The sequence below is a fragment of the Lygodium microphyllum genome, chromosome 12, assembly GCF_053477565.2.
Source record: "Lygodium microphyllum isolate KBCC chromosome 12, Lygodium_microphyllum_v1.1.10, whole genome shotgun sequence".
NCBI lineage: Eukaryota > Viridiplantae > Streptophyta > Polypodiopsida > Schizaeales > Lygodiaceae > Lygodium > Lygodium microphyllum.
In genome coordinates this window covers 46,123,305-46,195,393 of record NC_141146.1, presented here as the reverse complement: position 1 = coordinate 46,195,393, position 72,089 = coordinate 46,123,305, and the positions used below count along the sequence as shown (strand labels likewise).

General features: G+C 39.8%; 2 protein-coding genes across 2 annotated transcripts in view; both read right to left on the bottom strand.

Annotated features, from left to right (window-relative positions):
* Positions 1–26,271: 26,271 nt before the first annotated feature.
* On the bottom strand, positions 26,272–36,950 carry LOC148027715 (purple acid phosphatase 2-like). Its single transcript, XM_087688939.1, has 9 exons — positions 36,931–36,950; positions 36,326–36,507; positions 33,415–33,615; positions 29,085–29,196; positions 28,758–28,981; positions 27,602–27,740; positions 27,155–27,375; positions 26,724–26,845; positions 26,272–26,495 (listed from the first exon to the last, which is right to left on the bottom strand). Exons 2-9 carry the CDS (start codon positions 36,485–36,487, stop codon positions 26,324–26,326), a joined length of 1,353 nt encoding a protein of 450 aa, XP_087545065.1. The 5' UTR covers positions 36,488–36,507; positions 36,931–36,950; the 3' UTR covers positions 26,272–26,323.
* Positions 36,951–71,765: 34,815 nt separating this feature from the next.
* Positions 71,766–72,089, bottom strand: part of LOC148027714 (uncharacterized) — a 2,598-nt gene continuing 2,274 nt past the window's right edge. The window contains exon 4 of the mRNA XM_087689870.1: positions 71,766–71,880. The gene's annotated coding sequence lies outside the window, so the exon portion shown is untranslated. The remainder of the gene's footprint in view (positions 71,881–72,089) is intronic.

Sequence of the window (72,089 nt, the reverse complement as noted above, 5' to 3'; positions counted from 1 at the left end):
ATGATCCTAAAGTGCTCAAACATAATTTTCAATCAAAAACGTGTTGTGCACAACCAGGCTTTCCAATGCTCATTCACTAACTCGTTGCTACGATGTAAGGATAGCACCAAGACAATACTCGTGCTACTATCCTCTTAATTAAAATGCAACAAACTCTATGTCATGATATGCATAAGAAAATCAGCAACAATCAGCATGCAAATTGCACCATTCAAACATCCCACCCCCTACATTTAGGTATTGCTTTTGTTGCATAGGTGTAGAGGTTCATTTTGTCATGTTTTGATGTATGAAAAGCGATAAATCACAAACTTTGACAAAGAGATAGGGAAAATTGAGCCTAAACCTCATGCTTTGCCACTACCATACATCCACAAACAATCATTATATTTTTCCTTATTTTTGTGAAGTGTATTTCTATTTTTTCCATTTCCTTGATTTATTTATCAATAAAATATGCTATTTTCTAATTTTTATTGTTCCAATAACTTTAGCGTACTAACATTCAATTTATTTTTCATTTTCTCCCCATGGGAACACATTTTACCCACCTGAAACGACAAAACTATCATTTTACCGCTTAAAGACCACATTTCGGGTTCTACGGGAATTAAATAGCACATGTAAATCATTGAAAAATCAAAATTTTCTGATAAACAATAATTAATCATGATGCAACCAGCACTCAAACGAATTTTCATCGAATAAGAACATCATTACCATCATAAAATACCAAAAAGCCTTCATTTTCTTCATAAAAATGGTCATATCATGTTTTTACGAAACCCGAGACGCATTTAATGACTGTGTGACCAGCGGACGTAGCCTCCATTGCTCTCAATCCAATGCTGCACATCAATCTTCAGCATCTCCATCAATCTCCATCACCGTTTTCTTCAATCTCCTTCCTGATTCCTCCTTCAAGATAGTGCACATGAACAGCCCATAGAGAGGAGAGAGAGGGAGGTGAGAGAAAGACTAGATTTTGATCTCTTCATTCATTAGCTATATCTCGCGTGAAGACCGGCGATATGATCAGGGAAGAAGGAGCATTTGCCGGGCAATGTCTGTTCTATGGGGTGCTTGCTGTCCCAAAATCGATTTGTGGGGGGGGATTCGATTTTTTCGCGCGCTGTCAACAGGCGTCGCCATATCCACCATGCCATGTGAAAAAAATTGGAGGGGCGAGGGGGGGGGGAGGAGGGGGGTTTTGTTAAGGTCCCAAAGGGCACCCCTTTTAATCTCTCAATGCCCACATTTTCAAATTTGGCCAATTTTTGGCGTCTTCTGCGTCTGGGCTCCGATTCGACCTCTGAAAAATCATGCGCGTCCGTCTCGGCATCCCGCACTGACTAGCAGCTCATGGCATCCCACACAACAATCAAAAAATTTATCAAAAATCCACAAGTGTCGCTCGAACGCCTTTTAAAAGCCATCTTTCACTTGGTGCTTAAAATCGTCGTAGCTGCAGCCGCCGCCTTCAATATTGAAGATTTTTCCCCTAAATTTTAGATTTTTTGGCAAATTTTAGGCACATTCCGGGCTCAAAACTCCGCTCTCATTGGAGACCACGGGATAGGGTGACTCAGCCCATCGAATCCCACAATAGATCTGCACAAAACAACCAAAGGAAGCATCAAGTTGATACAAAATAGATACATATTAAAACATAGCACAATGCTCACCCTACCCCTGACAAAACCAAGGCATGAAATCCACAAGGAGTAGGCCTAGCATAATTTGATAGAAGGTCCGAAGTTAGTCACTAACCGACTGCTCCAACACGGCCAAACTAAAAAGAACTATCAAAGAGGTTGCCCTAAGTGGTGGTTTGTACTACCTACCTAACTAAGGACAACACGCCCAAAAGCTCCTACTAGGTGAGGACTCCTATAGCCTGGTCAAGAAGTATTTTCTGTTAGCACATTTCTTCTTTTAGGTTTTTATTTTTCCATACTCGGGCGTGTAAAATGGAGGGAGCTGAGCGTAGTGACCCAAGGAGAACACAGCATCGGCCTCGGGTCCTTTCTCGGTACCCAAGAACCTACCAAGCCCTCGTGAGGCGACACTTAATCCTTTTACGATGCTCACTTTTATTTTCACTCCAACCTTCCTTACTTTCTTCTTTTCTAGCGAGACGCCACCCCTAGGAAGACAAGGCATCGACCTCGGGTCTGACTCGTCCCCATGAACCTACTAGGCCTTCGCAAGGTGATGAACAACTGCTTATAAATTTTTCTTTCTATTTTTATAGGGGCTAGAACCTCTTTTTACACACCTTTGTATATATTTATTTTCTTTGAGAAATTTAGGGTTTTTTTCCTCTCTATCATCATCATTTTTCCTTCGGCAAGCTTCTCTAACTGCCTCACAACTAAGCAAGAACTCCTAGAACGGCTACCTAGCAGGCTAGCATAACAGGGTCACTAGGACTACTTTGTAAAATAGGTCTCTCGATGCTTGGCAATGTCTTTACAGGAGGCAACGACTACTCAGCCCTCTCTCAGACATTCCTAACCTAAACCTGGGATTTCATGCCTTGGGTGCCAGTCCCCAAGAAGAAAAAAAAAATCCCCTACAAGTACAGAAACACATATAGCATGAAAACACGGTACTTGTAAAGGAGAGATATCACTTGGATAGGGCTACAAAAAGTCTCCGCGCGACATAGGCTCCTTCCAAGCTCTTCTTTAAATCTGTCTAGCACAAGACTAAATTAAGAAACCATTAACCGCACTCGTACTAAACAGATGTCTGGCCCTCTTGGCCTAATGAAATAAAGCATTTCCCTACAAAAACTGATCGGCCCTCTTGGCCTAATGAAATAAAACAGCATAGCACCTACAGATCCCTCCCCGAAGTAGTACAGATATACAATAATATGCTCCTTTCAAAGAAGGAAAAATAGGGCTCGCAGCCCTAAGCTAAATGCATAAGATTATGACCCATCCCTCCTACATATATAGCAAGAGGCGTACGCATAACATGTTGTCTAATTAGCCTATGGGCCCAGGATAACAACGGTAGATGGGTCTCGGCTACTCTTTGCATCAGCCATATCAACCATCGCCTGCCATATATTGCATGCTCTGATAACATTCCCCACAAGCGACCGGGTCCTGTCTCATTAGTGATAGCAATATCCAAACTAGGACCAGAGTTAAAGAAAAGGTCTTCCTCATAAGCAAGGTTTGCTAGTGAATCCACAAACTGATTCTAGTAACGTGGAATCAGCTGAAGAGACACTCTCTCAAACTCCTCAAGTAGGGTCATGGCAGTTCGATGATACATACAAAGGATGGGATTCCACACTGTGTATGTCGTATCTAGCTGATTCAAGATCAATTGGGAATCCCCTTTTACTAACAACCACCGAATACCACCTTGTTTGGCAATATACAGTCCCATAATCAAGGCTTTATACTCCGCCATGTTGTTAGTGATTCCTACCCCGATATAAGCAGCTAACTTCATTGTAACTCTACGTCGGGGATCTCGGAATACTACAACACTCCCTTTTTTATTAGGGCCCCTGGACGCTCCGTCAAGATATAATGTGTATGTTCACAATGGGTTTACATAGCGTGCCATCACGAACTCCTCTATTCATAATTATGATAGTCAAAATTTAGCACGTTTAGAGGAGGAATTGACGGCTCCATCCCACCTTCATTAAACTCAACAGGAATACTTGTCAACATTCGTAAGTAGTGATGGCAAAAGACTTTGATCTCCCACACAAAGGTTCCGTCTTCTTGCTCAATCACTTTGTATCCTTTGCTCCACCAGATAAGTTTCCCCTAATGGTATCTCTGCTCCAGATATGGGTGCTCCAAATAAGGGGTTAATCGCCCCATCAACCAGCTTTAAGCTCTTTTGCAGGTCTCAAATCAGCCCCAGCATGGACGTGCAATGCATTTCTCCATGTTAGCATACTTAGAAATAATAAGGTTTAATCTTATTAAGATTAACCTTATTTTTAAATTCTACTCCCTCTGCAGATTAGCTAGTAGAGCCGTAGACCTATTTTTTCCTATCCTGACATTCTTGTAGGGGTCATCCAATCTAGGTTCCAGCTTCCCTGAAAACGGCTCCCTACGCATATCGTAGTACATAACTAATTGCCCTTTTTTAAAGGTATACTTCTTTGCTTTAAGGTCGTGCAACTGCTTCATTTGACATTTAGCTACCTCTTGGTGTAATAAGTTCTGCAATTTCAGCTCATCCAGGTGGGCTATGGTGGTGAAACATTCAAAGAGTGCATCCTCGTCTCCCAACTAGTGGTTAATTGCAAACTGTATGGTTGGCAACTCGATTTCGAGGGGTAACACACACACTTTCCCATAAACTAATTTAAATGGAGTATGGCCGGTAGCTCACTTGAACATTGTATTGTACACCCATATTGCCACATACAACTTCCTGTCCTAGTCTCGTTTCTTCTCCGAGACTATTTTAGACAAGATACCCATAAGCTGCTTATTAGTACTTTCGACTTGCTTATTGGCTTGCGGATTATAGGGGGTCGTTTTGTTGTGCTTGATTTGCTAAGCTTTAGTTAGGCTTTTGATTACTTTTATTCAAAAAGTGGGTTCCACAATCCGACACTAGTTCCTTCGGTGGACCGAAATGGCAGATAATCTACTCTAAGAGGAAACTTGCAGTCTCTTTTGCATTGTCCTGCCTCGTCGCCCACGCTTCTGACCATTTTGTAAAATAATCAGTTGCTACTATAATGTACCTCTTCTGAGTAGTAGACGACAGGGTGATAGGACCCACAAAGTCAATGCCCCACTTCTCAAATGGAAGGATAGCCATGATAGGCATAAGTGGGCATTTCCTATTCTCTCTGCTGTCATGTCTTTGATAGGTATCACATCTCTTAACGTACTCAAAGGAATCTTGGAAGATGGACGGCCCACCAATATCGAGCTCTTAAAGCTTTTTGTGCCGTCAACCGTCCAGCGAAGTGCCCTCCACACGCAGAGTCATGGCACTCTTCCAAGATGAAAGAAACCTCGTCAGGCATCACACATCGGCGATAGATATCATCAATACCCTGCCGATATAGTGTTCTGACGATCAAGGAAAACTTCAAAGCTTGTTGTCTAATTTTCCTCTTTTCATATTTTGATAAACCAGCTCTAGTCTCTCCTGTTGATAGAGAATGCGTGATAGCAGCATACCAAGATGGGATAGAAGTTATATCAATTTTAAAAATTTCTTCGATATCACTTCCTTCAGTCAAAGTCTCTTTTGCTTCCCCGAAATCCACAAGGCATTCCACAATACCCTGCAACCTCAGTGGCTTACTCTTAATCTCATAATCGAACTCCTGCAAAGTGATTAACCACTTTGCAAAACGATCAGGCGGTTGCAGCTTGTTCACAAGCAATCTAAGCCCTTCCGCCTTCGTATAGAAAACTACCTTCTCATAGAGGATGTAGTGCCTGAATTTTTTAGTCGCAAAGACCATTGCAAGGCACAACTTCTCCATATAGGTGTAGTTGATTTCGGATATGCCCAATTTTCAACTAGCAAAAGCTATCGGATGATATCACTTTTCCTCCGAGATTTGGGCTAAACAGCAGCTGATACTATGCATGGTGGCTACTAAAATATGTAAAATACCTCGCCTCTTTTGGGTGCTTTTAAAACTAGTTCTTTTACTAGCTCCTATTTCACATCCTCGAAAGCTACCTTACAAGGATCGCTCCATACAAATAGACAACTAAAGGATAATAAGTTCGTTAGTGGCAACATCCTTTCTGCAAAGGCATTTATAAACCTCCGATAGTACCCTATCGATGATAGAAAGCTATATACCTCTTTCGGAGTGCGTGGTGGACTCATAACAACTATAACCTTGATCTTTTCAAGGTCAGTTGCGATCCCTACTGAACTGAACACATGGCCTAGCAATAGCCCATAAGGCACTCCAAAGACACATTTCCGTGGGTTAAGAGCGATACAAAATTGTCTGCAGCGCTCAAAGCACTTTCTTAAGATAATCAACATCCTTTCCCTTACAGTGGCTACCCCCAGGTCATCGATAAATACTTTCAACTCATCTGGGGAGATGTCGCTAAAGGTCTTGTCTGATGTTCGTTGCCATGATCCAAGTGCATTGCACAAACCAAAGGCCATCATATGGTATGCAAAAGTACCAAAGATAGTAATGAAAGTTGCTTTCAACTTGTCCTCTTCTGCAATTGCCATCTGGTTGTATCTTGCAAAGCAATCCATAAACGAATATATTTTCCTACCCGCTAATTGATCCAAAATCTGGTCAATAAATGGCAACGGGTAGTAATCCTTAACCGTCTGCTTATTCAGCTCTGTAAAATCTACACATAGTCGGATCTCATTGTTTTTCTTCTTTTTGATGACAACTGGTGAACACCATTCTGTGTGCTATACAAGGAAGATTAAACCAGCTTTCCATAACTTCTGTAACTCCTCAAACAGCCCGTCCCTCAATTCAAAAGGCATATGCCTTACCTTCTGACGCATAGGACGAGTGCCTTCTTTTACAGGAATAGTATGAATAGCCAGGCTGGGAGGAATGCCTCTCAACTCGTCATAACTCCAAGCAAAGATGTTGTGGAAATCTTGAATCAAGGACACATAGTCCTCCCTTTCTGCTGAACTGAGCATGGAACCTAATTTGATTAGCCGTGAATCATTCAGCGTGCCAAGGTCTAACTCAATCACATCCGCGTCTCTTATCCTATCTTGAGGCTCTATCGGCTCATTTAGAGTAATCTGATAAATATCCTCTGTAGTGGACTCCTCTTTAGATTCATTGTTGGATGATGTCTCACTACCACATGGATCATTTGCTATCTCTAATTCAGTAGAGGATAAAGGAGCTCTCTCACTTTGAGGAGACTCAGGGTAAGCATCGACTATTACTCGATTAGCACCTCTACCTAGAACCACTTGACCGGCGGGTATATTGACTTGACAGTCTATTCGTAAGATCCAAGGCCTACCTAGCAAGACTCGATAGCTAGGACATCCTGCAAATCTTATCTCCCTAAAGTCCAAGAAGCATTCTACACTTGCAACTGTAACATGGACTTTAGTAATGCAACCTTCTAGTTGCCTTAGACTATCATCCGCCATTCTAAGAAGGGTGGAGCCATCTTTTTGGATGCCTAGACCCAACCTCTCCATCAACTCTGAACTCATGATATTGACGGAGGACCCAGTGTCTACGATAGCATGCTCCACTAATATTCCATCCACGTATGCTGGAACCCTAGGGCAATTCTTTTCAGCATGATCAAACCAATCTTCCCCTACTCGTGCTATGCCCAAAAGTTCTACAATATACCCAATATGCAGGATCTTCTTGAATTCCTTGCATACTCCTAGAGATAATTTAATCAACTGTAAGAGGTTTACATCTGGTTTGACTTCGCAAAGAGAACTTGCTAAATCAAAATCATGATAGGTAGCCAAAGCTCTCTTTTCTCGCCAAACCATCCTTTCTTTTGGTCTCGGAACCGGCTTTGGTGCTTCTCTTTTAGCTCTTGCCTTCTTTCTTGGCACTTCCTCATCCTTCTTAGGATCAAAATTTTTGTGAACAAGCCTTAGAGGTCAACCTTCCACGCCAGGATTCAGAACTTGCGTCCCCTTATCCCCTTGCTTAGGGTTTTCCTTGATCGGTTTTGCATTATCTTTATCACCCTCTTTAGCCTTTTGGCCTCTTGTCACGGCTCATACGTTAGAGGTTTTAGCGCCATTGGCGCATAGAGCCTCAATAAGGCTGACTCCATTGCCTTGTGGCAACTCCTCTATAGTGTTCTTTCCCCTTTGGAATATTTGTCTTGGTCCATCATTTTGCTGGAGGTTATTACCTTGCGCTCTATGATTAACTGGACCTAGCTGTTTACTCCCTTCTTGGAGGGAACTAATCTTACTCCAACAGATAGCAGCTAAGTGGCCCGACTTTCCACAAATATCACATTTAACATTTAGACAGTTTCTAGGGAAATGTTGTTCGCCACACCACTTATAGCTGAATCTTGAGGGACCACCCTCTTTAGGACGTCGACTCCTATCAGATTCTGCTGCTTCTTTAGGAAATTGACGTCAACAGCTATTTGCTGATATTGTCCAGAAATCTTATCAGTGTAGTGCTTCATCATATCCTTAACTTCGCCAAGGACATTAGATGCACTCAACTCATAGCCTTGATCGTCTATCCGTCATTCCATTGGCCTAAGAATTTGATTGGGCATTGGTTGTTGACTCACATGCACAACATTAGGGTTCAAAGCTCGGCCTTCAACATTTGGTGGAGCCAACTGACTGGCCATAGGCATAGTCACACTGGGAGGAGCTGGCAGCAAAGGTACATTTTGAACCATGCTTCCTCTCCCATTAGGGTTATTCATAGGCATCCCTTGACTTCCATTTATCAATGGTAAATTGCCTCCAGGTACTAGACCCGCATTAAGATTTATTCGAGAGGAGTAGGCCATTTGTAATCATGACTCTACTCCTTCTGCCAGCGTGATGGCGGTGTCTATATTAGCCAAAGCCACACTGCTCAATTGTATCTGAATATTGAAATCCAATCCATGCAAGAAGTATTCTAATTGGGCAGTCGATGGAATGTGAATGTAAGTTTGTAACTTATGAAATACTTCCTTAAGCTTCTTGGCATAGACTTTCGCATTCTCATAGGGGCCTTGACATGTTACATTTAAAACACTCAACTAGTATTGGCCAGCTCTTTCAGGGGCATATTCTCCTCGGAAAGCTGCATAAAATTGTTCGATTGTGGTTATGGTTCCAGTCTCTATGCTATGATACCATACTGCATTCCTTCCTTTTAATGTCATGTTAAAGAACATCATAAGATATCCCTCATCTTGGATGCGGTAATTAAACATTAATCTTTGGAATTCATAAATGTGAAACTCTGCATCTTCTTCAGCTAACCCATTAAAAATGGGCAAAGGAACTCCTAAAGCTGGTAGATCCGGTGTCCCTGCAGGAATTGCAATGGGTTGTGCCATGACGACAATCGGATTGACAATAGGAGTTTGGACTAATGGGGTCACACTCCCCCCTTGAAGTGGGTTGACTTGGTGGAAGAGAGGAAGAACTTGCGCTTCCTCCTACACCTAACGGACTATGTGTAGCACTTGAGTTGCTAAGACCAATACCTTTTATGCGTATCGGGCTACTCCTTTGAGGAGAATAGCGTCTTACAATCTCCAACCGCCGTCTAGCCCTCTCAGCACGTTCTGCTTTTTGTATTTTGGCTTAATGGTCCTTGTCAGATGACGTAAACCAACTTTTTGGTCCCTAAAAACCCTAGATTCGAGAACCACCACTTGTTGGCAACTCCCGACAGATGCACCATTTAAGGGACCTCAAATGGGCCGCACTAGCTATGGCACTAACTGGGGACCTCATACTCATAATAGACAAACACACCCTCACGGCCTCGTAGGCTAGGAGCGTCTATCTGCTGCTAAAGGACGAACTGTCCTAAATCCTAATCTATACGTTTATAGTTTTGTAGTCCAACATTTCCCTTTCTATAAACTCCACAGAGGGAGAACCCATACACATTGGCAATAAATGCCACGATAATCACATACATGGGAGGCAACCTCTCGGTGGAATCACCGAGGCCCCACTGCAGCTCTCCTACATCGCAAGGATTGGCCCCTTGATGCGTTGCTCAACATATAGAATAAACGAACAAACTCCACTCTTTAATTTTGAAAGTATTCCAGGAGATACCATGTGTCCTTACCAAATGATCCCCCAAGAAACGAACCTCTATCCTACGGCTTATGTTGTCTCTCCACACTTAAGCGTGGGTCATCGTCATCGAAAACAGGTGCTATGCATCCAATCCTTTGTATTTTGATACCATGGTTGACATGCACATGCAAAGGTGGATGATCCTAACGTGCTCAAACATAATTTTCAATCAGAAACGTGTTGTGCACAACCAAGCTTTCCAATGCTCATTCACTAACTCGTTGTGTGATGTAAGGATAGCACCAAGACAACACTCGTGCTACTATCCTCTTATTTAAAATGCAACAAAATCTATGTCATGATATGCATCAGAAAATCAGCAACAATCAGTATGCAAATCGCACCATTCAAACATCCCACCCCCCTACATTTAGGTATTGCTTTCGTTGCATAGGTGTAGAGGTTCATTTTGTCATGTTTTGATGTATGAAAAGTAGTAAATCACAAAATTTGACAAAGAGATAGAGCAAACTGAGCCTAAACCTCATGCTTTGCCACTACCATACATCCACAAACAATCATTATATTTTTCCTTATTTTTGTGAAGCGTATTTCTATTTTTCCCTTATTTTCTGCATTTCCTTGATTTATTTGTCAATAAAATATGCTATTTTCTAATTTTTATTGTTCCAATACTTCAATGTACTAACATTCAATTTATTTTCCATTTCCCCCCATAGGAACACATTTCACCCACCCGAAACGACAAAACTATCATTTTACCGCTTAAAATTTACATTTGGGTTCTATGGGAATTAAACAGTGCATGTAAATCATTACAAAATCAAAATTTTCTGATAAATAATAATTGTATGATGCAACCAGCACTGAAACAAATTTTCATCCAATAAGAACATCATTACCATCATAAAATACCAAAAAGCCTTCATTTTCTTCGTAAAAATGGTCATACCATGTTTTTACGAAACCCGAGATGCATTAAATGACTTTGTGACCAGCGGACGAAGCCTCATTGCTCTCAATGCAATGCTGCACATCAATCTTCAGCATCTCCATCAATCTCCATCATCATTTTCTTCAATCTCCTTCCCGATTCCTCCTTCAAGATAGTGCACATGAACAGCCCATAGAGAGGAGAGAGAGGGAGGAGAGAGAAAGACTAGATTCTGATCTCTTCATTCAATCAGCCATATCTTGTGCGAAGACCGGTGATATGATCAGGGAAGAAGGATCATTTTCCGGGCAATGTATATTCTATGGGGTGCTTGCTACTAATCGATTTGTGGGGGGGGGGGTTCCGATTTGTTCACGTGCTGTCAACAGGCGTCGCCATATCCACCACGCCATGTGAAAAAAATTGGAGGGGGGGTTAAGGTCCCAAAGGGCACCCCCCTTCAATCTCTCAATGTTCACCTTTTCAAATTTGGCCAATTTTTGGCCTCTTCCGCATCCGGGCTCCGATTCTAATTCGACCTTTGAAAAATCTTGCGCATCTGTCTCGGCATCCCGCACTGATTGGCAGCTCCAGGCATCCCGCATGGTAGTCGAAAAAATTATCAAAAATCCACAAGTGTCCCTCGAGCACATTTTAAAAGTTGTCTTTGACTTGGTGCTTAAAATCGTCCTAACTGCAGCCGCCGCCTTCGATGTTGAAGATTTTTCCCCTAAATTTCGGATTTTTTGACAAATTTTAGGCACATTTCGGGCTCAAAACTCTGCTCTCAACTTCAAATCTTTTAAGGCAACTATTGAAATAGAAACAAGCTTAAAAGTAAAGTGCTTGAGATCAGATGGAGGGGGAGAGTACCTCTCTAATGAGTTCAATGGCTTCTTGCCACCTTAGCCTCTGACTCAATCTGTGACACAAAATCTGCAATTTCATGAAACATGTCCAGGGATTGCACTAATACATTACTGTGACAATTTTGCATATCAGTTTTCAGCATATCTTCCATCTCTTCCATCGTATCTGCACAAATCATACTGTCATACATCCCATCTATGTGCTCATCATCCTCTAAAATTCCTGCATTTTTCAAATTTTTCTCCTTCCTGCATATGTACTGCCTGGCAGCTCTAGGCAACCTAGAAATCTTCTGATAGCTCATCGAACTGTTTGCTGAAATCCCAACAAAATCGGAGGAGAAAACACTACTGCCAGGAGGCGAGAACTCCAATCTCCTCTGCTCTGTACCACCGTCGTCTCGCGAAACGGCGGTACCTAATGAAAACCCGAATCCCTCACAGTGGGCAAAGGTGCATCTCTGAGAGTATCCCTGTTTCTAACATGGTTTACACACACAGTCATAAACTGAACTACTCTCATACCATCTTTATTGCGAATCCGTGCATAAGCAGATCCATCATCCATTACCTTTGTTTCCATGCGCATCTCTGTAATGAATGGCTGTCCAAGAATTATAGGATAAGAGCATGAATCCTGCACAAAGAAATGGAAATCCTCCTCTACATCACCAATAGAAACCCTGACACTGGGACAAGCAGCATACAAATCACCTACAGTGTTATTGGCGGCTCTCATACGCCACCCATGCTCTACATCCATAGGCCACTGTTACTCTCATAAACTCCACGAACTATGAGATTAATCTCTGAACCATGATCCACCAATGCAACATAAGGCACCTGTTTCTCTCCAATCTTTACCATCATCTCTGTAGTTGCCCTAGCACAATGACTCCGCGAAAAGTGACTACGCGGTATCAAGACAGGCTCATCAGTTTCAGCATAATGCATAGGCTGAACCCTCTTCTCTACCTGCGGAAAAACAGAGGCATTCTCAACCATAACCTCATCCTCATCCTCATCCAACTCCCCAATCAAAACTCCCTGTGTATCAGTGGTAGGCAATGCATGTCTTTTCCTCTTCAAAACCTCCTGAAACTGATCTTGAAACTCTCTTTTTGAGATGCCCAAAACCTCAGAAATAGTGAAAGTCACTCACTGCCAAGTATCTTGTCATTAAAGATTTTCTTCATGTCCGTAGATGTCTCAATATCGGACATCAATCTAAACCATGGCTGCTTTCTCTCTCTAGGCTCTTGCCTCTTTTCTCTCTTTTGAGCATCTTCCATCTGTCGATCTGGCCCTGAACTTGAAGACGGTCCTGCAGTAGGTGGAGTAACAAACTCACCCCCTCTAGTCTTTTTAGCTGCACTTGGATTTTCTTCATCGCTCTTACACTTCTCCTCAACAAGTACATCTGCTCCATGAGACTTAGCCAAATAAGCATAAATAGAGTACCTGTCAACATGCGAATCCCAACCTGTCTCTGATCTGATGCTAGAGCTTGCACTAGTCAAAACAGTTTGCTGAATTTTTCCCTTGTTTGCAGTCTCCATAGCATAAGTCCATAGTGCTGACTGAGTCTCTGATCCCTTCTCAATCTGGACTCCATATGCAGAAGCATCACCTCTAGCTGTCACATAAGAAGTACGCGCAGCCATGTCATCCACTAACTTCTTCATTCCACCTTTACCAAAGTTGGTAGCAAGTGGAGCTCCTGTCTCAGTCAACCAAATCTTACCATCTTGTCCCCAATATACCAAATTCTTCCTCCTTGCATCCTAAAAAGATTCACAATCCCTGCAATGTTGATGGTCCATATTATCGCACCAAATACATCTCTCCTAGGTGCAGTAGGAGCACTAGAAGAAGTAGTAGGCGCAGTCGAAGCAAACTGCTCTTTCAATTTTCCCACCAACTCCGCTTTAACTGACTCCAGTGTCAAATCTGTTATACCTTTGATTATGTCATCAAGAGAGGTAGGCACCGATGGAGTGGATGGTTTTGGAGCAGAAGGTGTAGGCATCGGTCGTGGAACAGGAGGAATAGGTGGAGTGGAAACATTAGGCACTGGCATAGGCCAAGAAACTGGCTGAGGAGGAGAAGAAATAATAGGGATAGAAGCAGGCATAGGAGCAGATGATGGTGTCGGTGTCATGGAACCATTCTGTAGGCGGGTTTTCCATATCCTCCGCTTGGTCAAAGTCGAGACTGCATCCTGGGCATCCTGCCAATCCGTTTTAAGACCCATAGGCTTCGTGCGATCCTCAAGAAGCTCACCCAACTCTTCCTGAAGAGCAGGATCTGTAGCTTGCAAGAAAAGCTCAACTTATTCAACATCCAATGCTCTTTGTTTAATGGCATCAAGCTGACTATACCTCTCTTCAAATTCTCGAATCAACTCTGAAGCAACTAGACCTTTGTTTGGCATGTAGACCCACTCTTGGAATGACCACCGAGTAGCCATACCAAAGTCCTCAAGGAAATATTCTCTTTCAGGGCCTTCTTAAAATCTTGCCAATGTGTATTTTGAATAAAAAGATCAGTCACTTTTGCCCTCAAAGCGGGTGTGACAAGACAAAGGAAGTACTTACTCATAAGTCCAGCTGGAACTCCAAAAAATCCCATCTTGATCTCATATGTCTTTAAATATGCTGAAACATTACGGCCATCAAATAGCTTCTTCTCATTCTCAACTGCTTCAATCGCCTTAGTCGCGCTATTTGCATTCTCCTGCTCCGAATAGAGTTGCCTTTGCTGAGACAACTGTTGTTGATGCAATTGTTGCTGCTGTTGCATATACAATTGTGTCTACTGATTTTGGAGCTGCATATACATGGACATATTCTGCAAAATCTGCTTTAGATCCTCTATTGAAGTACTTGACGTAGCAGTCATTGATGGAGCTGAAGTAGAGGACGCAGCTGGAATTGTAGAAGAGGCTGAAATAGAGGCTGAAGTATCTCCCATCCTGAAATTTCTGCGACGCTTTCACGTCGGGTTCACCAAAGATGTCGAAGGGTTTGCCAAAGCAAAGCAAAGTCGTGTCTACAGAAGACCTTGACGAATTTCAAGATAGAAGATCAAGCAAGAGAATGAAGTCAAATCTGTTATGACTGCAATTGTTTCCTGTGATGTTGATCAGTTGAAAAGATCAATAATGTTCATGATCATACACAATTCTTTGTATCGAATGAACCAGTAATCCTTCAAAAACAAGGAAGAGTTCTGCTTGGTATATACATGTGTTTGCTGTAAATTTACTGTCTTTTCACTCAGATTTCTATGCAGCAATTTTGTATCAAGTAACCATGAAATACTTCAGCAAGTTCTTAAGGACCAAAACTTGACACTACAGGACTCTCTAGTTTTTATCAAGCTGTCAAAGCTATTATCCGATCAGTGATTACACTCCAACAAAGTGGACATTCTTTACATGCTGCAGCACAGGGTTTGTATAAACAGAAATGTCTACAAGGTAGCAAAACAGCAATCATACTGTTAGCTCTTCATAACAGATTTATGCTCATTCGTTTCATCATCAAGAACTCCCATGCTAGTAAGTGCTTCATGATCCTTCTCTTGTTTTTACCCTTTTAGCTAAAAAATTTTCCTTTTTTAGCTTCAGGATTTCAGGATAGTGTGAGCAGAATGACATTCAGCTGCCCGAATTGCATGAATATCTCTGTGCTCCTTGGCAGTTTGTATATACTTCAGTTCCATGAATCTAGCAAGTGCAATTATGAGTATGGATAAGACAATACACCAATACATTGGAGAGTAGTAATGCCTTGTTCATGGTCTGTGTGTTTACACATAATAGGCACGAAGCACCAATCATATTCTCCTCCTCTCTACTTGATTCCCTCTAATCATATTCTCTGGTATGCTGGTCTCTTCAACAACTTTCGAAAGCTAATTGAGTTCCAGAATCGCCACATTACCCTGCGCCTCTGAGAAAGCTTTCATCCTTGTCAACCATTGTCGATGAAGCGAAAGCTTTTGCACTTACTGCAATCACTGTAAATGGAGCGAAAGTTTTTGCGACCTTCAATTATGATGTGCTTGTAATATGTCTTACAGACTGCGCTGGTGTTGGTGTCTCGGCAACGGGTGACCCTGCAAAGGTCACCGAATTTACAGGTCTTCTCTGTGGAGCAAGTTGAAGCGTCGATTCAGCTTTTTGAAGACACTGGCAGCAGGACTCGTCGTAATGCACTGGCACTCCTGCGCCACTGATTCTGCCGCCTGTATCGACTCCCCTAGCTTCCCTTTTCTGTTGCACCAGTATCTTCCTTTTCATCAATAACTTTAGGATGAAGTGAGAGAGTAGATTCGTAATTTTTCAGGCGCAAAGCAGTGAATTAGTTGCAGATTTCAAATCGTCGTCCGTGCTCGAGTATTATGGTTTTCACAAGACGGGTATCAATCTGTGGAAACGCGAAAGTTAGAGCGCAAAAAAAAAAACAGGTCCCTTCGCAATGATTCGGCAATGCTGTTCCCTAGAAACAGATCTGTTACCAGTGGAATCTTTTCTCCGAGCCATCACAAACACGAATCTCCCAAAAAATAATTGATAACTCCATAGAAAAGCCCCTTCTTGCCGAATTTCCCTGCGTCTTCTCCAAGAAAGCTTTTCCCCCCAAAATAGCCTTCAAAGCCAGAATATACAAAGTATTTGCAAGAAATTTCACCCAACAAGCCTTCCTGACACGTTCTCCATAGATCCCATAATCTTGGCTTTCAGCAAAAGCCTAATATGACAGAAAATTGTTTGTCCCTATTTCAGAAATGATGAACTCAGTATAAATGGCACACAAGTCCTGCAAATCAAGAAAAGAAGCAGCAGCCAACACGCGAAATGCATTTCCATCATTCAACTTGGGATGGTGTCCATAAAGGTAAGCCAAAGAGATAGCCATTGCTTCTCCATTAACATCCTCATCATCAATCTGTAAAGTAACTTCTGGCGCACCAGCTTCCTTCCATGGACCTTGAAGCATGTGCCTCTTTCAACTCCACAGCACATTTCACATACATATCAACCAGTGCACTCCCCATGTATAGCTCTTTCTCAAGTCCTCTCCTAGTTATCTCAGAATGCATGCTATGCCCTTGAAGACTTTATACGCTTCGTTGAAACTTCCACATTTGACATACATGTCAACCAGAGCATTATTGATTAAATCCTCTTACTCCAAACCCTCTTCCACGTAGAACAAAAGTATAAACACAACAATGAAATATGTACAAAGTATCAAATCCCACACACAACTTTTGGGTGGTTTTCACACCTCGAATGCGTAGCAATACGACATCGCTGAGGCCATTGGCTTCACAGACTTGCTCGAATTGTTCTACAAAGCTATATGGGTCATCACTGCTTTGCGACTATTGGGATTTTAGATTGGCTCTTAGAGCCTTGGGTTGCTCCTAACCCTGCTAATAGTGAGGTTGCCAATGCTGAAGCACTTTTCTCTATTGCGGTGTTGTCTAACAATCGCTTCATAAGAAGTTCACTCAGCATTAAGTCTCCTTCTAGGGCTCTCTCATGATCCATTCGGTTTCTACCGACTAAGTTCAGCACTTGTTGTACCTCACACAACTCTATGCTTTTCCTTTGACTCCTCACCTACTGGTCTCTATTGTATGCGGCTATGCCTTGCAATGCCTTGTGGACTAGCTTCCTCTCTTCTTCTAAGTTTGCGATGATAGCATCTACTGTCCGACTGCGGTGCTCATACCAAGCATGCGCATCGTAGCTGTTGACTAGTTACTGAATAGCCTCTGGGAAGACGCCTAAGTCGAGTTTCTCATTAGATCTACAGTCTAAGATTTCCTCTACCATAGTCGAGTTCTCGTGCTTCGCCAAGCTATTGATCAGGTTGAGTGGGTTTGTCAAATACCCTTCATTTGCGCCGCTTGCTTGGTCCTACTTTGCATGTTGATGGGTTGTCTCTATCTGTGGATTCTCTATTCGTTGAGTGACTTATCTGAGTGAGTTCCTTGACTTATTAAATACAATCCTCAAGTTATCTCCACTCCGTTCGTGTGCTCTTTCTGGTGCACTTGTGTTCAATCACGCTTTCAGTTTTTCTTAAGTGCAGTTCAAGTGCGGAAATTCAAGGTGAGTGCAACAAACAACCTCTAAGCGTCTCATGCACCCTCGGGCCTGATAGGCTTTGTCAATCAATTCTCTCGCCATCTAGACGGGATTTAGGGCCTTTGGTTACGTTGCCTTGCCTTTTTTGGGCTCGATCAGCGTTTTATGGCTCAACGGATTGCCTCTAGGTCTCTAGGTTTCTAGGTATCGCGACAACCCACTCAAATTGTTAAGCGGCTATGCCTCACCATTTTGTCTACTCTGTGCGCCAGAATCAGGTTCTGAATGTCAGGAGGGCTTACGACAGGTTGCGCTGCTGAGCTCCAATTGGGTCAAGTCAAATTTTTGAGGTCCGAGTGGCATAACTTGGATAGGCTGAGTCAAATGTTGGGCCGAGGGCCGAGTCGCGGGTCCTGGGCCGAGTGGACTTCGGGCTGAATTTCGGTTTGGTCAAAGGGCCGAGTGGCGTAACTCGGACAAGTCAATCAAATGTTGGGCCGAGGGCCGATTAGGGTTTTCGGGTCAAGGTCCGAATGGGCGGGTCCGAGGGTCGAGTCTAGAACTCAGCCTAACAAAGGCCGTTTAGACGTGCCGAACGTGGCGCGACGAATGCCACGTAATGACGATTTCGATCGAATATCCCGAGTCAAGAAATCGTTACAAGCACAGACTTCCAGATCCTAGCTAAGGCACCAAGGGAAGTAATTGGTATACTAAGAGTGAGTGGTAGGCTCTCCGATGACGAGATCGAATCGAATCTTTGCAGGCTCTCTCTCTCTCTCTCTCTCTCTCTCACTGCAATGGTTGCAAATGAGCTCTCCCTTGGCCTCTTGGCTCTTGAACCCCTTCCCGGGTAGGGCTTTCATGCTCCCAATCACTCACTTGCCGACATTAAGAATCCCAAGTAAGCTTTTTGTCATTTTTTGCATGATTTATGCCCTGTTTTACCCTGTTTGCAACAGTAAACCCTACCCTTTTCCGGTTCGATTTCCTAATCCTATCCTATACTAAATGGAACGAGAATCGAAAGCAACAAACTGAAATGATTTCTCCATGTTTTCCAATCATCAAACTAACTAACTAACCCAAAATACTTGTTTCGAAGATCAAAATATCCAACCTTCCTACCTACCTCAAGCTATGTTTCGGGGGTGAATCCCTTGCTTCGATGCTCGATATGGGGCGCGCAAGCGCTCAAGCTTGAATCCGTTGGTCTCGACAACAGAACCAAAATGTGGGAGCTTTCGCTCAACCGCCAAGACCCACGGACCACTTATTGTTTCAAGCGTTCCAAGCGAGCTCTAATGGCTACCTCTCACATAGTCAATGCGCCATCGATCCTATGAGTGTAGTGAGCTTACCTTGATGCCGATATGAGTTGCCTTCTCTCTCGCACACTCCGGTAGCTCCATGATCCTAGATGCTAGCTCAAGCATCCTCAAGCCTCCTCCATCTCCAAGCTCCATCCACCATAGCTGCGCGCACAAGAGAAGAGAAGAGAAGAGAAGAGAGGAGAAGAGAAGAGAAGAGGAGATGGTGAAGAGCTTCACCCTCTTGATCCCTCACTCCCACTCACTCACTCCCTCACACTCTCACACTCCCTCTCTCAAGAGCACACACAAGCAAGAAGAGGAAAAGAGGAGAAGAAGATAAGAGCTCTTGTTAGCCACACACCAAAGAATGAGCTTCCATTTACTTTTTGAACTTTATATATACAAACCCTAAAACCCCATGATCATCCATCCCTTTTTACATGACCTGCCATTGTGGCAAGGTCCCTTTTTCTAATTCCCTCTTTTTTCTTCATGCCCTAGGCATGTATTCAACTATTCTTTTACAACTAGCACAGGAGGGAGCCTGGCACTCTTTTACAAGAGTTTTTGGAGTTTTAGAGGCGCCTTTTATTTAAAACTACGCTTTTGGCCCCGGCTTAGCTTTAGAGGCCGCTTGCGTCTCTTTGCTCCTTTTCCATCTTATTTTCACTTTTTCATTCATTCTTCCACCTTCTCGGCTTGGGGTTAACATCAAGCATATAAAGAGGAAAGCTTATGGCTTCTTTATTAAAAATGGGCATCTATGGAAGAACGCAAAAAGAATAAGAAAGGATTGTTTGTCCGAGTTTTAGGTAATAAAAGGTTGCAACTACAGGTAATGAAGGAATTTCATGAAAGCTTGTTGGATGGCCATAGACGTATATGGGGAACCTTTATTAAAGTCAAATAAAAATACTGGTGATAGAACATGTATCGAGATATAGAGCATTTTTTTAAAACCTATTATGTGTGTCAGATGTATTCTATGGTCAAGCATCGAGATGGGTTACAATTGACTTATCCCTTGTGTATACATTATAGATGGGTTATTGATCTTGTAACCATGCCTACAGGGATATGGAATATGTGGTATTTACTGCTTGAAAGAGAAGATCTAACCAACCAAGTTGAAGGTAAAGCTTTAACAACCAAGACCACTCAAGTTGCTTGTTGCTTTTTGGTTGAAGAAGTATTTTGTAACTGTGTTGGCAAGGTAACCGTAGATAGAGGAGAATTGGATGCCGATGAGGCATGCAACTTCTTTTCTTAATTGGGTATCAAGTTGGCTTTGACATTAGCCTACAATCGTGAAGGCAATGGATAGAGTGAGAGAGGATATCAACCTATTCTCAAAGCTCTAGCAAAGTCTTATAGAGGAAAGATCAAAGAATGGCCTAAAATGCTACCTTTTGCATTATGGGCTAACCGAACTACTCACAACACAATGACTGATTATATGCCAGCTGAACTTATGCATGGACAACAACCAATTATGCCAATTGAAGAATCTATTCTCACATGGAGTCTTCTACCTTGGGAGGAAGGCATCAGTAGAGAATGACTTTGCACGTATGGCAACTAGGAAGAAGGCCTGAACATGTTCAAGTAGCTATTAAGAAGTTAAAAACAACAAGACTAAAAAACAAAAGAAGACTTGATAGGCAACATCGACTTCGGCCAAGAGCTATCCAAGAAAATGACTGGGTGTTTGTCTATGACAACAGCCTAGATAATCAAGACAGTGCTTCTAGGAAGATAGTAAAGCGTTGGTTTGGCCTATATGTGGTAAAGGTTGTTCATGAAAATGCCACATATTCATTGGCTGCATTGGATGGGATAAGCATGAAGATACCCGTAGAGCTGGAGAAATAATCAAGCTCTTCAAATGAAGAGAAAGTTCAACATATAAGTTAGAAGACTTGGATATAATTAAAGAGCATGAAGACATAGAGGAAGAAGAAGAAGCAGAAGATGAAGACATTGACATGGCAGAAGATACTTCTTCTGACACTACATAACCGTAAGACTTTGTCACATGCCAGAGGATGTGCAAGTTAGGAGGGGGTGGATGTCGTGCTGCTATGTGCATGTCGTATAAAAAACTCTAGAGTGCGGCTTCCTTATAGATCTAGAGAGCCAATGCCACTTTAGGCATTAGTGTTAGTGTCCATGGTTCAAAAATATTAGATTTTTAGATAAGTTTTAGCCAATTTTTGATATTTTAGATATTATCTCTTATAAAAATCCATAAAATTGTAGACAACTTCTAGATTAGGATAACATGTAAAAGAAAGTATGTAGCTTTCAGCTATTTTGAGAGGATTTTATGTAAAAATAAATATTAGCAAAATCATGCGACGCGCGATCATTGTTTTTAGGCAGTGAACAGCACTTTGAAGTGGGAGATGAAGAGGGAGTGATCTTGCAGAATTTTGGTCAGGTGTACTGGTATTTTACCCCCCTTTCGGAGCCAATAGAAGCATCAGATTGGCAATCTGAGTAGCATAGAGGAAAGTATTATTTTATACACGTTTTTATCTACAAGAGTTTTATCTTCTCACAATGTAGAAATAAATTGACAGGCTTTATCTATGTTAGTATTCTTCTACATTTTCTATTTCTTTCTGTGAGTATTCTTCTACGTCTTCTATTTCTTCAAACCCCTTCTCTTTCGTCTATTCCTCTCCCTGAATCTCGCTGCACCCTGCTGTCTCTTACCCCCGTGGTAGACTTTCGACACCAAATGCACCGACACCATGTTAGGGGAAGTTTATATTATCATCAGAGGTGATTTTCGAAAGATATTTGGGCTGATTTGGGGCTGATATCTTCAGCCACATTCAGAGAGTTAACTATAACAATGTTCTTTTAATTTATTTTTTACCTTAGAGAAGACATTTTCTCAAAATATGCAAGTATTATGTGCCCCTATGGCAGGGCAATGTTTGTAGATCATTCATAGATGCATTGAGTTGAATTAAGAGTAACTTTTTCTTTTATTTCTTGGCTGTGGTAACTTATAATTATCAAGATCTCAATTTGAAGCTCTCTTGAAGCAAGTCTCTTTGCCTTACAAGCCTTGTAATTGACTCATAAGCTTTTGTCCCTAACAATCTACATTGAATGTAATCATGCAAAGTTGATTCATGCTATGGCATCATGTATGAATGGTGGGATGCAGAGTTGTTTATGATACATGACAACATATTGTACTTGATTTTATAATTTGTGATTGCTCTTACAGTTAAAAAAATAAGTTTGATTTGAGTTAGAACTTATGAGATAATACTCTTGTGATCTTTGCTAAGAACATGCATTTGGAAGCTCTATTAACATCTTCAAGAACTTGGCTTGAAACCTTCAACCCTTCTCTTATCTCTACCATCTCCGGAGTCTAAGCTCTTGAACCCCCATACATTCTTCTCTCTCAAACCCGTGTGATTGACCATGAAGTACCTCTTGAACCTTTAAACATTCACTGTAATCTACTTATCTCTTGAAGACACATCTCTATCTATCTTGTCCAATTTTCTTGCCAAACCCCTGTGGTGACCTTCAACCCTACGCGCTGCGACAGTGGCTAGCACCATCGAGGAGCATTCTTATGCTCTATTGGACCCTCTTAAATTTCAAAACCACATGTTGTATATGCTATGCATTAGAAAAAAATGAGAATTTAGTGTATTATCGGCCCTTAATATCCCCCTTCTCCCTACCACTTAAGGTTGTGCATTTGTTGGTAGGTTTAGAGAGTGTTTTTAATGTATTCTTCTTTATATAAGCAATAAATATGTGGCACTTTAACATAAAGATAGGGTGGAAATGAGACTCACCCTCATGCCTCAATCCTTATCATACATTCACAAACACAAATGTGTTTTTTTTCTATTTTTTGGATGTAAAAAATCTATTTTTCTCTATTATTTATTTATGTATTAATAAATATTAATATTTTCTCATTCACTTATTTGGACTGATTAGGCTTGCTAAAAAATATTTTTATGGCACATTCCATTCCATAGAAACACTGTATACACAACAAAACCCCAAAAACTCATGATTTTTCTTAAAACCGTAATGTTGCAGGTTTTGCATGTTTATAAAGAAATTATTAGATGACTAACTTTTTTAATTTCTTTCAAATTTTTGATAGATCACAGCATTGACAACCAAATGCAACCATTTACAAATGGATTTTATCATAACACAATATTTGCAACTTATCCATAGAACCATGCTTTATATTGTATACACCTCATGATTGGAGGCCCGTTGATGCTTCTCAACAACTACAAATTTGCAAGTTCTAAGGTGTTTGTCAAGAAATAAAAATTAGTTTTATCTATAAAGAGGTTTTAGATTACATGTACTATTGAGCAGTCAGTGAAAAAGACTACTTCTGTATTCCTATGCAATTATTGTGAAAGGTTGCAGAAGACTTGCTAGCTATTTTATATAATTTTTTTGATAATGGCAAAGAACAGTGGAAACCCTATCATTGAGAAATTGAAAAAAATAACTATCCATCATGAGAGTTCCGTATAACAAACTTCCTTACTGGAAAATGCCTTTATGAGTTTGTTTCACGTGAAGAAAAATGAGCCAAAGCTAAGTAACCTTATGACTACAAATGGATTAAAGGAATGGAAAGACTGAAATACGAAGAACAAAAAGATGATGATGGGCTATCTAGAGTCATTATAATAATACTATGCTGGGGTATATCAAAAGTGCAGAAAGTTTACATGTAACTTGGATAATTTTTTAGAATATATTTTCAATAAACATAAAGGCACGAAAGATGCAATTCAACCAAGAGCGAATACTTTCAAGAAAGGAAAAATGTTTGTCAATGAGTATGTCTTGACAATGAGGAGCATTGTAGATGCTTTGGCAGTGATTGATTCAATGCCTGCTGATGATGATTTGGTTTTATCTACTTTGGGTGGCCTTAATAATGAGAAGTCTTGGAAGTCACTTGTTACTTCTATATATGCATAGAAGCCATTTCCACATTTTTATGAGTTGGTCTTGCCACGATTAGCGAAGAGATTAATATGAAAGATAACTCTTCTAAAGGAAATGGTCAACAAGTCCAAGCATTTTACTCAAGTTCAAGAAGAGAACATGGCAGACCCTCTTTAAGAGGCCATGGTATAGGATGTGCCAGTGAGAACTAGCAAAACACGTTAAATAATCAATTTAGAGAAATGTAGGTATTAAGAGACCATGGAAACTTTAGTGTCAGGGGGATCTCTAGAGGAAGAGCTAGATGGAAAAACAAGGGTTCTAATCATTTCGGTATTGTTTGTCATTATTGTGGCAAAACATGCCATATTGCAACTCATTGTTATGCTAAGAAGGATGATATTCGTAGTGGTGAATTGCAGTAAGAAAACTATGCATTATCTTCTCACAATAGAATGAAAACAAAAATGAGCATTTGTTCACACAATAGAATGAAAATAAAAATGAGCATTTGTTTATTATGCAACATACAATGAATGTTGTTACAAGAAATGGGACACATGATGATGTATGGTATGTTAATTCAAGTGCAAAAAGGAAGTAGAGTTGGCTACATGTTTACTTTAGATATTGAAATTCTTGCTATGAATGCTACTATGTATGCTAATAAAGGAAAAGGAGTGGACCTTTCTTATTAGTTATATGATGGGATAGATCACTATCCAATATCCATGTGTTAGTGGTAGATACTTATTGTAACAAGAAACACGATTATGAATAACTCCAACTTTGCTTCAACCATGTTGATTGTCTCATTCCATTTGCTTTTCAAGGTGCCATTCTTTTTATCTACCTTCTTGACATGACAATCTGCAATTACATATTCTTTCTTCATGTAATGGAATCATTCTCTTTGAAACTTTTTCTTTTTTTTTCCATTTTTAAAAACGTCAACATGTGATGTTAAAGCAATGCATCATTAAAGCCTCCAGCTCAATATCCATGAAAATTGAGCATCAATACAAAATCTTCAATTTCAAATTTCTCGATTTTTCCTAAGACCCATTAGCTCAATTGTTATCGAGATGGTGTGATAAATCAAAGGTCAAGGGTCTATTCTCATAGGCGATGGTGAAGACACCTTGTACAATGTAAAAAATGGATTATGGCTCCACTTGGCTAATCATAAAGATGGATGTTGTCAAGGGACCACTCAAGTTGGTAGCCAATGGTTTAGATGTCCCTTGACTACAAGTCTTGTAAATGCCATGTATATATATGTATATATTCATTTATATATTTATATTTATATATGTATATATATATACACACATATATATGTATGCATACATACATATATACATATATGCATTTGTGTGTGTGTGTGTGTCCATACCCACACACACAAAATGTTCTTATTATGTGATTTTTTAAGGCTACCACTCAACTTGACATTGCAAGACGGATCTCTTGTTACATGGCAAATATACAACTTTTTAAAAGCTTTTTAAATAGATTTAAAATCAGAGAAGCTTTTTCTCCACGTATTGTGCTTTAATTGCAACTTCCAATTATTTTCTCCCATGTCTCTCTCTCATTGCAAATTGGCCATTTCTATTGCACATCAATGTGTATATGATTTTTAAATAAGCTCAAACTATAACATTGCTTACTATTGATTTAATTTAACTCAAACTAGCTAGTATCCCACTATTATGGGGTGTTTATTTAGTTATGAGAGTTAAAATCGGGTGTTTTATGGCACACATTTATATTGTAGAAGAAATATTCGTAATGTTGCAACATGCTAATTTGCATATGGATGTGTGCAGGCATGCACTTGTGCACATAGTTTGAACACTACAAATATAGATTTTGAACTTTAAAACCTAAGCTGATAAAATTTTAATGGAGATACTTTGGCCATTAGGGGCCCCAACATCTGTACTTGCATAGGTCTAGCATGGAGTACTAGTATGACTAAGGTAGATTCAATCCTCAAATTTTAATAACTCCACTCTTAGGATGTGAGGCTGCCTAATTTTTGCAACTTTTGGTTGAGACTTAGACCTTAGTTTAGTTGTAACCTCTGCTCATGCTAGCCTCTATTGGCACGAAAAGAACCTCTTCCCTACCTCTCTATGAATATCTCTTGCTGAATTATTGGAAGCAATGTATTAAATGGTAAGAAATAAGGCCTCAATATGTAGATGTCACAACAATTTATGAATAAAAGGCAAATAGAAATGCAAATTGACGGTGCTACATGCCGTAGTTCCAGCCTATGTACCTTTCCAACTCACCCTGCCCTTTGCGCTACTACACGGTGATTCATGTAAGATTTGTTTTATTTAGGGTAGTGTTTGCTTTGCTTATGGGTTTATTTAGTGAAGTGTCGATTGTAGAGCCAGTATGAGTCTGCCACCACAGCCTCACCATCTGCGTTCCGGTGCCAGTGGTAGTATGCATGGGTTCTGTTTCTGATTTCGAGCATCGCATGTCCAAAGCTAGCTTCCCTGAATGCAGAGTATGCCGGTTGCGGCTCTGTAAATCTGAAATGGATGAAGACATACAGCTTTGAGTGTATGTAAGCATTATGTGCACACGCGCAACTTTTGATAAATGCCAAGTCCATCAAATTCTCATCTTTTTGCCACTACACGAGCCTCGACAACTATTATCTTCCTTTTATATGGAGCTAGCCCATCAAATTCCTTCTAAAAGACGTGCATGGAACTGTGTGTACAGTGCAGAGTGCAGGAAACAAGAGGAGAGTTTACTCTGCAGCAAGCCCTTCAACATTTCCACCATCACCAATCGTCATGTAAATAGGTGCAGAGTCGTTCCGCACCGGCAAGCATTCTCCATTCACAATGTTGTATGCCACATTTGAAACTCGGTACTGTAGGCAATGTTGTCATGTTATGTGAATCAATTAAGACATTACTACATCTATAAAACAAAACAAAGAGAGATGAACTTGGAGGTCAGCTTTTGTTATCTCTAAAGCACCAAATGCGGTGTGGTCTATCTCCAAGATTAACAAAGTCAAGCTTTTCATCACCGAATGGACACTAACTCCGCATACAAGACTATAGGCATCAAATCTATATAGGTGCTATACTAAGGTTGAAAAAACAACAACCAGTCACTCAGAAGCGAAAATCACTAGTTTTCAACGTAGAAAAGCAATGGAGAAAATGACACTTACTGTCCTCTCATATGCATGCACATGGCCAGCAAAAACAATGTCAACCTTGTACTGTACAAACCAGGCCTCAAACTGTACACGCATGGTTTCTCCCTCCATGTAATGATATTGATTACTATTGTACCATGGTGAATGCAGCAAGACTATTAACCATGGTGTTTTAGATCGATCGACAGCACCCAGTTCGTTCTGCAACCATATATACTGTGGAGTGTCCTTACCTGCAGCAAACTAGAATCGGTTATGGGTTGTTTTTCTATAACTATCCTCAAGCTTCTAACGAATTGAACAATCCGAAGCTATTCTCATTGCTTAATCCCACCCTTGACACGTCATACTTGCACTGATGCAGACTACAAGTTCTAGTTTTTCTCAAAATTTAGTTAGAGGTTTAACTGCATCAACTTTTGAACATCCTGTAGAAAAAGGGACAAATCATTAACATACCATATGCTGAATATGAAGAGAGAACAATGATGTGGGCAGAAGCTCTCTTCAGCGCATACCAGAGGGCTGATGTACTGTTAGAAGAGGCATGAGGAACTTCATAACGATGTAGATATGGTTTAAATGGCTCAGTTTCACCCTGAACGAAGTACAAGCAACATTTGACTACTAAGTATTCAAAGAAAGCACCAGAATCTCATGGTTGATCCAAGAAATAACAACAATTAGCCTATGAAATACTTGTACCAAATGGCAATCTCAGTTTATAGAGCTTCAAACATGCCAACATCAACAAATATGCATCTACCTTCAAGATTTTTGTTTCTACAAATTTTCTCATATACTCCTGAGTATGTTTTGTTTTATACTCCTGGGCACATTTCCCACCGCACCCTTGCACACTACGAGATGGGAGATAACTCTTGCACTGACAAACTCATTCTAACAAAGTGAAAACCTTTCACTCACCATGCAAAAATCCACACAGACTTGCATCCGAACTCAAAATCTTTAGAAGTTAAGACTTGTAAGGGCATTGTCAATCACCAATAGTATCTCCTAAGAGAATATGAAGTCTTTGTTCCACATATAAGAAAAAGCATATACAATCAGCCCATAAGCAATAAGGATGCATTTATCCTTCATTTTCTATCTAGGTAACTTGAATCTAACCAACTCAACATGAATACGAGAAGAGAAGCCCATCTTTAATCATAAACACTGGAATGTTCAACTTTTGTGGACAACAGAGACTCTACATGCTTCTTCTTGGTCTTAAACAAGTGCACATTAGCTCATAAATCCATCTCCAAGGCAAATGTTGTAAACCCTCAAACACAAAAGAAAACAAAGCTGAATCCAGCTGAGGAGGATCCTGATCAAATTGACTACATCACTTTTACATTTGAGAGTCTTTCTTTTGTTTGTGGTTCTTATTAGACTGTGAGACTCTTTAGAGCAATATATCTGTCTCATATATCCCACTAGTTGCATACTGTGCAAGCACCCAATTGTGCACATCAGGTAGGTTATACCATAGACTTGGTGCCATGTGAACCACACATCCCAATGTTCTTGGCCCTGATCATTAATGAGAAACATGGAGCTAAAAATTTCACAAGACATCATGCTACTTGAATTTTGAAAGACAACTTACCAGTTCCGGAGCATAATCAAGCTCATGATTTCCTGCAGTCCAAATCCAAGGCTGATATGCAGTACTTGGTTCTAGAAACCGACCCCAGCTATCCCATCTTACATTATCATGATTGGGATAATCATCAGCATAGGACAGATCACCCACATATAGCATTGTTTGACCATGGCTTTGCATGTAGTGATGAAAAGTCATGTTAGAATCATAAGTTTGCCCCAAGTCACCTGCCAAATGAACTTTAAGTCAGCAGTTATTTTTCTGATTAATTCACAAAAGATTAGGAAAGGAAGGCGCTAGTAAAGTTGAATGAAATGTAATAGTATGTACCAATGATGCCAAAAGTGTAAGCTGCATCAGGACCAACTTCTGGGGGAGTGACAAACCAAAATTCTCGAGCTGATTGTCCTTTCCCAAGTCTATAATAATATCTTGTGTCATGCTGCATAAGTTCAAAATATGCCTTCACATACTTCGTGAGAAAAGTAGATTCAATGGAACTAATCTTTATGTAAAACTTAGGCAAATCCCTGGCACAGAGTTTCATCAGAACTTTGAAACAGAAAGCTTTAGAAACATAGGTGCTCCTAGCTGTTTTTGCAGCATCATTCCAATGATCTTGCAATGCATTCACTTCAAAGGCACCTTCACCCCTGAGGTGACTGAAAAGCGCCCACTTAACAACAAAACCTAATAATCATTAGTGCTCTTGGTCATTTCAGGGGGTATGTGGACCCTGCTTTAGAGCCTAAGTGGGAGCCAATGACACAAAAGGGAGTAACGTGCTACAAAGTATGTGCAAGAATCCTTGTGAACGCCTGCATACCTGTTGCATAGCTCTTGATCCTTCAAGCCTAGATTAGTTAGTACAAAGGGACCAACTAGCCTCCATACATCTCTAAGTTGACTGCAAATTTATTGACTTTTCATTTAGACTGATTGCCAATGACACCCTGAAATGTTATTTCTCCCACATAACCTCACAATATTATAGGCTGTACAACTATTCCGGAACCCTTCTTGATTATGTCTATAGCTGGTATGCTTACTTTCACTATTCATAAGCTACAGTCGCTAAGTATGACAGTGGGTAAATCACTCTAAACCATAGCACGCTACAACGAGCATTCTTGAATTTCATACTCTAAATTATGCACACTATAATGAGCATTCTTTGTTTTCTTACTATAAAGATCTAGAACTTATCTAACCACTTATGTTGCCATCATCCAGAATTGTTAAAACCTGGTTGGACAAGCCTGAGTACTAGTTCTGGATTTATGTAGTAATCTCAATTCAACCTAAAAGCCATAACTTTTACACCATTGCTTGACCCTAGCAGGTCAACTTGTTTTTTAATGTTGACTGAGGAAGCCCAAGTTACTAGCTCTGGATTTGTGTGGTAATTTTACACTATGTGGGCTTCCTTGAGACATCCATATCCGTTCTTGAGAGAGAGTCAGAGTGGAGGAGAGAGTGAAGGATCAGGAAGGAGAAGCCTTCTCCTGCTCTTTTGCTCCTCTACCTCTTCTTGGCAGTGTGAAGTAGAGCATGCCAATGGTGGATCAAGAGCTTAGCACATGAACTTGGATCCTGTGGCCGTCTAGTACTCCCTTCGGCGATGGACTACAACAACAAAGTGAGTAATAGGTGAGCCTACGACAAACTTTGAATCCTTCATTGATTTCATGGGATTGAGACAAAGAGGCTTGGTGACTTGGAGCTAGGTACGAGCCAACTAAGTGAGAGGTAGTCTAATCTCACACACACACAAGAAGCTTTTAAGAGAATAAGAATCTGTCCAAAGTCCCAATCATTGAATATCCACAGTGAGCTTTCAACATTCCCTACCAAGTGAAAGTTCTTACATGGAGGCTACTCACGGGGATCTCCCTGCAGCCTACAGGGTATATGATGCATCATTGCAAGATCTCTAGTGGTTGTCTTCTACTACATGTGACGAGACTCCTGTTCTTATTTCTTGCCCACTTCCTAGATAGGTCTAGAGTTTCCTTTCTTGAGTATGGACTTAAATTGCTTATCAATATACAATCATCTCTAGTGGTAGAAGTTGTTGTGCTAAAAAATTATTACCCACTAATTAGCTCTTTATAAGAGCCCCAAAACTATGAATAACCAAAAGTTTCATTAAACAGGGAGTAGTTCTAGAGTGTTTATATGTCCCACATATAAAACCCCAATTAGGCAGGATCCTTCCACGTCTATAAATAGATAGGCTGCCCACCATTCACCCCTATCCTTGTCTTGCAGGTTTCAGGCATCAGCCCTCTTCCACTAGCTGTCCAACCTCTAGTGACTGCCACTACATGGTCTACAACTATCACCCAGCTTCCCACTGCTGCCAGTGATCAGCTTCCATCATCTACATCAAGTCTTTTTTGTGTTTTCAGCACTTTTCTTCATCAGCCTTTGCTCCGACTAGTGGTTACTGTACTCAAGTTCCATCTCCGCTGGATGATACATATCAACACCTCCATCAACCTGCTCCTAGGAGAACCACCAACTGTTGGATAGCTCTACTCTTGAGCATCTTGTACATTCATTTCTTCATTTACAGCATTCATTCATTCACTTCAGAGTTCTCTCTCTTCTCTATTTGTGTTTGTGTATTTTGTATTTTGCATTTTGAGTTTTGCATCTTGTGTTTTGCATTTGAGTTTTGCATGTCATTGTTTGAGTCTCTATGTTTCAATCATGGTCGAACTTTTTGTGTTTCCTTGGTGCAAATCCTAGGATATCTTCACATGGTATCAACGCCACTACTCTTGTAAAGAGTATCTTGCAGATATTGTGGAGGCTTGGTTTTGTGTGAGGTACATGAATGACATGTAACTGATTCATAATATCTTAGACGCCTTCTTCTCAAGCTCCCCCAATGTCTTATCAAGCTTCTCCATCATTGGAGACCCTGAGGAGGCATTATGGACTTGGCAAGGAAGATGATACCCCACCTTCACCTTCACCTTCATTTTCTTCTCCTACTCCAGATTTTAGTCACTTGATAGAGGAGTTTGAAGAGTACTTGTGCATCATGTATAGTCGAGCTTACACCTCTCCTACCAACTTTGCCACTACATTCGGACCAATTGGTGAGACTAATCACCTCTCCAATCATGGAGGACATACAACATTTGGGACGGCTAGTGACTTACTTTCATCTTTGCTAGGCCTAGTGTCAGGTCCGTACCACCCCTTTGAGTTGTATGAATCAAAATCCTCTCCTATTTCTCCTTTTGGTGTGTAGGATCTGGATGCTTTTTAGTATGTAAACTTGAAAGAGGGGACTCTTGAAGCAGGCATCCTTCATCAAGTACCTCTTCAGAACAAAGCAAAATTAGGCATTAATGCACTACAATTAATTGTTAATGCATTCCATAATTTTGGTTGCTCAATAGTTTCCTTGCTTGCTTCTAAGATTTGGGCCATTTCTATCTATTTCTGAGACTTGACCCATGAAAAACTTCTACCCTTTGAAACCGCCATTTCCTATGACTATGCCTCCCTAATAGCCCCAGCCAAGAGCCTCCACCTTGAAAGGGCCACACCCCATTAGCACAACCCCCATATGGGCACCAGCCCCCCCTCCCTCAATGAGCATAGCCCCCTACCTCTCCCTGCACCACGAGCACCATCAACCTCCACCCCCTCCCCCTTTCCCCTTGCCACTAGCTCTGCCTCCCTTATCACCCCTACACCCTCCTTCCCACCCACAGCCAACCTCTGGATAGGATGTACTGCCTTGTCACCTTCCACATCCCCCCCAAACCCTAGATACCACACCTCCTCATCCCTCATCACCCACACCCCCTACCAAACCCCCTTCTAGAAGGCCCTTAGTAAATATTTTGATTCATTAATTCAAACTTGTTCATGAAAAAAAAAGATTGCATAGTGAACATTTCTAGATAAGGTGTGATATGAAGGACTCCGTGTACATTTTTATTGACACGTAGTCTTATCTTCCTGACCAAAAAATATCTAAATAATACTTTATCTAGATATCCAACCTTTTAGAGGCCATTCATATACATGATAAATATTAGGCACAAAAACTTGTTCACACACGAGCTACGAAATATCAAAGATATCTAAAATTGAACAAAACAACAAACACATTCTATGAAATCAACCTTGGTTAAGACTTCAAACCAATAAACTTGGGGCCTCTCTTTCTCTTCCTGCTCACCACTTTTCAAATCCTATTTTAGCTTATAGACAAATGAAATTGACACAAGACAAAAAGCAAAGCTCAAGCATACAATGGCTATAGAATTAAATCCTAATAAGGAGGTGTAAATTCAAGCATACACAAGACAAAAGCAAAGCTCAAGCATACAATGGCTATAGAATTAAATCCTAACAAGGAGGTGTAAATTCAAAAATTTTCCCTTGTAATGTCTCCACAAAACTCTGAGATAAAGATTCATGTCATTTCTCTATGAAAAAACAAGATTCAAATCAGCTATGCAAAAGTCAAAACATTAATTGTCAACCATTCCATTACAAATACACCAACATATTGTGCCAAGATGCACTTACTTCCCTATGAGAAAACGAAATTCAATTATGTATGATGAAAGAAACCGGAAAACTTGAATGTTTGAGCAGTAAACTTGTTTTTCCTTTGTCAAAGACTTACCTCAAGGTTTTTGAGTGTACAATGATGAATGAATCCCGATGTGTAGTTGTAATATTTGTATTTCGTTACAGTTCCTTTGGTAGTGTAATTGTAATTTCCCTTTTCAAGGCCATAGTGAACAAACTTAGATCCGATTTCTGAAGGTGTGACCCATGAGATAATCATTGCCCTTCCTTCATAATCTCCCTGAGTTATATGTACCTGCATCAGTAAATAACCTTAAATATTAACATAGAATCACAAAGGAGTTTTGTGATTAGTTAACATGATCTTATTGCATCTAGACGAGCAAGACATGCTCTTGATTCAATGTATAATGCACTCCCCATTTACTGGCATTAAGCCCCTCAGTGCTATGTGACCCATGTGAGTCATGTAAGAAAGTGTGCTTTAGGCTCTTGTGACCTCCAGGCCAGGCTGTGGTCACTTTGATGATATGCACCCACATGCAGTTACGGAGGAGCAAGGCTTTGTCTCATGCAAGTGACAAGGGACAGGTATGGTGATGGAGATAGGGATGTGATTGGGGATGACCAAATGAGAGGGATGGAGACAAGGGAATGGCTACTGCATTAAATAAATGCATATTAAACATAAGAATTGTAGAAAATGAAGCAAATTTGAGAATGTGAATGATTATGTCATCACAAATGTGTGCACATGCACGGGTGTGTGTGTTTTTCTCTGTCCATGACTCCATTATCATAGTATCATGTGACAAATATGAGTGCCTGCATACATTGTGTGTGTGTGTGTGGGGGGGGGGGGGATGTGGGCTATCTGAAATCAAATTTTCAAGTTGAGTTTGTGTGCATGTGTATGTGTTGGAGTCAAAATGGTACACTAAAAGTGACCTAATTTTGAGTTTTCAAGTTTGCGAAAAAAAAAATTCTTTTAATGCCATTTATCCTCTCATGTTGGATGATGGACAAGGAATGGGGGGACAGCTATGCAAGATAGCATAGGGAACATCCCCTTGTTTCAGGACCTGACATCCCCCCAGTCTTGCGCTACAGAGACAGAGTTCCTGCATCCCAAGGCCCCATCCCAGCTATTACTTTTGTGACTATGCTTTGCCTACTCAAAATAACTTGACTATCCTGGGTGTAATGTCTCCCTTAACAATGCAATTGGAAAAAGATGGTCCAACAGGCACAATGGAAACTAATGGTCCACTGCTAACACAACCAACATCTAATCATCAATCTTGCATTCTGTCCTTACAGAGGATCAACTCCAGTTAGTTTGAGCAATGGGAGTACTGTGAGACTCTGGTTTTTGGTGAGATATCAGCATACTCCCCCTTATAAGCTCAACTTCATGATTGGCGCCAATATTCTTATCAGCGCCTCATAAATCATCAAGGCAACAATACTTGGACGAGGTATATTAATGGTTCAGCTTGCCTTCCCTAACAGTCCTATGGAGTTGGACAAGAACTCTACAATGATATTGAAGAATGGAATCATCTATATCATCTCCTAGTACATCAGCTTCACTTGATTCAACCTATGCCACAACTTTCCCAGTTACCCAGTCACTCTCCTCTTCCCAAATTTAGCAGTGTAGAACCTAGGTCCAACCCTACCGAGGTGGGTGTCTCAACAAAGGTATGTGTAGTGCGTTCTAACAATGGACCTCTATAGGATTCCCTATTTACCTAATACTGTGGAAGGTGACATCTTCTCCCAGGAGCAGTACTAGGTAGCCATAACAATACCTCCAATTTCACAAGTTTGGCCACCAGTCTTCTGCCTATCCCACATTTGAGCAAAAAGGCCACATAGCAGGATTCCTCATTAAACACCACTAGGCCTCAGGTTGTGTGTCGCCCTCAGTATTTGTTCCTTCACCCCTCCCTTTTCCCCCCAAAAGAAGAAAAACTACCTTGATCCCCTTCCACCCCACCCCACCCCACCCCACCCCTCCCCCCCCCCCCCCCCTCCCAAATCTTCCACGACCACCCCACTTCCTAAGACCACCACATCCTCCCACACCCCACCAAAAAATGTCTGTCATGCTTAGAGTGGGGTAGTGGATGTTATCCTATAAGCCAGCCACCAACCACCATTGCATGACCGACATTCACCTTCATCCTCATCTTCTACTCTGAACATGAACCTACTCAGCCAACCCAAAACATAGTTTATGACTCCACATTTGGGATCCTGCAATGTCAACAATCTCCATAATCCTTACATTGAACTGCACAGGAAGCTAGTTGTTTGACTAGAGCTTCTGAAAGTTGTAGCCAAGCAAAGGACCACTCAGATACTCAAAAACCACATGCATGAGGGCTCAAGAAGACACTCCCAAGTGCCTTTTTGACTTATTGGGAGTACATTATGAGCACCCATGGCTGAAGCAATGGTGTTTGCATTTCGATAGAAGTGAGCCTTCTCCATAAAGTGGAGATCATGAAACTAGTGCATCCAAATGAGCACTCTATGTTGAGCTAGATGTTAGGGATCTCTTCCTTGCGCACCTAGAACTATCCTATGTAGAGGAGGCTTGTTCTTTTAAGTGGTCGACTATGTCAACTTGTAGGTACCACCCTCTCGAATCACATTCCCCGTCCTTATGCCTAGACACACCCGGCTCGCCTCTAAATCCATGCTATGGCTAGGTCTTTGACTCCATCTACAAGAGGGATGAGGTCACATGCAGGTACAGGAGGTGTGGAGCAGGGACTGGAACAAAATTGGGACTTTAGAGCTGGTGGCACTCATGGTGGAGGAGTGGAGAAAGATTTGCAAGGAGGCGGCCTTGCAAGGTAGGCAGCAATGTTGGGAGGAGAAGGCAACCCTTCAGAGGGACCTAGGCACAAAACAAGAAGTTGTTCCAGGGAGAACCCAAGTGAGCTTCAGGAATTCGAAACCCAAGTGACCTTCCAGGGAGAAGATTCATTTACCTGCTGAGGAGCGTTGTGGCCTTCAGGAATTCGAAATACATCACTATCAAGAGGCATGTCAACTGTTGCTGCCAGCTTACGCTTGTAGGAACTAGTCAGTCCACCTTTACAAAGGCCTACATTTAGAAGTATCACAACCGCAAACAGTGGTTTGATTCCCATCCTGACGAGTAGAGAATATCCTGTAAAACGATTCACAAAGGTAAGGACCAGTGTATTAAATCACAACTCTGAAGTGTATATTATAATAGGCTTCACTGCAGTGACAATATAGCTTATCTATAACAGGCGAATTATCCGGAAGGAAGACACTACATGCCTTAAAAGAACCGCGTATAAGGCACGAAGACATTGTTACATCTGAATTATGTAGACGGATTAAGGGAGAAATTAGCGTGCGAATAATGTAGAAGGATTAAGGAAGAGATTAACGAACGAATTATGAGCAAGAATTAGGAAAGGATTACTACATGCGAATTATGCCGAAGAATTAAGGAGGGGATTAGCATGCCTTAAAATAAAGAAAAACGCTGTACACAACAGACAGGAAGTGGAGTAAAAGCAGTAAAATTTGAGGAGGAAAAGGATCAAGACGAGAGACTGACCTCGATCAGGAAAAGGAAAACCGGAGAGACGGCACGAGTGTGTCTGTCTGATAAACGTACATAGTTATATACTCCATTGTTAGAGCGAGCGAGGTGGCAGGAACATGTGGGCCCCACGGAAGAGATATCCATGCGGATACGCATATGACCCCGCTCGCATAAAATTATAAATATAAATTATAAACAATTAAAAAATGCGCTCACGAGTCACGATATGTAAAATAATTAGCAATAAGCAAAGTAAGATGGGATCCAACCATATTCCTTGCTTCGTCTTTTTCCACTTGTTTGTATGCCCAAGGTCCAAGGTTTCAGCCTTCCCGTTCACATAAGAAACTAGACTTGTGGGGCACTTCTGTGGTATGATAGCATCAATGTTAATGGAAAAACTTTTCTTAATCAAACTTTCAACTTTGAACTTTTAGGGCATTTTTCCGAAAACTTTGGATAGTGCTTCGGGATTGGAAGTTAAATGGGCTTCACTTTCTTCTTTTCACGTAAGCAATTACACTTCTAGCCACTTCTATTGTATGTTCTTAGTCATGAGGCCACACCTCAACATCAGTGTTTGTGGAAAAGTAATTTTCAAATCAAACTTTCACTATGAACTTGTAGGTCCTTTTTCCCAAAACTGTGGATAGCGTTTCATGATTATAACTTCTAGACTTCTGGACTTCTGTGGATAGTGTTCACATAAGAAAGTAGACTTCTAGACTTCTCGGCACTTCTGTGGTATGATAGCATCAATGTTAATGGAAAAACTTTTCTTAATCAAACTTTCAACTTTGAACTTTTAGGTCCTTTTTCCGAAAACTTTGGATAGTGTTTCGGGATTAGAAGTTAAATGGGCTTCACTTTCTTCCTTTCACATAAGCAATTACACTTCTAGCCACTTCTATTGTATGTTCTTAGTCATGAGGTCACACTTCTATTGTATGTTCGCGGAAAAGTAATTTTCAAATCAAACTTTCTTTTTCCCAAAACTGTGGATAGTGTTTCATGATTATAACTTAGATGGACTTTACTTTTGCGAGGAAAACTTAGCAGGTGTTTTTTCCCAAGGCTTTGAATAGCATTTCACAATATTATAGCCAAAATAGACTCTTACTCTTTGCAAATCATAAAACCCACCATTCTCCAACTTAATTTCCTTTTCCCAATCTTTGTAATCCACTTACCACTAATCCTTCGAGTTCGTGAACATTGTTCAATGTTTGAGATGTAGATTGGATCCATATTGAAAAGATCAATTCATTTTGTATTTATGGAAAGATGAGGTTTAATATGGACTAGCCGGTCTAGCCAGCCAGACCTACCAATCATGTATCGCACAATATGTGAGCTTTGTGAAGCTTGCAAGGTCGCAAAGCAAGCACAAAATAGGACAAACTCCATGCTCAAAATGTAAACAAATTGATACGATGATGGATCCATCAACCCATGTACTTGCATAATGAAGCTTAGCAAATCCTAAGTGAACTGCCTAAAGCTCGTTGGATGAACTTTGACTAGGCGACCATAGGTTTGGGAAGGTCTTATTTGTATAGCATAAAAAGGTAGTAGGTCGGCATGAACAATAATGTATTACTAACTCTTGCTAGTTGGTCAAGGAATATTCTCTTATTATCAACGATGTTGACCTTGAACCTACATCCAAGGGTTTGCTAGGCCCCTAAGACCCCCTGAAAGCTGAGACCCAACCAATGCCTATACTCACATGTGGCTTCTCTTAATAAGGGGGGCCTTACAACTTTGGGCATCACAGATCATTGGTGGCACCTTACAAGGAAGAGTCATTGAGCAAATCTAATATATACCAGTGTTCTGACTGCTTCACAATAAGTGAAGTTGCCTTGCTAGCACACAGTAACTTCACTTGACAACCCATTTCTCCTCTTTCTCTCTCTTCTTTTCCCACTCTATTTCTAATTTGTTATTTCTCTCTCTCTCTCTCTCTCTCTCTCTCTCTCTCTCTCTCTCTCTCTCTCTCTCTCTCTCTCTCTCTCCATTTTTTATTTCTCACACCCTTCTCTCTCTCTCAAAATTTTCTCACTTTCCTCTCCCTTGATTTTTTTCTTCCCTCTCCCTTCCCATATTTTCCTCTCTCTCTCTCTCTCTCTCTCTCTCTCTCTCTCTCTCTCTCTCTCTCTCTCTCTCTCTCTCTCTCTCTCTCTCTCTCATCTTTATCTCTTGCTTTCTCTCTTCTCATCTCTCATTTATTCCTCTATGTCTCTCTCTCTTTCATTTCTTCCCACTTCTCTTTTGCCTCCTCTCTTTCTCTCTTTCATCTTTTTTCTCCCTCTCCCTCTTTCCTCCTTTTTTCTCTCCCCTCTTTTTCCTCCCCCTCTCTCTTTCCTCTTCTCTCTCTCTCTCTCTCTCTCTCTCTCTCTCTCTCTCTCTCTCTCTTCTTGCCTTTCTCTTTCCTCTTTTTCCTCTCTCTTCCCTCTATTTTTTCTTTTTTACTTTTCTCTCTCCTACTTTTTTCTTCTCTTTGTCATTTCTCTCTCAATCACTCACTCACAAACACACACACACTCTCTCTCTCTTTTAAATATCCCCCAAATCTCTCTCTCTCTCTCTTTCTCTCTCTCTCTCAATATTTTCTCTTTTTTCTCTCTCTCTTTCTCAATCCTTTTTCTTCCTCTCTTTTCTCTTTTTTCTCTCTCCTTTTCCTCCACTCTCTTTCCTTTTCTCTCTCTCTCCCCCCTCTTTTTTCTTTTTTTCCCGAAGCAAGGATAATGAACGAGCTGTCCAATTTCTTATTGTGTGTGTTAACCATCATTGAAATAGAGATCAACTATGTGATTATCATGTGCCTTCTAATGCACGAGAATTCAAGGGTTTTCGGGCTGCACTGCTATAAAAGGAGGCTATGGCAGTGTGTCATGTAAAAATATTGAACCTCCTTATGCTACAGAAACTGTGTCTCTAGAAAATCTGTATGTATATATAGCCAATAGTATGGGTTGTTATAAGTCTTTTCTAGCCATGACTAAAGCTGAAAGAAAATACTTCTGTCATGTAAAAAGGGAGCTAAAAACTTATGACATTATGGCTGAAAATAAAGATATTTTGGGCATTTTTTTGACTGATTATTACTGACACATTGGCTGAAATATATGGAGCTGCTCATATAGAAAATCAGGTTGAAAATCAGTCCATAAAAGTATGTACATTGGTTTACTCAACAAGGTTGAAGCGCAAGTGGAGACAAAATACAAGACGGTGGATAAGAAAGTCAAGCCTATGGCAGTCCCACTACCTCCTAAAAGTGAAGGGTTGACTGATAGGGCAGGAAATCAGCCAAGTCTTCGTGATCCTTCCAACATTGGTCACAAGTTTACATCTGAAAGTACAAAAGAGCTCAAATTAGGTGAAAATTCTTTCCTTTCACTGGTTGAAAAACACTCTTTTATGCAAATGCTAATGAAACATGGGATAGCTTTTGCATTTCAGCCAAGTGAAATAGGCTGTGTGGATCCAAATATTGTGGCTCCTATGGTCATTTTTACAGTTCCACATGTACCTTGGAACCTCAAACCTATTCCTGTTCCAAGGGCGCATTTGCCCAAATGACTGGAACTTCTAAATGAAAAGATTAGAATGAAGATTTTGGAACCTTCTTCAGCACCTTACTCAAACTAATGGTTTACTGTGCCTAAGAAAAATGGATCTTTACGATTCATTCAAGATCTACAGCCTATCAATTGTGTCAAAATCCGAAATGTTGGTTCGGTTCTAATTGTTGATGAGTTTGCTGAAGCTTTTACAGGTAGAGAAATTTATTCTATGGGCAACCTATATTCATGATATGACCAATTTCAGCTTTCATTAGAAATCTGCGACATTACCACAATGAAGACACCCCTTGATGAATGACATGCACAAAGTCTTAAGGGACTTTATTCCACAACTTACTCTTCCATTTCTTGATGATGTACTTATCAAGGGATGTGAAGTCAATGAAAAGAATGAGGAGCTTGACGAAGATGGTTGCAGGACATTTGTAGTTAACCATATTCATGATTGTGATAGGTTTTTGACAAGGCTAGAAAAGGTACATCTTACCCTTTCTGTAGCTAAGTCAATTTTTGGAGTAGAAGAAGTCCCAGTGCTCGGTCATCTATGTGGCCCCTATGGACATAAACCTTCACCAATCAAGATGGATTCCAATAGTAGAATGCAAGAAAAATGCACAAATGCTTCAAAAGTAAGAAGATTTCTTGGCGCATGCGTATTGTATCTCATATGGATACCACATTTTGCTCATGTAGCAAAAAATGTTTATCAATTATTAAGAAAAGGCCAAATATTCTCTTGGGGTAATGAGCATACTCTCACTATGCGTAAATTAAAGCTGTTAATTTCAGCCCCCAATAACTGATTATTCAAATGGTCAACCCATCATCCTTACTGTGGATACAAGTTCCATTGGGATAGGATGGGCTGTTGGCCAAGAGGATCTTGAAGGTAACAGGTATGCAATTTGTTTTGGGGCAAAAGTTCTCAATGAACGTCAAAGAAGGTATGCACAAGTAAAAAGGGAATTGTGGGGAGTTGTAATAGCATTAAAGTGTGATCTTGAATACTTTATAGGTACTTCCGTAGTGGTAGAAATTGGTTGTCTTCCACTCTTGGGTATGATTTCCAATTGCTCTACACCCAACATTGCTATGCTAAGAAGGATTGCATATATTAAATCTCTCAAACCTGAATTAAAGCATATTGTAGGAAAGGTGAATCCAATTGCTGACATGCTATCACGTGCAAGATATGACAATGAAGAAGAGATGATGGAAGAAGTTGAAGCTGAAGAATCTATACTTCATGAATTTCATTCCATGGCTGCTGAAAATACATTTTCAGTTATAGCATATACTGGTCCAAAGCTGAAAACAATAGGCTGGTCAACTAGAAGTTAGCATGCTCATTGCATTGCTCAAGTTCTAGTTCATTTCCTTAAAGAAGGTTATGAAGAAGAAGTTCGGCCAATATTTGAGCACAATGAAGAAGAAGGAGACTTGGACTAATGAGGAGTTCAAGCATATGAATTTCATGAAAGCTTGTGGGCACAACATAGAGGCATATGGGGAACCTTTATTAAAGTCAAAGAAAAATATTGGTGGCAAAACATGTATCGTGACATAGCACATTTTGTTGAAACATGTTTTGTGTGTCAAATGTATTCTATGCTCAAGCATCGAGATGGGCTACAACTGTTACAATCGACTTATCCCTTGTACATACAGATGGGTTATTGATCTTGTAACCATGCCTACAGGAATATGGAATATGCGATATTTAGTGCTTGCAAGAGAGGATCTAACCAATCAAGTTGAGGAAACAACATTAACAATCAAATCCACTCAAGTTGTTTGTCGTTTTTGGCTTGAAGAAGTGTTTTGTAGATATGGTTGTGTGGGTAAAGTAACTGCAGATAGAGGAGAGTTGGATGCTGATGAAGCACGCAACTTCTTTGCTCAATTGGGTATTAAGTTGGCTTTAACATCAGCATGCAACCCTGAAGGCAATGGGAAAAGTGAGAGAGGGAGCCAACCTATTCTCAAAGCTCTAGCAAAGTCTTGTAGAGAAAAGATCAAAGAATGGCCTAAAATGCTACCTTTTGCATTATGGGCTGACTGGACTACTCATAGTACAGTGACTAGCTATATGCCAGTTGAACTTATGCATGGACAACAACCAATTATGCCAATTGAAGAATCTATTCTCACATGGATTTTTCTACCTTGGGAGGAAGGCATCAATAGAGAAGAGTTGCTGACTTTGCGCATATGGCAGCTAGAAAGAAGGCCTGAAGATATTCAAGCAGTTATTGAGAAGCTAAAGACAACAAGACTAAAGAATAAAAGAAGATTTGATAAGCGACATCGACTTTGGCCAAGAGCAATTCAAGAAAATGACTAGGTGCTTGTCTATGACAGTTAACCTAGACAATCAATATAGTGCTTCTAGGAAGATGGTAAAGCGTTAGTTTGGCCCATATGTGGTAAAGGTCATTCATGACAATGCCACATATTCATTGGCTGAATTGGATGGAACAAGCATGAAGATACCCATTGCTGGAAAAAGAATCAAGCTCTTCAAACGAAGAGGAAGTTCAACATATGAGCTAGAAGACTTGAATATAATTCAAGAGCGTGAAGACATAGAGGAAGAAGAAGAGGCAGAAGGTAAAGACATTGACATGGCAGAAGATACTTCTTTTGACACTGCAAATCCATAAGACTTTGGTACATGCCAAAGGATGTGCAGGTTAGGAGGGGGTGGATGTCGTATTGCTACACACACACCGTGTAAAAAAATCTAGAGTGTGGCTTCCTTTTAAATTTAGAGAGCCAATGCCACTTTAGGCATTAGAGTTAATGTCCATGGTTCAAAATATTAGATTTTTTTGGATAAGTTTTAAGTCAAATTTTGATATTCTAGATATTATCTCTTGTAAAAATCCATAAAATTATAGAAAACTTCTAGATTAGGATGACAGGTAAAAGAAAGCATGTAGCTTTTAGCCAATTTGAGAGGATTTTATATAAAAAGAGAGATTGACGAAATCGCGCGACGCGCGGTCGCTGTTTTCAAGCAGTGAAAAGCACTGCGAAGTGGGAGATGAAGAAGGAGTGATCCAGCTGAATTTTGGTCAGGTGTCTTGGTATTTGACCCCCCTTTTGGAGCTAATGGAGGCATCAGATTGGGGATCTAAGCATCATAGAGGAAGGTACTATTTTGTACACGTTTTTGTCTATTAGAGTTATATTTTCTCATAATGCTGAAAGAAAGTCACAAGCTTCATCTCTGTTAGTATTCTTCTATATTTTCTAATTCTTTTTTGGAGTATTCTTCTACATCTTCAATCTCTTTGAACCCCTTCTCTTCCGTCTACTCCTCTCCCTAAATCTACCTTCACTCTGTTGTCTCTTATCTTCAAGAACTTGGCTTGAAACCTTCAACCCTTCTCTTATCTCTACCATCTCCAAAGTAAAAGCTCTTGAACCCCCATACATTCTTCTCTTGCCAAGCCCCTGTGGTGACCTTCAACCCTACGCGTTGCGACACCATCTCCTATTTTTTATTTGTTTTCTTTTCTCTCTCTCTCTCTTGTTTATTTCTTCTCTTTCCTCTTTCCCCTATCTCCCTCGCTTTCTTTTTTTCTCTCTCCTCCCCTTTCTATTTCTCTCTCGTCTTTTTTCTTTTCCTCTCTCTCTTTCTCTCTTTCAAGTTTTTTCCCTCCCTATTTTAATATTTCCTTTGTCTCTTTTCAGGCTTTTTCTGTTTCCTCTTTCTTCTTCTTTTTTTTTCTTCTTCTTCTCTCTCTCTCTCTCTCTCTCTCTCTCTCTCTCTTCTTTTCTTCTCTCTCACGTCTCTCCCCACCTTCATCATTGTTTTTCTCTCTGATCTCTTTTCCTTCTCTCTCTTCTCTATTTTCTTTTTTCTTCTTTCTCTCTCCCTCTCTCATATTTCTTCTCTTCTCTCTTCCCCCCTCTCTCTCCTCCTTTTTCTTTTCTTCTCTCTCTATATCTCTCCCTCGAGTTTTCCTTCTTTCTCTCTCATTTTTCTTTTCCTCTCTCTCAAGTTTTTCTCTTACTCTCTTCTCTCTCAAATTTTTCCTCTTCTCTCTCTATTTCTATCTTTCTTCTCTCTCTCTCTCTCTCTCTCTCTCTCTCTCTCTCCTCCTTTTCTTCTCTCTCCCCTCGATCCCTACTTTTGTTAGTTTTTTTCTCTTCTCTCTTTTCCTTCTCTTTCCCTCTCCTCTTTTTTCATTTTTTTCTTCTCTCTCTCTCTCTCTCTCTCTATCTTCATTCTCTCTTTATTTTTTCTTTTTTGTCTCTTTCTCTCTCTTTTAAATTTTATCTTTCCTCTCTCTATATTCTCTCTTTATCTTTTGGGGTGTGTGTGTGTGTGTCCTCCTCCTCCTCCTCCTCCTCCTCCTCCTCCTCCTCCTCCTCCTCCTCCTCCTCCTCCTCCTCCTCCTCTTCTTCTTCTTCTTCTTCTTCTTCCCGCCCCTCTCAAGGTATATCAAAAACTAGGTCAAAAAAAAATTACATTAAAAACACATTTTGAAAATATTTAATTAAAAGAGGGTGAGAAGAGAGAAAGAAACTTTTGATTTTAAAAGGGGGAGAAAGAGATGTTTTAGAAAAATTTGATTTAATGGAGAGAGTACATATGAGAGGGAGGATTTCATTTATAGGGAAGATAAATTTTAAAATAGAGTTTAAAAATATTTAATTAAAAGAGGGGGAAGAAGAGAAAAAAAGGGAGAGAATTTTATGTTTATTTCAATTAGAAAATTTTAATTGAGAGAGAGAGAGAGAGAGAGAGAGAGAGAGAGAGAGAGAGAGAGAGAGAGAGAGAGAGAGAGAGAGTTTTGATTTAAAAAGGGGGAGAAAGAAACGTTTATAAATAGTTTCAAAAGGGGGAGAGAGAGAGAGAGAGAGGGAGGTTAATTGAAAAATGTTTAATTTGATTGAGAGAGGTTAATTGAAAAATGTTTAATTTGATTGAGGGAGGCTAAATGAAATAATTCATTCTTTCTTGGCTCTGTTCCACAAGTCCATCCATACTTGGAGTCCTTTTTGCTTGAGTTTGGCTGCAATTTTGAATTGGATCTTAATGGGGGGGAGGGAACTGCTTAGTCAAGTTGACTTTTTGCTACTCCAACATAGGGGTCATTTGGGTTTGTGCAGGGCCACAAGGGGTTTGTACTTTTGCCTCAAATAAATAGTCCCAAGCCCACCTTTATCTTTTGGGAGTATGTAGGTAGCCTAGGCTACCTAGGGGATTTTGAATTTGTTAGGATCTCCTCCCCATAGGAAGTTCCTATATAGGGCTTCAAGTTGTTTCAGTGCCCCTTTGGGTAGCCTCTATCCAAGGAAGTAAATGTAGAAAAGAATGAGGATGTGCTTGAGTACCACACACCTAGAAGCCATACCTTGTTGGAACACTCCCACCTTTCCAATTTATTTTGGACTCTTTCGATAACCCAGTTCCATCTCTATGTAAGGGTAACTTTGAAGCCCATTGATATCCCGAAAAGTTGGAAGACCTTGCCTTTGGGAATGACTTTACACCCTTCCTCAAGGATCTATTGGGGTGGAGCTTGGATCAGGTTCTAATGGCTATTTTCTCATGGTTGATTTGGGAGCCAGATGCTAGATAAAAGGTTTTAAGATAGTCCCAAAAGGATGCTAAGGATTCACCATCATTGTTAACAGTGGCTTTAGTGTCATTTGCGAAGAGGTTGAGAATCATGTCTCTATCATTGGGGAGCCTTATGCCTCTGATTTTTCCCTGCTAGATTTGTTCTTGGACTAGTCATCCTAGACCATCTAACACTTTTGCAAATAGGAGGAGGGCTAGGTTGCATGCAACCTTTTCTAATGGACCTCCTTAGTCTAAATGAAGTAGTGAGATCCCATTAACCACTATAGAGGTGGTAGCATTCCCAAATAGAATGAAAAATCTCCTTCCCAAGCCCATATGAGTTAGTAAGAGATTACAATATAAAGTCCCATTCTAGTTTTTCATATGCTTTGTTGAAGTCGATTCTCATGAATACATAGTCTTGGTTGTCTTTCATCATACTCAAAACCTTTCCATAGACTTATGATTGCATCTAATATATAACTTCCTTTAATGAAACCTTTTTTTTCCTTTCTAATCTAGGAGTGGAGCTGATCGGTTAGCTGACACACTAGGGATTTGGAGAATATCTTCTAGGATGAGTTGAGGCAAGTGATTGGCCACCAATTGCAAAAGAGGTCTCTATCACCTTTTTTTTGGATCTGCTTAACAACACCCTTGTTTATGGAGAGACAAAGGCAACCCTAGTGAACTGCCTCTTTTCAAACTGCAAGAAGTGGGGAACTAGCCAGTGTTTGAAGTGTTGGAAGAATTCATTCAGAAGGCCATCTAGTCTAGGGGGGATTTTTTTTTGGATAGGGAATCTATTGTGTCTAATATTTTCACTAGAGAGAGGTCCATCTCCATAAGTGGTACTAGCTCTTGCAAGATTACTTTCTTCCTATAGCTTGATACTATGGCCTTAGCTATGGTCTCTCTTAAGACCATCTATATGGTCTTTCCAAATATGTAAAAGAAGTGATTGCACGTGATACACAAATTATCTTCTTGATTGGATGCACAATAGCCTTCTACTTGTGTAATAAGAGGGGCTCTTGATAGTAGATGTTGAGGCTATGATCTTCGATCTCCTCTTCCTTCCTTAGGGAGTCTTTTGTGGAAAGCAACCTAATTTGGAGCTGAGGGTCCTCTCTATTGATCCTTTCTTCCAACAAGGTGATTTCCTGGTATAATCATGCTCAATGCTCTTGCTTGCTAACTTTGCTCAAAGTATGTTTTTCCTTGTGAAACTTTTGAGTCTCCTTGGTGGCGACGACCCATGCTTTGGTTGGGTTGTCCCTTGAAGGAAAAGGTTATTCCACATGTTTGTAATACCTTGCTAAGCATAGTGGAATTTGAACAATTCTAGGTTACCATGGAACTATCCTAATCTAGGGGAGGGTAGGAGAACTTGTGTAAGGATAGTCATCAGGTGTTTGTGGTACTAGAGTGTGGAAGATCTTTTGTTGATAGTTGAGAAGGGAATCTAGGAGGCTTGACGATGTGTAACACCTATCTACTCTAGCTTTCCTGATATGGGGGACTTTTGATTGTTGGACTAGAAGCCAAAATTTTGGCATGTGTCAACTAGCCCATGGAAACTTAGAAGACCCTCCCACTCCTTGCTCTCTAGCCCCACTAATATAAGTCCTCTAGTCTCAAATCAATCTACAAGTGATTCTACCATAATAAAATCCCTTGTTAATATTAGAGGGCAGGGGATAGATTTCAATGAATGTTAGGTGTCCACCCTTGCATGGTGCATAGATTGAGGCAATTGCCCATACCTCTTGGTTTTCCAGGGTTGTAGCCATCCAATTGTTACCTAGGTCAATAGTCACCTTATGGAGGAGAGTGGACAAGTTGGAGCTTATGACAATTGCTACTTCACCTATTCCTTCACAGTGATCTGTGTAGTACCAATAGAATTGTTTGAAATGCTATTCAAGTTCTTCAAGAGGGGAGGTCCAACGACTTTGATTTCCTCTAGACATATTATATTCACCCCAATTGCTTCTTGGGTTGTCCAGTTCTTGATTAGTCTAGCCTTATTAGGGTTGGTTAAACCCTCACAATTGTAGCTTAAAATATCAATCATGTTAATCATTATTTCTTACTACTTGTAGAATTGCCACCTTTGGATTTGGAGCCTTTACCACTGGAAAGAGGGCTAGAATTTTGAGAAATTTTTCTAGAGAGGCAATGCTTGTTATTATCCATGTTATTCGCATAAAAGGGGAGAGGGGTACCTGGGGTCTCCCACAAGGGTTATGTGCCTAAGGGGAGAGACTCATCCTTCGCTTGTGACTCACTATTTTTAGATAGTGCTTCCATGTTGTCTTCATATAGAAGCCTCTCATCTACTTCATTGATTTCCTTTTCAAAGTTGTTAACCTACATCTGTGATTCTTGGAAAAATTGGGTGCCATTTACAAAATCATCATGAGAGTTAGATTCAATTATTAGTGATTCTCCTAATCCCTTACTTGTGGTGGCCACAACATCCTCACAATTAACTAGGAGAGCTGCATATCTATTGCTAATGTTTAATTTATGCAAGCTAGTTTCCTTGTTGAGTTATTCTTTTGCATGTTATTACTATTAATTTTCTTATGTTGCACCTTTTGGAATTTCTACTCATCAATCAAGGGAGGATTAGGCTTGGGCTCATCTTTTTTCTATTCCTTGCCCCATTCTAGGACAATGTTGAATGAAGTGTCCTTGCTTCATGCATTTGAAACAAGCATTTGCTAAATTCTTATAGACCATTGGCGAGGCCCTAATCGGTTGACCTTTAGATTTCCTTATCATGATCATTTCTTTCAACTTCCTACTTATATTGATCTCTATTAATATATGTGGGTGCCATTTGGGGTTAATGCTAGAGATCGATCTTTGGCCAAGTACCTTACCTAGGGGCATGACTATGGAGCCTAGGAGATGATGAAAGGGGTTAGGTAGATTGGGAAATTCCACCGACAGTGGGATCGTCATTGGTTTTGATCCATTGGGATTGAAGTCTCGAAGACCATTCAAACAAGGTGAGAAGGGCATTGTGGAGCATCCATTGTCCATGTGACAAGATAGAGATACCCATCCCTTTGGTTTCAAAAAGAAAGACGAAGAAGTTGGGAAGGTATCTAGTTGGGAAGGTATCTAGTTGAGAGAACCCTATATCCTTGTCTTTCCTAGTTATCTCTAATCTTTGCTCTTAGCACCTTGATGGGAGGGCAAGAGTCATGGCAGAGCCCTACCAATGCTCTATAATGATAGGGGAAGAAAACACAATTCAACGCCTCATAATCATATGTTATAGAATATCTATATTCATCCTCTTGGGAGCCTTGCTGCTAGGTGTAGTCTTGCGAGTGGTGGTTGAGCTCCTCAATCATCTCCTTGTTGGCTACTGATACTTCATTTGGGGAGTGTATCAATTGATTATTGGGGGATGATGTGGCCATCACCACCCTTTGGTTGAGGAGCGACTCCATACATGTTAGCAGAATATGTCTAGTCTCCATGGGTCCTTATTGCAAATGGGCCTGCAAGTTGAGAGCCAAAAGTGAATTCGTGATGAGAGACGAGGAGGCTCATATGGGCCTGATTGAAAAGAGGGTTAGGTTGAAATGATGAGAACGCATGCGAGGGGGGGAGTTTGAAGGATCATGTGAAGGGGAGAGGGCCACTTGTGGGAGATACTTGGGAGGATTCCATGTTCTTACGTGTCAAGGATACCATTTTTCTATGAATCTCTCCCAAAGGGTGGAAGAGACAATTCTTGTCCTATCAAGTGAGTGGGGGGGTGGGGGAGCATCACAAAATGGGATGGGATATAGGATAGTTGTGTAGTAACATCAAGGGGTGAGGGAGTTGCTATGGGGAGGACTGTGTACTCCATCGAGGGGGCAACCAACAATGGGTAATGTGGTATGGAAAGAGGGGGCCACATGGCCGCTCATTGCCTGCTGCGCACAGGGGATTCACTAGTAGTAATAAGGAGACATCAGTTGCATGCAAGAAATATATGAAAATACCCCTTATCTATCCCCTATTTATGGGACCTTACCTTGTAAAATGTACCTTCCTTCCCTTAAATAGCCCCCCTCCATTACATTCATGTGGCACCATATGGTAAACCCTAGTGGAGCCTCTAGGTGCATGGGTTGGCAAGAGCTAGCCATTCTCCCACCACTAGGTGGTTGAACTTCCTTCGCTGTTCTTTTCTCTCTCTCCCTCTCTCTCTCTCTCTCTCTCTCCTTGCTTTTGTCATTACTTTTTTCTCTCCTCTCTTTTTCTTGTCTCTCCCTCTCCTCTTTTTTCCTTTTTTCCTTCTCTCTCTCTCTCTCTTAAATTTTTTCTTTTTTCTCTCTTTTAAAACTTATATTTTCTCTCTCTGTAATTCTATGCGTATGTGTGTGTATTTGTTCATATTCTCTATTATTGTTATTACCATTATTATTCTGTTTCTGTGTGCATTCATATTCTCTCTTCTTCTTCTTCTTCTTCTTCTTCTTCTTCTTCTTCTTCTTCTTCTTCTCTCTCTCTCTCTCTCTCTCTCTCTCTCTCTCTCTCTCTCTCTCTCTCTCTCTCTCTCTCTCTCTCTCTCTGGTGCACAGATTGATCGCCGTATGCGCGCGTAATGAGCGTCAGAAGGTCCCCAAGAACAAAAGAACTCTACTTTTTACACAAAAACCAATGAAGAAAGCTTACATGACATGAACAAGAGACCAATTGGGTGCAATCTCCCCCCATGCCTTGTGTGAGCGCTCCACAAAGCATGTATTTTTATATATTATTCATCTTCAAGCTCAAGAAATAGCCCAATTTACAAAACAGCATGCTTTAGCTTTTGTGTTTGCTTTTGTGCCACTAAAGAATTAAAGCTATTGGGCGCCCAAGAAGTCAAGCGGTACCCAAATACAATGTCCAATACAAATATTTAAATCGTGCGCCCATGTACATACAAAAATAATAAATAAATATCAAGCGCTTTAATAAATAAGTTCGACAAAATATGGGCGCCATGCCTAAGATACGCGCCCATTAAAAATTGATGATAATTTGAATACACGCTATCCTCCAATGCTTCCCAATGCCACCACTACTTGCTCTACACATCAACTGAAGCATTCACAATTGTTAGAAAAATAATACAATGAAACCGACAAAAGTGAATACCTACCAGTCTTCAACTACAAAAATAAATTGGTTAGAAATCAATCCTAACCTTAATTTATTACGAGTGCGCACTCAAAACTCATAAACGTTTATTAATTTAAATATGTATTTTATGGAATCACCCGCTATGGAATCACCCACTTACACATTAAATTAACAAAACGCCCGAAAAGGATAGGCGTCCCCATCGACTTCTCGCACAAAGAATCCACTTTGTATATGAGCCCCGGTAATAAAATTTTACCGAATCCACCGCAAAACCTCACGGAATCCACCGTGGAATATGCCTCCTAGCATCACACACATACACACACACTCTCTCTCTCTCGATATGTCAAAAGTTGTTAACATTAAAGAAGACTTTTAAATGTCTAATTAAAAGATAAAGAGAAAGAAATTTTGATTTTAAAAGGGAGAGAAAGAGACGGTTATAAATTTTTGTCTTATTTGAGTGAGAGAGAGAGTACATGTGAGAGGGAGGATTTAATTTATAGGGGGAGATATTTAAAAAAGGATTTAAAAAATGTTGAGTTAAAATAGGGGAGAGAAAAGAAAAAGGGAGAGAAGTTTATATTAAATAATTAATTTAATTAAAAATGTTTAACTAAAAGAGGGGAAGAAGAGCGTGAGAGATAAAATTTTGATTTAAAAAGGGACGAAAGAGACGTTTGTAAATAGTTTGATTTAATTTAAAAAGGGAGAGGAAAGAGAGAGAGATAGAGACTACATGTGAGAGAGGGGAAGTTTAATTAGAGAGAGAGAGAGAGAGAGAGAGAGAGAGAGAGAGAGAGAGAGAGAGGAGATTAATTAAAAAATGTTTAATTTGATTGAGAAAGAGGAATGGCTTAGGGAATGAGAAGAGAGAGAGAGAAGGGGGTAAGTTTAGGAAGCCCTCTAGAGGACAATCAAAATAATACATTAGTATAGATACACTCAAACATGTACACAAGAAAGCAAAGAGAATTGTATGTGAATATTTTGATGTTGTGTGGATGTGGAAAGTGCATATTTTTATGTTTACTTATGTTCATTGATGTGTAACATATAGGTTTATTGTTTGTGTAGGTATTTGAATACATGACAATTGAAATGTTATATAGGTATTTAATGGTCTTTTTGTACACACACACACACACTCTCTCTCTCTCTCTCTTTCTTACTACTAGTCGACACACACACACACACACACACACACACACAGAGGGTTAATTTAGGATGGGTTGTGATGTGACCACTCTCAAACCTTTCCTCTCTACACACATTGCTACAGAGTCCCTTTAGCCTCTCTTGTAATGTGGCAGATGCACACACAAAAACTATACATAGGTTTGTACACATTCCCTTTAGCCTCTCTTGTAATGCCGCACATGCACAAAAAAAAAATTGTACATAGGTTTGTACACAATCCCTTTAGCCTCTCTTGTAATGCAGCACATGCACACAGAAAAACTCTACATAGGTTTGTAAATCTACTTATAAATAATTGTACCCCAACCATCTCATGCAAAGGTTCCACTTCAAATCCTTATTGAAATAAAATTTATTTTCCCAAGATATATCTTTGCCTAGCAACATTTGGCTTTCAATTTCATTTGGATGGTCTCGTACCCCATCTTTGAAAGATGCATTGTATCAACCTAAAGCATGCTTATTGAATATGAATGAGCAACAATGTTGTTGTAACTTATACGATTCCAAATTTTACATTTGAGAAACGTGTAGTGACATATAATTTGGAAATTATACCTAACAAAATGAAAGGTCAATCCTTAAGAAAGGTCTTAGCCACATTCCATCATAGTCACACAAACCATATAGTGCGGAAAAGTCCTTGATGGAACTATTCAATAGCATCCTTGGAGTATGTAACACAAATAAATTGCACTTTGTTCCACTATTTATGGACTTTATTTGCAATAAACTTGAAAACTATGATATTATGATCTATGTGACCATATGATTCAAACTATTTGTTCAAAGACTTAATTGATCATTTTTTAAACTCAAAGCTTGATAAAGCTCCCAATAATGCTACATTGGTTTGCAAAAAAATTATGTTGCAAAAAGCATTTGATCAAACAAATGGGCCTGATTTTGGACAAATTTATATTGAAAGTAACAATGCCACTATCTTACTCAATCTTATCAAGGAAATAAATGTAATCTTGACTCCTTTCCAATCCCTTCCTTATGCTATCATTGAAAGCACATAAATCAGACCTTAGATGGCTCACTAATGCTTGTAAATGTATCTACTTCGAAATATCCACTCTTTGTGCTTCTCTACTACTCTCTTGCAAAGATGTAATACAAGAAAAATGCAAGGTACTCAATAATCACATATTCCTAACTTTGAGACTAAAAATACAAAATTGTGCATAATTGAATCCACATTATAATTTATCCTCAAGTTTCCAAAAAGAATTTTGAGTGCTTGTTAACCTGATATTAAGAAGTGTTATGAATACATTTTTCATCATTATGGATTTAAGACCATTAGTTCTACCATTATAAATGGTCATTCGATCAAAGCAAAGAAGCTTATATATCATTTAATGGACTCCCTACTTGTTATTGTAGAGGAACTTGGTCTAAAGTTAGAACTCCTTCAACTTGGAAGAGACTATAAAAATTAACCATTGGGTCATAGATCACACATTTATCCAACTAGGACAAAAAGTATTTTGACAATCTTGTGGTATCCCTATGGGTTTTCCATGCTCTCCTTTATGGTGCAACCTTTATCTATTTTATTTTGAGTTTTTATTATGTCAACATTTGGTTAAAAACAAAAGATGGGATCTATTAAATGGTTTTCTTTTGTTATAGATACTATGATGATATACTGTTATTGGATATCCCTAACCTAACCATCTTCCTTAACACTATCAAATCTGAAATGGATTCATACTTCCAAATCTACCCAAAAGATATCATACAACTAGACTTCATGGAAAATCAATGTGTTCCTATCAGGACCATCTCCACAAGAACAAGCTTCCTCAACATGGACATTTTTATTGGGGAAACTAACCATCTCATAAAACCGTTTGATAAAAGGGACCTCCTCACTTACCCTTGTATCAAATTTATTCATTATGGTTGTAATAGACCCTCATGTTGGTCTCATAAAATCATTGCCCACATATCCCTTGTTATGCAGGTATAGGCGAGTAAAATTTTCACACCATAAAATGTGATGATTATAATTTTAACCAAAAAAGGGGATTGAATAATCTTCTTGTGGATAGGATCCAAGGTTGTATTCATGAAGATAGATGTAAATGATGTTGGAAACTGCGAGGAAGACGAGAGACGAAAGGAAGAGAGGAGAGAAGAGAGATATGAGACACTGGAAGTGGAACCCCAGAAGTGTATCAACTAAGCACACATGATAGGAATATATAGAGGGGACCGAGGGCGCTATATATAGATAGACTATATATAGCTAACAAATGAGACCTTGAAGGATAATATCACCTAATCTTATCCTTTCTCTTTCCTTTCCCTTCCCTCTCGAACCAAAATCAAATGCTACATTTGGAGGCATCGTAGAAGCTCACGTGGTCATTTTACCTTGCATCAAAGGCTATGGAACTTGCTCTATCACATGTGCTTGCAAGTCTTGAAGCTATCTAATGGTTACATAATACTACTTTCCTTATATAACCATCATTGTGCCTGTAGCATCATCTTTGTCATGCAATGTGATGATTATTATCTACACATACATGTCTACTATTTTGAGTTTAGGCCATCTCCTCACAATAGTCCATGACATAACTCATATGTTTCATAAAAGGATGTGATGTGCGTTATGCCATCTCTTGCAAGATCTCTTGACACTAGTCCTATAATTTGCCACTTTAGTGGCTTAAGTCTTATTTCACTATATTTGAAATAACATGTATATATGATACCAAAATTGGATGGTACTTTACCAATATTGTAAGATAGTAGAATAAAGATTTGGAACAAGTTTCAAGGGAACATTCATTTCCTATAAGAAATAGATTCTGAAAAGTAGATGAAGATTAGTCAAAACACCACTCAACAATACTATTTAGAGCTTCTAAAAAAGTTGATACTTTTTATCGAATTGTAAATCTCTTAATGGGAATACATATTATACATATCAAAGTATTTTTCATGAATGTTGTAGCCCGATTTTAAAAAATTGAGATAGTTTTGATCAGAAATACTAAAAGTTTTTTATTTTAAAAAAATGACGGTGGACATATAAATATACACTTCCTAACTTGTTTTGACTCTTTCTATTTTTTTTCAACTTATCTTGTGTTGATCACATTTCCTAAAACAATTTCTTCTTAATCTCTGCTAATTTGTAGTAGCAAAATAAGTTAACATGAGACCCGTCATGCTGAATGACATCGAGAGATAGAGCAACGCCACAGGGAGATGGAAACCCGCCAAGATCATCGTCATTCCGAGATGATGACCAAGATGGACTTACTCATAGAGCGCATGGGCGCCCTCATCCCCACCATTGCCCCCCCCCCCTCAGATCGACCCAAGGAGTATGTCCCTCCTCGTGAGGCTAACCGCCCTCCCCCCTTGGAGACCAGACGCAACCCACGAGGTGTATATGGTTATGGGCAGCACAGACATTTTGGACAGCAAGGTTCTAATGGGCAATTTGGTCCTCATGTAATGTACGGGCAGCATGGCCCCCATGGGAATTTTGGACAGCAAGGCATGTATGGGCAGCATGTAGCACATGGCATTCATGGGCAGCCAGGCTCAAATGAGCTGCATGACAAGATTGTGTTTACAAAATTCAATGGGCAATCCTCATCCCAGCTGAACTAGAGGAATGGATCTCTAAATTGGAAGCCTATTTTCTCATCTACCCCCGTACCAATGAACCAAATATCATTTTTGCCTCCCTTCACTTAGAAGGTTTTGCCCACACATGGTGGAGATTTGTTCAACGAGAAAACCAGCAGTTTCGTGATTGGGAAGAGTTCAAGATGCATATGATTCAAGTTTTTGTCTCCCCAGTGGAAAAAGAATGCTTGGCTAGGCAATGGTATCGGTTTGATCAGCGAAATCTCACCTTGAGGGAGTACACCAACCAGTTTATGAACCTATCCATGTATGTTGAGGCAGTTAGTGATGAGGCCAAATTACATAAATACATTTATGGGCTCGATGCGCATCTCTTAGTTGATGTAATGGCTCAAAAGCTAGCCACCCTGTTTGTAGCCATAGAATTGGCCGAACGCTATGGTCGAAAGTACCGCCGCAATGAGAGCACGCAGCCCATTGTAGGACAGCAAAGATACCCTATTAGGCAACCCCCATATGCTAATAATTATCGCAGCAACAATGCAGGGAATGGCAGCCCCAAAATTCCTACTTACCCCACTTTTAATGTTGAACGGAAATATGGCAGTTTTGGGACATCACCACCCTCCAAACGTGACCCAAAGTATGCTGAAAATAAGGCTAGGAATGGCTTCGGGTCCCAACAGTCAAAAATTCATTCCTCCTGAAGTTGTCAAGGATAGAAAAGCCAAAGGCTTGTGTTTTAAATGCGGGCATAAGTACACAACTGATCATGCATCCAAACGCCCCTTTAAGAACGCCACTGTTAAGTTTAATAGCATGTATGTGCTGGAAGATAGTGACAAGCTGGAAGAGGACATGCATGACAGCTCTCAAATAATGACACTTGCTGAAAATGCTGAATATGAGGAGGATATTGATCCCAATAATTTTTATGACTCACCGGATGGGTTCCCTTTTGACCCCGGTGGCTGCCCCATTGATGTCATGCTTGGGAATGACCCTTGGCACCCCTCATTCACCACTATATCAGCCTGCTCAATCTCCATGGATGCATGGACCGGCTCTAGGAGTCCGAACACCTTACGGGTGCACGGTAACATTGATGGCAAGAGTGTATACATCCTTATAGATAGTGGTAGCACACACAGCTTTGTAAATAAATAAACTCTTGGCCGTTTGACATGTGTTCCCACTAAATTACAGCAACCTCTTCGGGTTCAAGTGGCCAATGGAAATGAGGAAGTGAGCTCCCATGTATGCACACAAGTGTCTCTTATGCTGGCTGAAAATTACACAGCAAAGGTGGACTTGATTACCCTTGATATGGGCCCCGTGGATGTTGTATTGGGATGTGATTGGCTTCAACAGTTGGGAAAAATCTCTATGGACTTCTCTCAGTTGTATATGGAGTTTGTAATGCATGGGCATCTTGTACACTTGGAGGGAATCAAAGAAAATGTAAATTTTCAGCTTATAATAGCAAGACAACTCAAAAAAAATTTCAAGAAATGCTCCCAAATCTTTGTCTTGCATTTGCATAAGGATAATGAGGACCAACACATCTTGGGGAAGCAAAATGCAGCACTAAAAGAACTTTTGGCTGAATATGAGGACCTATTTCAGCCCCCCACTACCCTTCCCCCTCAAAGATTGGTGGATCACCCAATTGACTTGGAGCCTCATGCCAAGCCCATCAATAAACCCCCATATAGACTCTCTAAATGTGAGAGAGAGGAAGTAGCAAAGCAAGTCAAGGAGCTCACTGAGATGGGATTCATAGAGCCTAGCTCTTCCCCTTATGCCTCCCCGGTTCTATTGGTTAAGAAAAAAGACGGATCTTTCCGGTTGTGCATTGACTACCGTGATCTCAATAAGATCACTGTCAAAAATAGATACCCCATCCCTCGAATTGATGACTTGCTTGATGAACTCAAGGGAGCAAGCTACTTCACTAAGATTGATTTGTGATCCGGTTACCACCAAATCAGAATGAGGGTGGGTGATGAAGTCAAAATAGCCTTTCGGACTGACCGTGGCTTGTACCATTTCCTTGTCATGCCATTTGGGCTCACAAATGCACCCACCACATTTCAAAGCTTAATGAACAAGATATTGTAGCCATGGCTTTTCCAGTTTGTGTTGGTATTCTTTGATGATATACTCATTTACAGCAAGTCAATGCATGAGCACTTGAAGCATGTCAGGCAGATTTTTGATGTACTGAGAGAGCACCGCCTCTTTGCCAAAGAAAGCAAGTGTGTCTTTATGCAAATAGAGGTTGAGTACTTAGGACACATCGTTAGTGAAAAAGGCATCCAAGCTGATCCAAAAAAAGTGCAATGTGTCCGGGAGTGGCCCACCCCTACTACCACTACCTTCTTTCATGGTTTTCTTGGTCTCTCCTTCTTTTATAGGAGATTTATTCGCCATTATACCACAATTGCAGCCCCATTAATAGACAAGCTGAAAAAAGAGGCTTTCCTATGGGATGAATTGGCTGCCCGCAGTTTTCAGCAACTGAAAGACTTGCTCACTTCAGGCCCCATCCTCATATGCTCGGACTTTTCAAAGGATTTTACCATCCAGTGTGATGCTAGTGGACGGGGTATTGGTGCAGTTTTGCTACAGGAACACGAGATAATAGCATTTGAGAGCCAAAAATTGGATGATAAAGAGAGAGAGTTGCATGTCTATGATCAGGAGATGTTGGCAGTCATTCATGCTATCAAAAAGTGGCATCACTACTTGTATGGCAGCAGATTTAAGGTGAAAAGTGACCACCGTGTGCTCAAATATTTCTTGACTTAGCCCAATCTCTCCCAAACAACGTAGATGGGTGGCGACACTACAAAACTATGACTTTGAGATTACCCACACCCGTGGCAAGGACAATGTAGTGGTTGATGCACTCTCTCGCATGTGGGCATGCAAGGTCTCATCCATCACTGAAATCCATCATGATTGGATTGAAGAGCTCCAAGAGGCATACTTGCTTGATGCTGAATTCAACCCTCTTTTCCAGAAATTATAGCAAGGTGTCATGGATGACAATTTCCAATATCAGCTCCATAATGGCCTCATTTGGATCCATGGCTGTATTGTGATTCCCCATGCCTCTCCCTTCACCCAAAGGATCCTTGAAGAGATGCATTCTTCACCGATTGCTGGCCACTTAGGGGTCTTCAAAACATATGATCGAGTTTCAAAAAGCTTCCATTGGAAAGGCCTATGGCGGGATGTAAAAGACTTTGTGTCTAGATGTGTGCCTTGCCAACAAAATAAAGATAGCTCTCTTAAACCGGGTGGCTTGTTGCAGCCTTTACCTATTCTCGAAGGAAAATGGACCCACATTACCATGGATTTCATCACTGGTTTACCTACAACCAAGAAGGGTTGGGATAGCATATACGTGGTAGTTGACCGACTCACTAAAGCAGCCCATTTCATCCCTACAAAATCCCAGTTTATAGCATCCCAAGTTGCCACTCAGTTTATGGAGCATGTTTTTAAGTTGCATGGCTTGCCCCAAGTCATAGTACATGACCGGGACACCAAATTTATGAGTAAGTTTTGGCAAACCATTTTCAGCTCCATGGGGACCAAATTGGCTCCATCCATAGCCTATCATCCCCAAACGGATGGGCAGATAGAAAGAGTCAATAAGTGGCTTGAAACTTATTTGTGACATTTTTGTCATGATGTGTAGAATTCTTGGGACGTATGGCTGCACTTGGCTGAATTTTCTTACAAAAACTCCACTCATTCAAGCATTGGATTCTCTCCCTTCGAAGCATTGTATGGTTATCGGGTGCCCCTTCCTACCGTGATTTTCAATGAAAAGCTCAACCCCTTTGGAAAAGAAGAGTTGGACCGCATGCAAGCTCTACTTCAACAATACAAGGTAAGCCTCAAAAGGGCTCAAGAGCACATGAAGCTCCATGCTGATGCAAAAAGAAGACCCCTTGACTTTCAAGAGGGTGAAATGGTACTCCTCAAGGTCCCCAAGTCCCGTTATGCCACGCTAAAGGACGGGTCTTGCAACAAGTTGGCACATCGTTACTATGGGCCCTACAAGATCATTAAGAAGGTTGGGGACTTGGCTCATCGTCTCCAACTCCCTCCCACCACTAAGATCCATGATGTCTTCCATGTGAGCCAATTGAAACCTTTCATTGGCACTCCCAAAGATCATGTAGAGGAGCTCCCACCCATAGATGAGGAGGGCCTTATTCAGTACATTCCGGAAGCGGTCATTGGGCAACGTGAAAAGCAACTCCGCACCCGTTCCATACATGAACACCTAATCAAATGGCAAGGCCTACCAATAGAGGAAGCCTCTTGGCGCCCAGCATCTATATTGGATGAATTTTCACACCTCAAGGAGGCTGTGTTGGCTGGCACTTCACCATGACCCCTGTTTGGGGCTACAGTCTGCATCTGGACAGCCACCTGTTTTGTACCAGATTTGGTCCTGGTCCATTCTCAGCCCCATCTTCCATACATGGGCTGAAAGTACACCTCGAGGGCTCCGTGCCGGCACCTTACTTGCCCTGATTGGAGTTCCCTAGTGGAAGTTATGGCTGTTTTTCTCCAGCCATACCACCTGGGACTGCACACTAGAAATTCCTGGACAGCCCTTTATTTTGTACCACTTTTGGTCCTGACCTAATTGCAGCCCCGCCTCACCCACATGGGCTGAAAGTACATCTCATGGGCTCCGTAACGACACCTCAATTGTCCCATTCAAAGTTTCCCACACAAAGTTATGGCTGATTTCCTACAGCACACCCTTACAGTCCATGATTACATCCCTTGTTTTTGAGGACAAAAACTTTATGAGACGGGATGGTTTGTAATGAACGGGGATCACAAGAACATGGCATGGGAACATACCAGTCACACTGACAGTATATAAGGTGTAAAAGGGTATTTTGAGGTATCACAGAAATTATCAAGAAACTCTCTTTTCACCTTCTCAAGCTTCCATGGCTTCCTCTTCTTCTTCCTCTCTCCCTCTTTCTCTCTCTTCTTCTTGCCTTTCTCTCTCCTCTCCCTCTTCTTCTGCAGTCCTTCTCTCTCTCTTTCCTCTTAGTTAGGACAGTTAGGTCTCCTTCATTACAAATTGCCTTGCAAGTGGGTTTGACATTATACATTGAATGCTCATATTCTCAAGTAACCTAAATGGAGATGCTAGGAAATGGTATTGAAGCCTCCCAAGAGGGCCAATTAAATCATTTGAGGAATTATGTGATATACTTTTAGATGAATATGAGAAGAAGGTTCCCATGAATTCGGTTTTGGGTTAGCTTATGTAGATTAGACAAGCGTCATATACCTCCATCAAAGAGTACACAAGAGCCTTTGATGACATTCTGAAGCTTTGGCCAAGGAAAGTCAGTCAATTAATAGAAGATGTGCTTGATGAACTCTTTTTAGTGGCTTGGAAATAAACATGCAGTTTCAAGTTAGGAAGAGAAACCCTAAGTCACTAAAAGAGGCAAATGTTCAAGTAGATGATTATGAGAGATACATTTAGGGGTGTTGGCAGAGCTATTTGAGTTTTCCCCACACCCTTGAAATTCATAAGGATTGGCAATATTTGTTGAATGTTAGTCATGATAGAGGTGCAAATGAGAGGCATACTAGGGAGAATCCTGGTACTAACTATAACAATCCCAAGGCCCAGGAACCCTGGCATCCTAGTGCAACCAATCCTATGCTCCAAAGCCATGAGCTAGATTGAAATTTGTGTAGACCTAATGAGGGAAGTGGAGTGGTTAAGCAACCCCTAAATGGTCCAAAATTGGAACAAAATTATGTGAATGAGGTGACCCCCTGAAACATAGCTGATGCGTGCTATCATGTGGAGGTAATCTCAACTATTGGGAGTCCAAGTGATAGGAAACCTAGGGTTCATGATCGTAAAGACCCATTTAGGGTTCGATCTAGTAGAAGGATCCAATTAAGAGAAAGTGATAGGTAGAAAGCCAGCCGACCATCATGAAAGAATATAAAAATAGAAGAAGTGGTGGCATCCAATCAAGCCATGAAATGATAAAAAGGAGGTGGGTTTCGAGGCCCAAACCCTCTAAAAGTATGGCTAATGGATTAGAAGAAAAGCAAAGAATTCCAAGAGGTCATAACATGGTCAATTCCCAAGTAGATGAGACCAAATGTCATAATGAATATCTAACCCTGTGCACCACTCTAGGATGCATTTGGGTGATGAGCCTAGGAATGAAACCCTACCTACTTTGGGTTGTAACCATGACACATGCAATAACCCGAATAGGGAAGATTTGAATGAGCCTAAATTCGTAGATCTCTCTATAGGAGAGGTCTTTGGGAAGTTGGAATGACCAGTCTACTTGAATGATAACATACTTGAGTCTGATGAAGTTATTCGTTTAGTTGATAGTACCCAAGAAGCCATAGGCCACATTGGCGTTATATTAGTGGGAAGATATGGATTGGTGGATATACTAGAGACCAAGATTAAACTATAATGATAAGATTGCAGTAAGCTAAGTTTTGAAAGTAGCATGAGGGTAGCCCTCACATCTTATGGCATTTTTGGTTTATCTTTGTTAATCTAGTAAGATGCAATGTATGTGCTAAGAAACCCATGTGTTTGATGAATTAAAATAACTCATTCTCTTTAGGCCAAGAGGGCCCTTCAATCTTGTAGAGAAATGTTCTATCTCATTAGGCTAATAGGGCCTCGTATTTGTATGGTACATGTGTAATTAATGTTTTCATGTCTTAGTGTTGTACCACCAGACAAATTCGACAGAGCTAGAGAGAGCCTCTTGCTACATAGAAACTTCTTATGGCCACGTCCAAGTGATATCATTCCTTTATGAGTCCTTTCCCTTTATGTTAAATGGTTATGTATATGTGGGGACTTTTATTTTGTTGCGGATTGGTATTCAAGGCATGAAGTCCCAAGGTTAGGTTAGGTATGTTTGGGGAGGTCCAAGCAATTGTTTGCCTCCTCTGAAGACATTGTCAAGCACTCTAAGAACTATTTTAGAAGGTAGTCCTAATGACTGTGTTTTTCTAGATTGTAGGCAGTTGGTTCTATGAGCTTCTATTAGTTGTGAGGTTGATGGAACCTAAAATGAGCCGGCACTGGCTATGGCACTAGCCGGACCTCATGCATACGACAAACAACCCCACCACACAGCCTCGCGGGCTAGGAGCCTCTAAGACTCACTTTGCACTAAATGCTTATGACTATTTTGTGTTTTTTTCCAATATATAGTCCAACGTTCACCTTCCCTTCTCCTTAGACAGATATCCCATAACATATAGGCATAATGCCTCGTAATACACACATAGGGAAGCACCTCTCGGCTGATTGCCACAGCTCCACTGCGACTCTCCTACACCTTGCAGATTAGCCCCAAGATGCATCGCTAACACATATAACATTCGCACAAACTCCACTCTTTCATAATTCAGCATTCCACGAGATTTTGATTTGCCTCACAAAACTTTCCCCAACGGAAGCACTCGTCTAAACCTACAGCTTAGGTTTCCTGTCCTCTCAGCGTTGGTCAAAGTTTATCAATCAATTGCAATGCATTTAAGAAGATACCACGTGGCATGCTTGATGCAAGGTATATGGCAATTGTGCACAACCATTTTATGATTAAAAAACCAGCCGTGTGGGGTGCGGAAAACATCCCTTTCATGAATTTTAACTAAGCATTACGTGCCGCATTGCTTTAGGGACTAGTACCGAAACTTCCATTCTACTACTCTCCTATATTTAATCATGGAACAATCCCTAAATGCTATGCACAAAGAGGGAAATCGAAATTTTTATATTTTCAGCAATCAGATTGTCACAAAAACTTATCCCCCCCCTCACCGTTTAGGTGTTGCTGCGGTGCATAGGTGTAAATGGTTGTTTTGTATCATTTTTGTATGTAAAAACCAATAAACATGTACTATAACACAAAGGACGAGGCCAAACTGAGGCTTAACCTCATGCTTTAACCTTGCCAAACATTTACGCACATAAATCTTATTTATCCATATTTTTTAAGCGTAAAAACCCCAATTTTCTCTATTTTTTACTATTTTTTCCTATTTATTATTCATGGAAAATAGGTATTTTCCAATTTATTTGTATTGGCTTATTATTCTGAGTGAGACTTAACATTTTCTCTAATTTCATTCCATTTCCACTCCTTTTTCTCAACACAAAATCGAAAAAAACCACTAATTTCCATTAAAAATGACATATTATGAGTTTTAAAGAATTAATAACGGCTCTAAATCTATTGTCTGAACGATCTTTCTCCTTAGCTTCCTTGGTTCCCATTTGCATTTGTATCAATTGGGAGAATTGAGTCATTTTTTGAGCATTAGATTCTACTAATTTGTCAATTGAATCCTTAGTTTGGGTAGTGGAATCCACCAACTTCTCAATGGAAGACTTCATTTGATTAATAGACAATGCCATCTATTCAACTCTAGATCATAGCTTCATATGCTTACTCTCATGTTCACACATTTTATTATGAAGTGTAGTAATTTCTCCTTGCATATGAGGCTCTTTGGGGTTCTCTTCAGGTGTATTCCCGCCATAGAATCTTTGATTTATTGAGCATATTCATCCTAGGCCTTACTCTTTCCCTTATGACTTGCCATAGTAGTGTAGTCTTGTAGTACCCCTTGTTAGAAAATTGGCTATAACTTGAGCTAAAAAAGTACGATTCCCAAAAATTTTTATTTAAAAAAAATCCAATAATACCCTCTTAAAGATGAGCTATAGCATGCCATAACAGGTTTAGGACATAAAATTGTGCAATTCAATATCTAAGGTTGAACTGTCTAGGTGGCTTGCACCTTGTTTCCACCTATGAGAGAAAAATGGTAGTATCTAATGGTTAAAAATCCTATTGAGACCTGTGGGAAACTTGTAGTACTTGCATCTATACTCAGGCTAGTGATGAGGATGGTACCTATAATAACATGTATATATCCATGCTTCACCCTGTTTTGATCTTCAAGGTACTTGAATTTTTAAGAGTGCTTCACTCTTGGATTCTCCACTTTTGCTATACCTGTGTGAGGGATTAAACTATAGGACAGTCTCTGTACACAAGCTCTGAATCATTGAGACATGGGCAAAGTACCCCTTGGGTCAGTTTGTTGCACCCCTTCAGGATCTTTAATAATGGGGGAGGGTCACCTCTCTATTGTCGCACTACCTCCCCCAGCATCCACCTTTTTCCTCAATGGGAATATCAACATGGTAGTAACATGCTTCTCTAATCAATCATATGATATGCATTACTGAAGTTTTCATTCAGCTCCTTTTATTAAATGCAAGAGGATTGAATCTGGCAAAATGAATAGGGAGAGGTCTTACCACGCAGTGACTCACTACTCACTTATCCTTTTACAATGGATTATGATATATTTTTCCATGAATCAACAATTATCAACAATTCAATGGATTAGAGTAAGCAATGTAATCAACCAATCATGCTTTAATCAATGGGATTGAAAGTTATGTTAAAACTTCAAGCAAGAGCATGTAATTTACTTATTGAATCCAATATAAATCAACTAAACAATGCATTCTTTGAAAATGGGCTGATTTAACCAATGATGGGCTTAAATTTGACAAAAATTTTGCAATTCTTTAATCTCTTAATCAATTGGGTAAATCTCAATAACTTGATGAATGAGAGAGATTAAGAATTGAAGAGGAATACCCTTTGTTTGTTTGATGAAGGGTTTAATGATCCCCAAGTGCTTGATGAAGCCTCCAATTGCTCAATGTTGTTGAAATAATCTTCAATCCTTGTGCATTTAATTCTTACAAGCAAATTGAAGCTTCAGAAGCTTTAAATTAAAGCATTAAACCCTTTTCTCCCAAATCTTGACTCCATAGAAGCTTTTGAAGATGAATCCTTGAGAATTATTGCTCAATCCATGCAATTTCTTCAAGAATCTTTAGTGAAATAAGTCTCAGGGCTAAAATAATGAAGAATCTTCAGGAAATTGATGAGAACTTGAAGCTTGAGTTGAAAATTTCATGGATGTCCATGGACTGTTCATTTAGGATTTTCAAGAGAGTAAAAGGATGAAGAATAGGTAACTATCTTAATCAATATGACCTCCAGAAGCAAGTGGCAAGTAGCAAAGATTGATTAGAATGGAGTACTATCAAGAAGAAGTGCAGCATCTCCAGCAACAATCAGGCCTAAAGATCAGAGCAAATTGCATCAACTATTTACTATCCACATGGCATCATTTGTAGCAAGAAATGGTAATGAACTTGCTCTATGAAACATAAAGAATCATCCTGAAGAAATGGGTGATGCCCTTGATCCACATAGAAAGAGAAATTTTTAGAAATACACCATGAAGCTTTAGACAACTTGGAAAGAAGAAGAACAAGAAAGCTCTACACCAAAAAGTAACATAGATTTCAGTCTTCTCCAAGTCGAGTTACCCTATTTTACCAAGTACCTCCAAAAATTGCATGAAAATTTGATGAAAACCCACCATTTTACCCATTTTCCACCGTATCTATCTCTTCCATCTTCAAATATCTCTAGATTTAGTTGATCAGGAAAAGAAAGTTCTCCATGTGGTCAGAGGGCACCTTCATGATCATGGGTAAGAGTTTGGAGATGGTTAAGTAAGTTGAAATAAAGTGCATGATTGTGCAACTATGTTCTATGTGATTGAGTATGTTCACGTGGAAGAGTATGCTTGAATTTTGCCTAATTAAACATGTGGCTAAAGTGCTCCAACTAGTTAGGGCATGCTTCAAGTAATCGAGTGCTCCAACATGGCTAAACAATCATGTGGCATATATGCATAGTAGTTGAGTGGACTAAGGTGCTTAAGTGGTTGGGTGAAAAAGGCAATGTGTGGTCCTCATGATGAAGAGAGAAAAGACAATGTGATTCTTCAGGGGTACTAACCAATGTAGTGAATGCTCATGCATAGCCATGGTTGATGGAAATATATTCCCACACAATATTGATATCTTGTAGACATACTACAAGGGGAGATTCATGTAGGTACTTATGATATAGGGGAGATGCCATGTGCACCATAGCCTATAGCCAAGTGAGAAAAATGCTACTCAATGCAACGGGAAACAACATGCCACTTGTCAATAAGCTAGTTACTTGTGCACAAGTGAGAGATCAACTTCTTCAACTACTCTTGCTAATGGTCAATTCCCTAAGATAATCTCTAGACTATATGATGTAAAATTTTAGTGGTTCACTATCAATACTTCAACCACTACTTTGTTGCTCTGACCACAAACCATGTGCAAGAATCAACTCAATTGTATGAGAGTGATCATTGCAATGGAAAATTGAGCCTAATTAATTACAAAAGTGTACAACTAGCAAACATGGTAAATGAGGATGACTCGATCGCACCCGATGTGATTAGTCCTAACATAAGCCTCAACCTAGCCTATATATTTTATTTTTAATATTATAATTACTTAGTTAATTAATAATTTTATGAATATAAATATCATAAAAGAAAATAGAGACAACAATGTACTCTAAATAGATGAGTACAATCGCTTTTAAGATAAAGCATATAAATAGCTTCATGTGATAAAAGTCTCCAAAATAATAATAATTTCATATTACACTTGGCTATTGATAACTATTAAAATAATTACATTTCCATACTTTTCTATTTATTTTCTCACAAAAAAGTACAAAACAAATTTATTGCATACTATCATTTTCCTGGCACAATATGATCATCATCACACATATAAGAAGTTAGAATTGTACTACAAATAGGCAAAAATTAATGACAATTCATAAAATAACTAAATACAACTTATTTTTATAGCAGTAACACATGATATGTATGCCTATCTTACTCTCAATATTATTTGCCTAAGATTAGAATTAGACTCGATGTATAACAAGCTTAGATTACATTAAAGGTTAGTGTTAGGGCGAGGCTCATAATAAGGTAGAGCTTAAGCTTAGGCTTAGGATTAGATTGGATTAGTGATGTAGGCGAGGTATATGCATAGACTACTTATACAAATAAACTAATACAGACTATAGAGTGGCCGGACATAGGTATGTCTATATTACACAAGGGCTAGGGATAGGGTACACATATGGCAAGCTAGGCAATAACTAGGCATACCATAAGCCAAGCCTATGCTTATACATAGTCTAAGCATATTCTAGGAAGAGGTTAAGGCTATCCTATGTTTATGAATAATATAGGCATAGTGTAGACATAGGGTAAGCATATGCTAGGAGCCAACACCTAGGACAACCCTATCCTATTCTATGCTTACCTTGTGCCTAGAAAATGCATGATATAAGGTGTATTCTAATGCATAGCATAGAATTTTTTACTTTATGTTGAGCCAATGCCGCCTAACATAGTATATGCCAATGCATAGCTAACCTAGTATATGCTTATCCTATGCCCAATGTATAAGCTAGGCTAGGTGTAAGATATGGATAGGCTAGGCCAAACATAGGCTACACATAGACTAGTGACTATAGCTATAAGTGTGGAATTGAAAGCTTTGCTCATAAGTGAGTAATGTACAAATGTAAATTTCTAATCAACTAATATTAATTTTACTAGTTATACTTAGCAAAATCATGAGTCTAGGTTAGCTTGAAAGAATATCCATAATTTATTAGTTAGAGGATAGTACTTGCTATTTTTGACTAATAAAAACTAAATTTGCCTAGTTATATGGATGTAGGCATGAGAGAGTCAAGCACACTTGCAATGTCTCCCTTAACAACCTCCACTTTCAAAGTTCCAATCCCCTAATGATTTCCAAGGACTCAAGGTAAACTATAATATTCAAACTCATAGACATGCATTCAAAGCATCTCCAATGTGCTCAACTCCTTCCTTAACCCACATCAACCTTGTTCTTCCTTTTCTTGCTCTCTTGCAAAATCTTAGGGCATCTCCTTAATATCAACATGTTTGAGTCTTCTTATTCATTTTCATGGAATAAAGGAAAATCTCGGTGCACTTCCTTAAGTCCCCAACGTGTTTAAGTCCTCTTACTTGATCTTATTATTCATTTTCATGTAATAAAGAAAAAACCATACAGCCTACATTGCTCAACCATGCAAATTGACATTGCTTTTATTCTTGCTGCTTGACTATCCTCCTTCCATCCTCCTAGGTCTTTCATAGATAGATGCAAACATCACAATAATGTAAATATATATGAGTGAGAGAAAAAATGGAGAGAGAGAGAGAGGGAGAGAGAGAGAGATTTTGTGTGTGTGCGTGCGTGCGTGCGTGCGTGCGTGCGTGCGTGCGTGTGTGTGTGTGTGTGTGTGTGTGTGTGTGTGTGTGTGTGTGTGTGTTGCTAAAGGCTAGCTAATGTCAGAGGCCTTGAAACACATTTCTGAGTGGCTTATGATGGCACATACAAACAATAGATTTCTATGGACCCTCAAGAATGATGATCGAGTAAGTGGGGACATGGTAATTGAAATTGGGATACATAATAGAATCAATGGAACCATCGAGGAGAAAGTAAATTGTTATTGTATATTGCACCATGTATCCATGCAGAAGTGACTTCATAGGTACAAGACTGCTTACTTATGGTGACGTTGATGATTATATTCGTTATATGTGGCTTACTTTAAGTGGAATTTATAGTCTCTATATCTTATTATAGTTATACCTTATCCACATGATAATTATACATTTTAAAACATTCAATTAATACTTAATTATTTCTGTTAAAGTATTTACAATCTATTAGATAATGTACACTCCAATCCATTATGAAAGGCTGTGGTTCTCAACCCAATGTGGCCAGAAGGATGGTAGGGCTACAAAGCCTTGCCACCCTTTTCTTTTTTGCCTATAACCATAAATATTAGTATCACTATTTTTTGTGTAACCATCATTATTTGTGTCATGATATAGTGATGCTAATAGCAACGTAGGTAGTGATAGTTTCAACACCACTATTTGCATTGCTATATAGAGATGCTAATAGTGATGCTAATAGCGATGGTTTTATGACAATGCTTTTAACAACATCTTTAGTGGCAACGAAAAACTCTTTTTATAGACTAAAAACATACTTAAAAACATTGCTATAGGTTTAATGTGTTATAGTGGGATTTCGTAAATGCTATATACTATAGGTACATTTTCAAGAGCAGATCATCATGTTTCTCCATGATATAGATTCATTCCCTAGGGATTGAGCCACATACACACTAGTAAGACGTATGCAACATTGGTGATACCTCTTGCATAGAGATCTATAGCCTTTGTACAAGTATTTTAGATACAATTTATATTATATTTCAAAGCTATGCGATTTTAGCAATGCAAATAGGGATGCAAATAGCGATGCTAAGAGTAACAATATATTAAGAGATAAAAAAGTGATAAAAATTGGAGTGTTGCATCTTGATACTAAACAAGTGAAAGAGAAAGAAAGAGAGGGAGAGAGCTCAAAGCAGAGAGAGAGAGAGAGAGAGAGAGAGAGAGAGAGAGAGAGAGAGAGAGAGAGAGAGAGAGAGAGAGAGAGAGAGAGAGAGAGAGAGCCTCACTACTATCCATGAATAAGGAGAAGAGGAGTGCAAAGGAGAAAAGGGAGAGAAGCTGCAAAGGTGAAGGGATTTTTCTTTGAGCCTTTGAGAGGGAGAGAGATAAAAATAGAGAAACGAAGGGAGAGAAAGAGAGAGGGGAGGGAAAAGAACATAAACAAAGAGGGAGATAAGAAGAGAAAGGGAGAGAAACAACAGAGGGAGAAACAGATAATTAAGAATGGGCGAGTTTTATTAAGTGATAAATCTTAGCAAGAAAATAAAGGTCTATTTTATCTATTAATTAAAAATTATTAAATTTGATGGTACTTTAATGTTTCTCAGATATCGTTTTGACTCAAGGTCTCTAAATGTAGATTTTTTTAAAAAAAATTAATGTGTATGGAGTGCTTTCTTTTTAGCATGTGCATTTGTGACAGTAGGCTCAGATTATTTCAAATTAAAATGTGTGTTTAATGCACGAAGCATGTGGTACATGAATGACTCGTTCATTTTAATTAAATTATATGTGTGTATACTGCGAATTTGAGAAAAAAATGCGATCAAGTGGTTCTGTTTAGCAATTAGTTATGATGTTTGGTACAAAAAAGAAAGGAATGGAATCCACCTAGAGGAGGTGTGCATGCAAGTGTATCTGAATGCACACAAAAATCAATTCATAGGATGAGAAAGAATCACGACTACGATTGAATTCAAAATACACTTTAGCTAGCTAAAAAATTTACAGCATAAGCAAAAATATCAAAATATTGTGTGTATTTTGTTTTAAAAAATTACTTGGATGTGTTTGGTTTGATTTTTTTTTGTTTTACTTTTTATTTAAATTAAAATTTGCAAATATATACTATTCAATTAATAAGAAAAAGATTTAAAGTTAATCATAAGAATTTACTAGATTTTTTCATATTTTTAATAATTTTTTTCTATTTTTCGAAATTTTAATAAAAATTTTAAATTTTATGAGATTTTTTAATTTTAATTTTTAGTTTCAACTAATATACATGATAAAAAGTTTTAGAGAATTTTTAGATTTTTTTGATATTTTTCTACTTTTATAGTTTAATTTGGATTTTTATGGTTTTTGTTTAATTTTTTTATGTTTTTAGTGTTTTTCACAGTTAAAAATTACGAAAATGTGTGTATCTAGGGTAGGATTGTGTGTGAATAGTTATCCCACCATTGCACGGACAAGAGAACACACGCGTCGTCCTACTTCAATAATCGCTTGAACTATGTCCTGCAAACAACCACAAGCACGAACATCATGTGCACGAGTAGGAGCAAAGGTCAAGAAGAAGGGAAAAAAAATTCCCGTGGTGTGAAGGTGGGGAGAGGGCAAAATTTTCTTGGTTTATTTACTTTTATGTGTGTTTAGGTCTTTGATGGTGACAGAGAAGGGGGAGGAAGAGGGGAGAGGCAATGGAGAAGGAGGAAAAGCAGGCGAAG

Coding starts and splice junctions, on each gene's coding strand:
- LOC148027715 (XM_087688939.1), bottom strand. CDS start 36,487: ATGGGAATCAAACCACTGTTTGCGGTTGTGATACTTCTAAATGTAGGC. Junction 29,197..33,414: donor GTACACTCAAAAACCTTGAG/GTAAGTCTTTGA, acceptor GAACTTATGCAG/CATGACACAAGATATTATTA. Junction 27,741..28,757: donor TTGATTATGCTCCGGAACTG/GTAAGTTGTCTT, acceptor TACTTCGTTCAG/GGTGAAACTGAGCCATTTAA.